This window comes from Gossypium hirsutum, chromosome D07 (genome assembly GCF_007990345.1).
Source record: "Gossypium hirsutum isolate 1008001.06 chromosome D07, Gossypium_hirsutum_v2.1, whole genome shotgun sequence".
Lineage (NCBI taxonomy): Eukaryota > Viridiplantae > Streptophyta > Magnoliopsida > Malvales > Malvaceae > Gossypium > Gossypium hirsutum.
Genome location: NC_053443.1, coordinates 53,304,316 through 53,376,404, shown reverse-complemented (window position 1 = coordinate 53,376,404; position 72,089 = coordinate 53,304,316). Strand labels below are relative to the sequence as shown.

At 34.2% G+C, this 72,089-nt stretch overlaps 3 protein-coding genes and 1 long non-coding RNA gene across 7 annotated transcripts; 3 read left to right on the top strand and 1 right to left on the bottom strand.

Moving 5' to 3' along the window:
• The first annotated feature begins 27,641 nt into the window (after nucleotides 1–27,641).
• Nucleotides 27,642–34,369, top strand: LOC107955001 (auxilin-related protein 2). Of its 2 annotated transcripts, XM_016890699.2 has the most exons (9): nucleotides 27,672–28,629; nucleotides 29,656–29,707; nucleotides 30,076–31,771; nucleotides 31,865–31,997; nucleotides 32,093–32,193; nucleotides 32,292–32,357; nucleotides 33,036–33,125; nucleotides 33,507–33,683; nucleotides 33,826–34,369. In XM_016890699.2, exons 1-9 carry the CDS (start codon nucleotides 28,566–28,568, stop codon nucleotides 33,862–33,864), a joined length of 2,418 nt encoding a protein of 805 aa, XP_016746188.2. In that variant the 5' UTR covers nucleotides 27,672–28,565; the 3' UTR covers nucleotides 33,865–34,369. The 2 variants fall into 2 exon arrangements, with proteins under 2 accessions (XP_016746187.2, XP_016746188.2); XM_016890698.2 differs by lacking the exon at nucleotides 29,656–29,707 and having other exon boundaries at nucleotides 27,642–28,629.
• Nucleotides 34,370–34,607: 238 nt separating this feature from the next.
• Nucleotides 34,608–37,132, bottom strand: LOC107955002 (uncharacterized). Of its 3 annotated transcripts, none has more exons than XM_016890701.2 (6): nucleotides 36,897–37,132; nucleotides 36,668–36,760; nucleotides 35,924–36,152; nucleotides 35,657–35,748; nucleotides 35,263–35,364; nucleotides 34,608–34,937 (listed from the first exon to the last, which is right to left on the bottom strand). In XM_016890701.2, exons 1-6 carry the CDS (start codon nucleotides 36,990–36,992, stop codon nucleotides 34,776–34,778), a joined length of 774 nt encoding a protein of 257 aa, XP_016746190.2. In that variant the 5' UTR covers nucleotides 36,993–37,132; the 3' UTR covers nucleotides 34,608–34,775. The 3 variants fall into 3 exon arrangements, with proteins under 3 accessions (XP_016746190.2, XP_016746191.1, XP_016746189.2); XM_016890702.2 differs by having other exon boundaries at nucleotides 35,263–35,370; nucleotides 36,668–36,765; nucleotides 36,897–37,109; XM_016890700.2 differs by having other exon boundaries at nucleotides 35,263–35,370; nucleotides 36,897–37,109.
• Nucleotides 37,133–37,309: 177 nt separating this feature from the next.
• LOC107955003 (uncharacterized) lies at nucleotides 37,310–40,649 on the top strand. The gene is made up of 3 exons (XR_001699787.2): nucleotides 37,310–37,591; nucleotides 37,937–38,026; nucleotides 40,428–40,649. It is a non-coding gene; the product is annotated as an uncharacterized lncRNA (long non-coding RNA).
• A 2,747-nt stretch (nucleotides 40,650–43,396) lies between these two features.
• On the top strand, nucleotides 43,397–46,437 carry LOC107955000 (transmembrane 9 superfamily member 12). The gene is made up of 2 exons (XM_016890696.2): nucleotides 43,397–43,676; nucleotides 44,029–46,437. The coding sequence occupies exon 2, from the start codon at nucleotides 44,106–44,108 to the stop codon at nucleotides 46,083–46,085; it is 1,980 nt and encodes a 659-aa protein (XP_016746185.2). The 5' UTR covers nucleotides 43,397–43,676; nucleotides 44,029–44,105; the 3' UTR covers nucleotides 46,086–46,437.
• The last annotated feature ends 25,652 nt before the right edge of the window (nucleotides 46,438–72,089 follow it).

Below are 72,089 nucleotides of genomic sequence, written 5' to 3'. Positions count from 1 at the left end.
ATATATTTAAAAATATCTTTTAATATAAGTAAACCACCTAGCCTCACACCTGGCTGAAGACCTACGTTTCCACTCCCTCTCCTTTTTGTTAAAATATGCTACTACATTTTTAGAATGTTCTAACGCGAGCAATCATTCGTTTTCATAGTATACAATTCGATGACACCTCAGTATGTCATTGTCATTGTGATGCTCAACCAGAAATTTGTATGTTCATAAAGTTTCCTTTTCATCATTATATAAACAAAAAGGTAGCTTTCAAGATATACAAATTTCTAGCTGATCATCATAATGACGATGACATAATGAGGTTTCATCATCTTGTATACCATGAAACCGAATGGTTGCTCTTGTTAGAACATTCTAAAAATATAGTAATGTATTTTAACAAAAAGGAGAAATGGAAACATAGGTCTTCACACAAGAGTGAGGCTAGGTGGTTTACTTAAATTAGAAGATTTTTTGTAAGAATATTTCAAAATGTTGCTCATATTTGGGCTAGAAAATGAAATGAGGTGCAAAAGCATCTACACAGAATACCCGAGTAAGTTTTGTTCATTACAGATTCCGATTGTCGGGTAAAAATTTTACCTAATTGAGATACACTGAATAGAAAATGAAAGATGGTATTGACGATCTAAAAGTTTTGATGGACTTCATTATCAACTATCCGTTCAGATTAGCCATATGAGATTATAATCATTTCAGGTTGCTTGCTAAATTGATAGCTTTTCTTGGCTATCTCGGTTCTAAATTTTTGTAAGTTGATTGCATCTTTCGTATCTTTATTTTAATTTCCACATTGATTGGAACAACGTGAATCCAAAGTTTTTACTTGATGATCCTTTTGATTGGGGAAATGTCGATAAGTGCTACTTTATTTTAAATTTAAAAATGTCGATAAGTGCTACTTTATTTTAAATTTGAATTATCTTATAAAGAGGAATATGCTTGATGTGAAAGTAGATTATAAAAGTTAGCATATGTGCAAAACTTGTGCAACATATGTGCAATTATTAATTATAATATTTTAAAAATATGATAATCGAAGTTCAAAACTTGTACAACATATGTTCAATTATATTATTATATATATATGAAAATTAATACAAAATTATAAACAGAAAGGCAACACCATCTATTTGCACTTTTCAAGGGTAAAAGTGAAAATTTATAAGCCTATTGCATTTTGTTGTTCGGTGTATCTAAATTGGATAAAATTTTTACCTTACAATTGGAATCCATAATGAACAAACACTTACTTGGGTATTCTGTGTAGATGCTTTTGCAACTCTTTTCATCACTTTTTCTAGCTCAAATACAAGCAGTATTTTTAAATATTTTTAAAAAAATCTCTTCTAATACAAGTAAACCACCTAGCCTCACTCATGTGTGAAGATCTATGTTTCCACTCCCTCTCATTTTTAAAAAATACATTAATATGTGTTCAAAATGTTCTAACGTGAGCAACCAATTGTTTTCATAGTATAAAAGTCGATGACAACTCAATATGTCGTCATTGTGATGCTCAACCAGAAATTTGTACATCAACAAAGCTACCCTTTTGTTTATATCAGGGTGGTTTAAAGTTTTCAAGTGAATAAATTCACTCAACTTTTCTTCCTTATATAGACAAAAAGGAATTTTTGCGGATATACAAATTTCTGGCTGAACATCACAATGACGATGATATATTAAGGTCTCATCAACTTGTATACTATGAAAACTAATGGTTGCTATTGTTAGAACATTCTGAAAACATGGTAAATTATTTTAAGAAAAATGAGGGAGAGTGGAAAAGCAGGTCTTCAGATAGGAGTGAGGCTAGGTGGTTTACTTATATTAGAAGACATTTTTTTAAAAATATTTCAAAATGCTACACGTATTTGGGCTAGAAAAAGTGATGAAAAGAGGTGTAAAAGCATCTACACAGATTAAAGGAGTAACTGCTTGTCCATTACATATTCTGATGGTTGGGTAAAATTTTTACCCAATTTAGATACATAAAATAGCAAAATGAAATATGATATTGACGAGCTAAAAGTTTTGATGGACTTTACTTTCAACTATCTATTCGAATCTACTATTCGAGATTTAACACATTTTTGATTGCCTGCTAAACTAATGACTTTTCGTCGCTATCTCGATTCTAAATTTTTGTAAGTTGATTGGATCTTCTGTATCTTTATTTTAGTTTCCACATTGATAGTAACAACGTGAATCCCAAGTTTTTACTTGATGCTCCTTTTGTTTGGGGAGACACCAATAAGTGTCACTTCCTTAAAAATTTGGATTATCTCATGAAAAGAAATGTGCTTCATGTGAAAGCATATTATCAAATTCAACATATTTGCAAAACTTGTGTAGCAGTCCGTTTTCAGTGAAATCGGAACAGTGGTTTTAGGACCACAAATCTGAAGTTAAAAATTTATTTTATTATTATTTTATTGCCTAAAGTATGATTGTAGTACCGTATAAAAATTTCGTTTAGAAATTTTACCGTTTACATACTCAATTTGATAAAAAATGACTAAATCGCGTAAAGTGTAAAAGTTGAGTTCTAGTAGTTAAAAGTATTAAATAGCTATAGAAACTTAAAGTAAGAGTCCTTATATGGTAATTAGATCATAAATAGTGATAGTGGGTGAGCATGGCTTGGTATAAGTGTAATTAGTAATGTTTTTAAACGTTAATTAAGTAAATTGGAAATTAATAAGAAATAAAAGGAAACAAAGAAAAAAGGCAAAGTTATCATCTTTAATCTATTTGCAACCAAAATTAAGAAAGTATGGAAGCCATGGGAGATTGAAGTTTTGGCAAAACAAATTACCTTGCTTGGTAAGTGATTTTTGTCCCGTTTTTAATGATTTCTATATTTTCGGGGTTGTTGTAGCTTAATCTAGCTAGCCCGATGACTAATTTGTGAAATTGTTAAACTATTAGGGTTTTTCCATTAATGAATATATATGAGTTTTGATGGGTTATGGAAGAAAATGGATAGTTGTTGTCAGATAAACAACTTTTGTTAAGTGATTTTTGATGAAAATGTTAAATAGGGGTTAAATTGAAAAATAGAAAATTTTACATGGTGAAATTATGAAATAAATGAAATATAGGGCTCTTTAGGGACCTAATTGATATTCGGCTATAGTGGGTTGTGGTGAAATTACATAAATTTCCACTTTTATGAGCTAAGGTCTAAATTGCAAGAAATTAAAAGTATAGGGGTAAAATGGTAATTTTGTAAAATATGGTTTTGGATTAAATTAAATAAAATACATATTGAATTAAGCTAAATTTATCCGTATAGATTAAGACAGATCTCGTACGGCTATAGATTAGGGAAAAGAGAAAGTCTCGAATTAATCACCTCTGTATCTACGTATACTCATTGAGGTAAGTTCCTGTAATTAAATTGTGTATATATGTTTTCAAATGAAATATAATTGTGTTGTAAGTTGCTATATGTATACACCGGTTGTATATCCAACAACATATGACAATTATCGAGCCTCGTTTGAACCTTAAGAATTCGTAGGATAAAAATGACATGTCTTTAGGGTTTATATGATTCGAGTGCTGGTCCTAAATGTCCTATCGATGGCTGAGGTTCGACATGTGTTGTGGATACTCCACAGCTCGTGTGAGCAGCATCGTGTTGCTACGTTTCGACCCACAGCTCGTGTGAACAGGCCCATTTTCACAACTTGTGTGAGCATTCTGATTCACAGCTCGTATGAGCGTACATGTACAAGATTTTATGGATTATAGTTATATGAGTCAGCACACTATGTGTGAGCTATCTCGGGTATCCTCTGGTATTATAAATGATTCAATGAGCATTACTTTGATATAGAATGGTGAGAGTTCAATACGAACTAATACAAGGACATATGTGAATTACATTGAATTAGTACTACATGGCATATTGAGAATTGAAATGGATGATACATGTATATAAGATATAATTATATGTTGTGTTCATTCTTGATTTCATATCCTATGTTATATGATCAAATGGCTAACATGTTTGGTGTACATGTTTAGGCTTTGGCCAAGTGTAGTTGGATTATGCCATGTTATCTTACCTATTATGTATTGAAATGGTAAGTTAAGTTTTATGTTATACGAACTTACTAAGCTTATATGTTTGTGTCATTTTTCGTGTCTTATAGTGTATCAGAATCTCGTTTGGGTTGGAATCTTGTCAGAGCTATATCACACTATCCATCGACTCTTTTGATACTTTCAGTTGTTTTGATTTTGGTTATAATGGCATGTACAAGTATTTTGGCTAATGTTGGCCTATATGTTTGATTGTTGAAATGGCTATTTGGTTTGGCTTGTGTTATGGTATTTTGGTGTTCAAATGAATTTAGTTTTGGCATGTAATTATTAGCCTTAATATGGTTGATGTTTGGTTTGATATGTTTATGTTATAGAAGATGAAAATATAGTTTGAATATTCTTATATATATGCCTTATAACTTGTTGGAAATGTTGTGAATTGGTACTTGCTTTTAATGGCCTATATGATTATTGATACTAGTGGTTAAAGGGTATATTTAATACCATTTGGTATGTTTTGATAAGTGAATTCAATGGTTTGAATTAATGCAAACTTGGTTAGAAGTTAATGGATTATTTGGCCAAATTGAGCACATGGTTATAAATGTTTTTAATATTGTCATTTGGGGTGCCTTTGGGTATATTGGTTGTATGTGATTATACCATATGTGTATAGCTTGATTATGCATGATTTTAGTGCCTTATTATAGCTTGTATATATGTGCATTTTTGGTTGTAGGTACATACCAAAATGGGTAAGAAAAATGGCTTGTAAAATGGCCTATTTTCATCCACATGGGCAGAGACATAGGCGTCTGTCTTAGCCGTGTGTGACACACGGCCATGCAACACAGTCATATGTCCCTCATAGCTTTAAAAGGGTTACAATTTAGGCTGTTAAACGGCCTACACACGGCCTGGCACACGGGCGTGTGAGGTTATTTCGAAGGGTACATGGTCTTGCACACGGGCGTATGGCTTGGCCGTGTGACCCAAGTTAGTGAGTTACATGGGTATGGATACAGGCTAGAACATGGTTGTGTGTCCCTACTTCGAATGCCCACATGACCTGAGACACGGGCGTATCTCTTGGCCGAGTGAGTCACGCGGTTGTGTGATCTCTATAGCTTTTTTGATTTAGTCCCTACTTGTTTCTAACGTGTTTTTAGGGCCTCGAGGGCTTGTATAAGGGACAATAGGTATGATTTAGATTGGTTTTAATATGATTATTGATATGATTTCAAAATTTTGAAATTTATGTTCGTTTGATTTGAAAACTCCGATAATGCTCCGTAACTCTATTCTGGCGAGGGATACGGGTTAGGGGTGTTACAACTTGTGTAGCATATGTGCAATTATCAATTATAATATTTTAATACATATGTTAAAAATATGATAATTGAAGTTCAAAACTTGTGTAGCATATATGCAAGTATATTAGTATATATATATGGGAAAACAAATGCAAATGTATAAACGGAAAACCAACACCATCTATTTGTACTTTTAAACTGTAAAAGTAACAATTTAAAAGCATATTGCGTTTTTCTATTCGGTGCATCTAAATTGGGTAAAGTTTTTACCTGACCATTGGAATCTGTAATGAACAAACTCTCACTCGATTATTCTGTATAGATGCTTTTGCACTTCCTTTCATCACTTTTTTAGAATGTTTTAACACGAGCAACCATTCGTTTTCATAGTATACAAGTTGATGTCACCTCAGTATGTCATCATCATTTTGATGCTCAACCAAAAATTTTTATATCCGTAAAGTTCCCCTTTTGTCTTTATTAGCGGGTTTTAAAGCGAAGAAATTCGCTCGGCTTTTCTTTCTTATACAAAAAACATGTAGCTTTGTAGATCTACGAATTTCGCTAAGCATCACAATGATGATGATATATTGAGGTGCCATCAACTTGAATACCATGAAAACAAATGGTTGCTCGTGTTAGAACATTTTGAAAACATAGTAACATATTTTAACAAAAAGTAGAGTGAATGGCAATGTAGGTCTTCACACAAGAGTGAGGCTTGGTGGTTTACTTATATTAGAAGAATTTTTTCAAGGATATTTCAAAGTACTGCTAGTATTTGGGCAAAAAAAAGTGATGAAATAAGGTTCAAAAGCATCTACACGCAATACCTGAGTAAGTGTTTGTTCATTACGGATTCTGATGGTCGGGTAAAAATTTCACCAAATTTAGATACATCAAATAGCAAAATGAAAGATGATATTAACGAGCTAAAATTTCTAATGGATTTCATCATCAAATTTCAGTTCGGATCTGCCATCTGAGATTATAATTATTTTAGATTGCCTACTAAACTAATAGTTTTTCGTAGTTATCTGATTCTAAATTTTTGTAAGTTGATTACATCATTCGTATCTTTATTTTAATTTCCACATTGATAGGAACAATGTGAATCGCAAGTTTTTACTTCCTACTCTTTTTGTTTGGGGAGACGTTGATAAGTGCCGCTTACAAATTGGATTATCTAATAAAGAGAAATGTGCTTGATACAAAAGCATATTATAAAATTTAGTATATGTGCAAAACTTGTGCAGTATATGTGCAATTATCGATTATCATATTTTAATTCATATTTTAAAAATATGATAATCGATAATTGCACATATGCTGAACAAGTTTTGCACATATGCTGAATTTTATAATAAGATTTCCCATCAAGAAGATTTCTCTTTAAGAGATAATCCAAATTTATAAGCGGCACTTAACGACGTCTCCCCAAATAAAAGGACTGTTAAGTAACAACTTAGGGATTCATGTTGTTCTTATCAATGTGGAAATTAAAATACAGATATGAAATATTTAATCAACTTCCAAAAATTTAGAATTTAGATAACCAAGAAAAGCTATCAGTTTAGCAAGCAATCTGAAATGATTATAATTTCGGATGGCAGATCTAAACTGAAAGTTGATGAAATCCATCAAAAGTTTTAGCTCGTCAATATCATCTTTCATTTTTCTATTCGGTGTATCTAAATTGGCTAAAAATTTTACCCGACCATCAGAATCTATAATGAACAAACACTTACTCGGGTATTGTGTGTAGATGCTTTTGCAGCTCATTTCATCACTTTTTCTAGCCCAAATACGAGCAACATTTTCAAATATCTTTAAAAAATCTCTTCTGATATAAGTAAACCACCTAGCATCACTCTTGTGTGAAGACCTATGTTTCTATTCCTTCTTCTTTTTGTTAAAATAGGTTATTACGTTTTCAAAATGTTCTAACGCGAGCAATCATTTGTTTTCATAGTATACAAGTCGATAACACCTCAGCATGTCATCGTCATTGTGATGCTCAACCAGAAATTTGTACATTCACAATTTAAATTTTTCAAGCAACGAAATTCACTCAACTTTTCTTCCTTATATAGACAAATAGGTAGCTTTGCGGATATACAAATTTCTGGTTGAGCATCATAATGACGATGACATATTGAGGTGTCATCATCTTGTATACTATGAAAACAAATGGTTGCTTGTGTTAGTGTTATGGGCTGTAGTTCAAATCCCGTGACCATCGCACCAAATGTATCCCATGGAGGTCTATCATTGACATGGGGATCATTTAGCCCATGAGAGCTAGCCTGATTGAAGCCTGGGTGGCCCAATGATAAAGATATGACAACATAGGCTACCTTGGTAAATAGGGAAACTAATATTAGAAGATTGCGGAGAATCATATCTTATAAGATTAGATTGGATTTGGTTATGTAAATTGATTATGTAACCTTATAAATCCATAGGTTTAAGGGATAGACTAATTTCGTCCGTTGATGCAACTTGATCTAGATCGTCAGTTTTGGGGGAGCTCAACTATAAATAGAGAGTCTCCCTCTCACTTGTAACTCACTTCATTCTTTCATTATTTCTTTTATTCTTTGAGAGAAAGTAATACAGTTGAGAGCATTTACTCAAACACCTCTCGTGCATAGTTTTATATGGCTTTCTATTGTTTTTAGTTTTCTTTTGGCATAATTGCTTCCACTGTATAAATTGGTGCCTTGGAGGAATTATAAAGGATTCCTTAGTTGTTTGGTGGTTAGGCTGACTTAGGCGAGTTTGGAACGAATAGATCGCCTAAGGCCGCACGGAACGCGAGACAAAAGTTCTAGCCCCATGACATTAGAACATTCTAAAAATGTAGTAATGTATTTTAATAAGAATGAGAGGGAGTGGAAACGTGGGTCTTCATACAGGAGCGAGGCTAGGTGGTTTACTTATATTAAAAGAATTTTTTTTAGGATATTTCAAAATGTTGTTGTATTCGGACTAGAAAAAAAATGATGAAATAAGGTCCAAAAGTATCTACACGAAATACCCGAGTAAGTGTTTGTTCATTATGTATTCTGATGGCCGGGTAAAAATTTTACCCAATTTTGATATACCGAATAGCAATATGAAAGATGATATTGATAAGCTAAAACTTTTGATGGACTTCATAATCAACTAATCGTTCAAAATTGCCATCCAAGATTATAATCATTTCAGGTTGCCTGCTAAACTGATAGATTTTCTTGGCTATCTTGATTCTAAATTTATTGTAAGTTGATTGCATCTTTCGCATCTTTATTTTAATTTACACATTAATAGGATAAATGTGAATCACAAGTTTTTACTTGCTACTCTTTTTGTTTGAGGAGACGTTGATAAGTGCCGCTTACAAATTTGGGTTATCTAATAAAGAGAAATGTGTTTGATGCAAAAACATATTATAAAATTTAGCATATGTGCAAAACTTGTGCAATATATGTGCAATTATAAATTATCATATTTTAAAAATATTATAATTGAAGTTCAAAATTTTTACAACATATGTACAATTATGTTAGTATATATATATATGAGAAAATCAATATAAATTTACAAACAAAAAACCAACACCATCTGTTTGTACTTTTGAATGGTAAAAGTAACAATTTATAAGCCTATTGCATTTTGCTATTTTGTGTATCTAAATTGGGTAAAATTTTTACCTAAAAATTAGAATTCGTAATGAACAAACACTTGCTTGAGTATTCTATGTAGATGCTTTTGCAACTCCTTTCATCACTTTTTGTAGCCCAAATACGAGCAGCATTTTGAAATATCTTTAAAAAATCTCTTCTAATATAAGTAAACCACCTAACCTCACTCCTGTGTGAAGACCTACGTTTCTAATTCCTCTCTTTTTTGTTAAAATGCGTTACTATGTTTTCAGAATGTTCTAACGTGAGCAACCATTTCTTTTCATAGTATACAAGTCGATGACACCTCAGTATGTCCTCGTCATTGTGATGCTTAATAAGAAATTTGGATGTAACAACTCGTTTTCCAATAGTGTCGGAAACAGTGGTTTTGGGACCACAATTCTAATGTGTTATTCCATAAATATTAATTATTTAATATTTACGAAGTCATTAGTGTCGTATTGAATTTTGGATAAGAAATTTTAATTTTTAGGTATTTAATTAAGTAAATAGGATTAAATTGTAAAAGCTTAAAAAGTTAGCTCTGATAGTAAAATGTGTTAAATGGTTATTAAATGGGAATGGTGGACTTGTATAGTAAATAAACCATATAAGATGTTAGTGGACAAATATGGACTCAATTTGGTTAGTTGTTAAGTTATTATTAAAAGGGTAAAGTAAAAACAAAATAAAATCTATCATCTTTCTTTGTTCTTTGTCGAAAGTAGAAAAAGAGAAAAGTCATGGTTTAAGCTTGAGTATTCGACAATTAATATCATTGCATTTAAGTTCATTTTCCACCTGTTTTTCATGAATTTTGTGTTTTTGGGATCGTTTTAGCTTAACCTAGCTAGCCCGATGGTTAATTTATAAAACTGATAAATGTTTTGGAAGATACCATTGATGAATTTGGTGTGTTTTTGAAGTTTAATGGTAGAATATGATGTTTGAGTGTTAAATAGGAATATTTTGTTAAGTGATTTTTTATGATTTTTAAGTTTAAGGATTTAATTGAAAATCAATTAAAATAAGCATGGTTTTCTTAGAAAACTTTAGCATATGTGGATTGTATTTAGGTATAATTGAATTTGGTTTATTTGGTATAAGGATTAATTGTGAAAATAATCATGTTTTGGTCTTAAGGATCAAATTGAATAAAGTGTAAAAGTTGGGGCAAATGTGAAAATTAGTAAATAGGAAATCATTTGCAGTAAATTGAATTTTATATGAAATTGAGGTTGATAAAATGAAACAAACTATTTTATAGATCAAGAACAAATAGATAACCGAAGAAAAGAAAAAGTTGTTGAATAGTCCCTAAATTTTCGTTGTCTCTGTAGTTTTGCCCAAGTAAGTTTGTACGGTTTAGTTGAGTATAAAATTAAATGTTATACTAACTATGAATTGAGATATTGAATATTTTGACATAATTGAGTTGAGATAAGTTGATGTGAGTCAAGAAATTTATTGATTTGAACATTGTTATTCGATATCGTATTGAGCCGATGAACTCAAGATAGGATACAATTAGCATGCCAATAGGTTTTCAATGTGCACAATATGAGTTTGTGATAAAATCAGATTATTATTGATTTGTTATTGCTGACTGAATATATTAAAGTCTAGCATTTGTTGTGGACTATCGAGTTATATTTGTAAAAGAAGCAACTTTGGTTTGAATGGCAAGAATACTTTTTCATTGCTTTGCATTACAAATAAATATAAGTGTTTAACTAGGTGTTTGAGATAGAATACAATAGTGGGTTGAATCTTTCAAATTATTCAAAAAATAAACAAATTCAATCCTAGCTGATTTGAATTGAAAACAAGAAACAAGCCATGTCAGCTAGGTGAGGAAGTTGACGTGGATTGAGTCAGTTGCTTAACACCCCCCTCCGCAAAAGGATGGGGGGAAGAACCAACAGTTTGTCTTTCATCAACAAGAAGCGTGATTTTGACAGTGGCTTAGTGAGAGCATCAGCCAATTGATCCACAGTGGGCATGTAGGAAACAACAAGATGTTTCTGCCGAACCTGATCTCGAACAAAGTGGAAATCGAGCTCAAGATGCTTTGAGCGAGAATGAAAAACTAGATTTGCAGCCAAGTATGTAGCAGCCACATTGTCACACCATATCCGAGGAGCAGACGGCAGAGGATGCTACAGCTCACGAAGTAGACAACAAAGCCAGTATAACTCAGAGCAGTTGTAGCAAGCGCTCGGTATTCAGAGTCAGTGCTGAAACGAGCAACGGTCTTCTGTTTCTTTGAGCACCAAGAAACAAGATTGGCACCGTGATAAATAACATAAGTCGAGGTACTCTTTCGATCAAGTTTGTCTCCACCCCAATCGGCATCAGAGTAGGCAGTTAAAGCATTCGAATTAGATCGACGGAACACAATGCCATGATCAAGAGTTCCCCGTAAGTAGCAAAGAATGCACTTAACTGCTTGCCAATGATGAACAGAAGGCGAATGCATGTATTGAGCCATTTTATTGACAGCCTGCGAGATATCCGGACGAGTGAGAGCCAAGTATTGTAAAGCACCAATAATTTGTCGATACAGTGTCTGATCCTCAAATGTAGTAGAGGAAGCAGCCAAGTCAGCTTGTGGAGTCCACGGGGTTGCAACACTCGAAGCCTTATGCATATTAGCACGATGCAAAATGTCCAAAATATACTTTGTTTGAGTGAGCTGCAAACCATTTGAATGCCAAGCAACCTCGATACCGAGAAAAAAAGATATAGGTCCCAAATCTTTTAGTGCAATCATCTGTCCAAGAAGATTAGTGAATCGTTGTAGAAGAGATGGGGAAGAACCTGTCAGTACCAAATCGTCAACATATACCAAACAGTAGGCTGTGTCACCACCGGCCGAATAAATAAATAGCGAACTATCCGCCTTAGAGCCGTAAAAACCAAGCTTCTGAAGTGCACCAGCAAGACAAAAGTACCAAGCATGAGGCGCTTGTTTTAAACCATAAAAGGACTTCTTGAGAGCACAGACATGAGTCGATTTTTTTGGATCAATAAAACCCTGAGGTTGCTCCATAAAGACAGGCTCGTCAAGTGCACCATGGAGAAAAGCATTGGAGACATCAAGTTGTCGAATGGGCCAGGAATTCGTCACAGCAATTGACAAAACAAGACGAATCGTAGCCGGTTTGATAACCGGACTAAAAGTCTCAACATAATCAATACCTGGGCGTTGATGGAATCCCTTAGCAACGAGGTGAGCCCGATAGCGATCGATCGAGCCATCAGCTTTGACTTTAATCTGATACACCCACTTACAACCGATAATATTCGAAGCAAGAGATCTCGGAACCAAATCCCAAGTGCCATGAGACATAAGTGCTTCAATCTCTTCTGACATTGCCTTCCACCAAGCTTGGTGTTTAGCTGCCTCAGTATAAGATGTGGGTGTGGTTAAGATGGTGGAAGAGGCGATGTAGGCTCTCGGTTTGAGGCTACTAGTTTTTAAGCGTGTAGTATATGGATGATTGGGTATTGGTGGCAGTCCAGAGGTGGAGGGATGAGTCGGGGAAGGCCTAGATTCGACCAAGGGAGAAACAGGAGCAGCCGCAATGATCTGATCATTGGTTGGGGCAGTAGAAGGCAATACTATATCGGTTGAGCTTTGAGGAGAGGCTAGTGGAGAAGTGGAGGATGGCATCGGTTGGACTGATAGCATATGTGTGGGCTATGGTGTAGTGTTGCCGAGGGAAATAATGGAGGCTGGTGGTGGTGGAGTGCCAAGTATCGAGGGCCTGTCATCACTGTCTTTAAACAGAAAAACCTGTTCATCAAAGATAACATGTCGTGAGTGAAAAATTTTATTGGTGGATAACGATAAACATTTATAACATTTATGACGAATACTAAACCAAGAAAGACACATTTTGTAGAACAAGGCTCTAATTTATTCTTTATATACGTGCGAAGCCAAGGATAGCAACAACAACTGAAAACGCGAAGAAAATTATATTCCGAGTTTTGTTGAAAAATAACTTGATATGGGGATTTATGGTTGAGTTTTGGGGTTGGCAAACGATTTATGGTATAGACAGCAGCAGCAAATGCATGATCCCAATATTTAGGTGGTACTTTGGAATGATGTAAGAGTGCTCGGCCAGTTTCAGTAATATGTCGGTGTTTTCTTTCAGCGCAGCCATTTTGTTCAGGGGTGTATGGGCATGAACTGCGCTGTAAGATAGCATTGGAAGCTAAGTGTTTTTCTAGAGCTTGAAATTCCCCACCCCAGTCAGATTGAAACTGTTTAATCAGTTTGCCAAAATATTTTTCAACGATAGCTCGGAATTGAACAAAGCAATTGAATACATCAGATTTAGTTCGCAAAAAATAAATCCATGAATACTTAGTATAGTGATCAAAAAAGACAACATAATATAAATATCCATCAACAGAGGCAATTGGAGAAGGTCCCCACAAATCCGAACATATTAATTCAAGAGGTTCTTTTGCTTCAAAAGTAGAATCAGAAAAAGACAATTTTCGAGACTTGCTAACACAACAAGCCTCACATAACGACAAGTCATGCTTAGAGGAAGCAGACAAATTATTCAAATTTAAGACTTTGTGAACAGTTTTGGAACACGCATGGCCTAAATGAGCATGCCATGTAGACAGGGAAACTGAGTGACAAACTAGAGAAACAGGATCTGCGGCCAGCCGATATAGGCCATCTCTAATGACTCCATGATGAAGTAATTACTTCGTCTTGAGATCCTTAATCACAAAATGGTCAGATAAAAATTCCACAGAGATATCATTAGTTTTAGTAAACTGAGGAACAGAAAGCAAATTGAGATTAGCTTCTGGAACATGAAGAATATTATGAAGCGATAAAGAATGAGAACCAATAGTAATTTTATTAGAACCGAGACGAGCAATGGACAGAGATTTACCATTAGTGAGAGTGACTTCATCAGTTCCGCTATACTCAGAGTGGAGACCAAGGTTTTCCAGTTCAGAAGTTAAGTGATGAGAGGCACCCGTATCGATAACCCACTACTTGTCGGAGTGATGAGATGAAGAGTTGTAATTGGCAGTCGGCTTAGGTTGGGTATCATTGTATTTCGGGCTTGGACATTGTCTGGCAGTATGGCCACGCCCTCGATAATTATAGCAGGTTGGTTTGGAATGATAGGAGCCATCACGGCCCTTGGAGGAAGAGTAACCAGCTCGGCGGTTGCCACGACCCCTGCCACGGAAGTTGCCATTAGATTGTTGCCGACCGGCATAGTGGGCAACAGCCGCTGGATGAAGAGTCTCAGAGGCACTAATCGTGCCGTATAGATCATCAAATTTCACAGACACTAATCGTGCCTCGATGTTGCGAGTGAAAGGCCGATACTCAAGAGGACCCCGTAAAATGTGATCAACAAGATCATCCTCAGAGATCGGTTGATTGAGAGCAAGAAGCTGAGCATATATACGCTTTGCACGATCCATGTATGTAACAATTGAATCAGTGCCGCGAGTGAGAGAATGCAATGAATTTTTGAGGGACCGAATCTGAACACGGGACCTAGAGGCATAGGTGGTTTGAAGCTTTGTCCACGCATCAATGGCAGTAGTTGAACCAACAACTTGAGACAGCAATGGTTCAGAGAGAGAGCCAAAGATCCAGCTTAATACAAGCTGATCTTTAATATACCAGGCCTGGTACGCCGGATTCGGTGCCCCGTTAACCTCTCTCGCCGGAGAGGCAGTTCCATCAACATGACAGTATAGTTGATTGCCATGGAGGATTGAGGTGAATTGAGTTTTCCAGAGAAGATAATTTGAGGCGGTGAGTTTAATGGTGAGTTGGTTGTGGATGGAAGGGAAAGACATAAGCGAGGACATAACAGAGGAGATATTAGCATCGGTGGTTCCCATGGCAGAAGAAGAAAGATCGGGAAAAAAAGGAGAGAGTGGCATTGAATCCTAAAAGATGGCTAAGCTGATACCATGTAAAAGAAGCAACTTTGGTTTGAATGGCAAGAATACTTTTTCATTGCTTTGCATTACAAATAAATATAAGTGTTTAACTAGGTGTTTGAGATAGAATACAACAGTAGGTTGAATCTTTCAAATTATTCAAAAAATAAACAAATCCAATCCTAGCTGATTTGAATTGAAAACAAAGCAACAAGCCATGTCAGCTAGGTGAGGAAGTTGACGTGGATTGAGTCAGTTGCTTAACAATATTTATAGTGATTCTGTTATGTTACCGGGGGCGGGCATAAAGCCTTTGGGCATGACACTTAGTGACCAGGTGTGTTTTAGACGGATGTTAGCCTACGGGCTAGACACATAGTGCCTAGGTGTGTTCTTGGTCGGTTAAGCTCACTCAAGTGTTCTGGTGTGCTCTGAATGGTTAACCGTGTATCTAAATCCATCATATCGTTCATCGGGTAGATATTAAATGGTTATATAATTTTCTGATTGATAAATTGAGTTGATATTGAACAATCTAGTATAATTGTAAAGATATTTTATTATGAGTATTGATATATATAAACTCATCTATTTAATGTTGTGCTTGACAAGAATATAGTTAATTAACTATTACTGTGTGATTTATGTGTTTATATAGTAAGTTCTTGTTTTAACCGCTAAACTTACTAAGATCTAGTAAAGCAAACTTGTATATATCTTATGGTTTTTTGAAGATTACGTTTTGTGGAAATCGGGCGGTCGGATTAACTCGAAGAATCACACTATCCATATATCTTTTGGTAGTTTTTGAATGTTTATCTTTGAGTTATATGACATGTAATAGGAGTGTTTACATATGTTTAGATACTTACTCCATATGGTATACTTTAGCTTGATGTAAAGTTATTTTAGTTTGCTTGTAAATAAGCTTTTGTGTTTGGTACAAGTAGGTTACTTGTGAATTTGATTTTAGCTATTTAGTATAAGTTTCAAAGAAGTAATTGAAATATAGTATAATGGTTGTGAATGGTTTGGTTGGTAATGGTAGGTTTGGTATGTGATTTTTATAAATTTTTAACTACTTTGAATGGAATGTGAGTTTGATTTGAATATTGAATTGTGGTGTCAATGAGGGCACATTGGTTAGATTTTTAAATGTTTGAATAGATAATGTTAATGCCTTTAGTGTGATAGGAAAATTTGGCATAAAATGAACTTGAAAAGATGAGATTTTTATTATTTTGAACCTAAATATTGATACTTTGGCATTTGGTACCGATACTTGACCATATGAACAGTTTTAAAACAAATAGAATACGAAAATGGTATCGATTTTTATTTGAGTATTGATACTTTATCATACTTTATCATAAAGTATCGATACCTTAAAATAATTATCGATACTCTTATTTTGCAAAGAAAACAATATTTAATTTTGGTATTGATTTTCAAAAAGGTATCGATTTAGTATCGATGCCAACTATAGATTTTCACTAATAACTTTAGAACTTTAAAATTTTTGTAAATCAATCCTATTTCGATCTTGGATTTTACAATTAGGTCCATGAAGAGTTCAAATTCTTATTATGATAAATTATGTGAGTTTTAATTTTTATATAATAGTGATTTTTCTTAATAAAATATTTCTTGATTTGTTGAATTTAGTTGTAGCATTTCTTTACTCAGATCCGGTGATCGAGCCAGGTAAGAGGTGTTACATAGTACATTCGCAAACCTACCCTTTTGTCTATATCATGGGGTTTTAAAGTTTTCAAGCAAAGAAATTTGCTCAACTTTTCTTCCTTATACAGACAAAAAGGAAGGTTTGTGGATGTACAAATTTCTTGTTGAGCATCCTAATGACGATGACCTATTGAGGTCTCATCAACTTGTATACTATTAAAACTAATGGCTGCTCGTGTCAGAACATTCTAAAAACATGGTAACATATTTTAACAAAAATGGGAGGGAGTGGAAAAGTAGATCTTCACACAGGAGTAAGTGTAACAGCCCGGTTTAGAGCCTAGTCGGACAGTGGTTTCGGGACCACAAATCTGAATCAAAAAAATATTTTAATATTATTTTTGGTGTCTACAGCATGTTAATTTATATATGTGAAAATTTTATCGTTTGTGTGCTCGATTTAAAAAAAAAACTTAATCGCGTAAAATGCAAAAGTGGCTAGTTAATTGTTAAAGTGCTTATTTGCTATGGCTTTTCTAATGTGGGGTCCTTATGTTGATATTATACCAATGAATTTATGAATGGACTTTTATGGACATATGTTAGTTGATTTTTAAAATAGCCATGCATTTTGGCTTTGTTCTTGCCGAAACTTGAAAAGAAAAGAAGTCATTCTTGTGTTTTAGGTTTGGCACTTTAAGGCTTTAAATTAGGTATGTTCTTTGTTCGGTTTTTGATAATTTTTATGTTTTTGAGATCGTTGCTTTAAATACTAGCTAGCCCATGCTTAAATTTTTGAATTGGATGTGGATTTTGTGATTTTCCATTGAAGAGAGCTTGTTGTTTTGTTGTTTGATGATGAAAAATAAATATATGTTGGTAGATTATTATGTTTAATTAAGTAATTTTTGATAAAAATGTGTATTAAGGATTAAATTGTGAAATTTGTAAACTTAGGGGTCAAAATGTGAAATAAATGAAAAAAGTGGGCTGCTAGAGACTTAAGGAGAATTCAGCCTAACATGGGTTTAGTGAAATTTTGAGTATTTTGTGCTTTGTGAAATAGGGACTAAATTGTGAAAAATGTAACATGTTAGGGGCTAAAATGTAATTTTCCCATTTGTGTTTTTGAATAAATTTGAATGAAACGTGTTATTAAATAGCCAAATTTGAATTTATATAGATCAAGAACAAAAGAAAATAGAATTAGATCGGGAAAGCCGAAAGTGGTCGAGTAGTCGATTCCATCCGCTCATCTTTGTCCGAGGTAAGTTCATAAGTAAATAAATGTCGTTAATTTGAATATATATATGTATTATGAATGCCAAATTAAAATTTAATGAATAATATGTGTATATGTCGAATTATTTTATGCATGGGAGAATTGTTTACGAGTTTGATACGATTGAATTACAACATCCGAAAGCTCGTACGAACCACAGAATTCCAATAGGTGATTTTGCGTAAGACCACGTCTGGGACGTTGGTATCGATTTGAGATTTACGTGTAAGACCATGTCTAGGACATTGGCATCGTATATGATTACATGTAAGACCCTATCTGGACAATGGCATCGTTATTTGATTACATGTAAGACCACATCTGAGACGTTGGCATTGTACGAGCTTTTTGAGTTATCCGCATATTCTTTTTGATTCCGAATGGTTCTACGGGAAAATATAAGGCAAGAAATAATGTGAGTTCGATTTAAATGAATCAGGTATGTATTGTGGTGTAACATGAAAATGTTAACTATTTGCTTGAATGCGATTATATATATGTGTGTTCAAGATTGAGAGTATTCAGCCTAATTGTATGAATTATATATGTTCTTTGATAAACTATTTGCTTATAACTTACTATGCTATTTAAGCTTACTGTGTGTTTGTTCATGCATTGTTTTATAGATTTTGGAGGTTAGTTACGAGCTCGGGGATCGTCAAGGAAGTCCATCACACTATTGATCTCTATTTCGATATTTTGAAAGCTTCAAACTTTGAACGTATGGCATGTATAGGCTAGCATTTATTTTGTTTGGTCTTGAATTTTGTAGATATTTAGCCATGCGAAAATGGCTTGATATTAATGCTAATGTTTAAGAAATTTTGGGACATGGTATATATGTGTGATATGCTTGGTATATGAATTTGGTATGATGAAAGGATATATATATGCATATATGGTTCATGGTTAGTTAATTTTTGTAAGCTTGATATAAGGATGATGGATTGTTTTGGTTGTGTTTTGCTAATAAAGCTATGATAGTGATTTTTAGTCTTGTATTATCTAAACTTGTTAGTATGATTTGTAGTATAATTTATGTGTGGAATGGTTTTGAGATTTGGCTTGATTAAATATGTAAAATGCTAGGTATATTCGGTCTATTAAGTGGCATAATTTGGAAGTGTGATAGGTGGGTCATTTTAGGTGTGAGATGATGATATGATTTGGCTTGGTTAATTAAGTAAAATGGATGATTATATCATTGAAGATGCATTGGTTAATTCGGTTTATGTGATGTAAATGTCAAGTGTGATTGTTTTTGATATGCGATGATTATGCAATGCCATGAGAATTTGTTTATTGGTGTGGTTTAAAATGTGTCTATATTTGGTTATATAAATTGTTTTGTAATCTATTTGACAAATGATAAAAATTGATCCGGTCTCTATGTGAGATAAATTATGATATATGAAGCATATTTATATTCGGCAGTAATAGGTAATATATATATATGTCATGGATGAATGGTTAAACAATTGGGCTAGTATAATGTGTATATTTAGTAAGGCTAGTTGGTAATGAAATGACAGGTTTTAGTTTAACATCGAATAAAGAAAATTTGTACTACCTTTGTGGTTAATTTTGATAGCTGAATGAGAGATAAATGGACTTGAATAGTATATGTAATTTTGGCATGATGTATTATTACCTATGAAGTTGGTATGTTTGGTTAGGCAATTGAGTTCAATAATAGCTATTAATATTATGGTGATTTGCGCCACTTTAGTAGTATTAAAAGTACATTGGGGCTATGTGGTGATGTTAAGTAATATTTTATAAGATAATGATTATTAATGTCGCATGATATGGAATGAAATGGTTTAGTATGCGTTTGTATATAGGTTATTAAAATGTATGATCAATAATTCGATATGAAATAGATGTATATCGATGGATATCTTGTTATATGCTCGTTTATAAAATGAATTATGTCGATGTTTGGCTATGATAAGTCAATGTATGACTTTTGATTGTAAAGTGATCATGAAATGTTCTGATATGTTCGGTAATGCCTCTAAGCCCTATTCTGGCGACGGATATGAGTTAGGGGTGTTACAATAAGACTAGGTGGTTTACTTATATTGGGTGACATTTTTAAAGATATTTCAAAACGTAACTCGTATTTGCGCTAGAAAAAGTGATGAAAAGAGGTGCAAAAGCATCTACACAGAATAACCGAGTAAGTGTTTATTCATTACGAATTTTATTGGTTGGGTAAAAGTTTTACCCAATTTAGATATACCGAATAGCAAAATGAAAGATGATATTGATGAGCTAAAATTTTTGATGAACTTCATCATCAACTATCCGTTCAAATCTGCAATACGAGATTTAACATATTTCTGATTGCCTACTAAACTGATGACTTTTCTTCGCTATCTTGATTCTAAATTTTGTAAGTTGATTGGATCTTCCATATCTTTATTTTAGTTTCCACATTGATAATAACAACGTGAATCCCAAATTTTTACTTGATGCTCCTTTTGTTTGGGGAGACATCGATAAGTGTCGCTTCCTTATAAATTTGGATTATCTCATAAAATCAAATGTGCTTGATGTGAAAGCATATTATAAAATTCAACATATCTGCAAAACTTGTTCGGCATATGTGCAATTATCAATTATCATATTTTAATTAAAATTTTAAAAATATGAAAATCGAAGTTCAAAACTTGTGCAGTATATGTGCAATTATATTAGTATATATATTGGAAAACAAATACGAATTTATAAATGGAAAACCAACGCCATCTATTTGCACTTTTGAACGGTAAAAGTAACAATTTAAAAGCATATTGCACTTTACTATTCGGCGTATCTAAATTGGGTAAAATTTTTACCTAGCTATCGGAATTCGTAATGAACAGTCACTCGGGTATTCTATGTAGATGCTTTTGCAACTCCTTTCATCATTTTTTCTATCCCAAATACAAGCAGCAATTTGAGATATCTTTAAAAAATCTCTTCTAATATAAGTAAACCACCTAGTCTCAGTCCTATGTGATGACCTACGTTTCCACTCCCTCTTCTTTTTGTTAAAATATGGTACTACATTTTCAAAATGTTCTAACGCGAGCAACCATTCATTTTCATAGCATACAAGTCAATGACACCTCAGTATGTCCTCGTCATTATGCTCAACTAGAAGTTTGTACACCCGCAAAGCTACCCTTTTGTCTATATCAGGGGGTTTTAAAGTTTCCAAGCGAAGAAATTCGGTCGAATTTTCTTCCTTATAAAGACAAAAAGGTAGCTTTGTCAATATACAAATTTCTGGATGAGCATCACAATTACGATGACTTATTGAGGTTTCATCAACTTGTATACTATGAAAATGAATGGTTGCTCATGTTAGAACATTCTGAAAACGTAGTAACGCATTTTAGCAAAATGTGAGAGAGTGGAAACGTAAGTCTTTACACAAGAGTGAGGCTAGGTGGTTTACTTATATCAAAAGAAATTTTTTAAGGTTATTTCAAAATGTAACTCGTATTTGGGCTATAAAAAGTGATGAAATGAGGTGTAAAAACATCTGCATAGAATACACGATTAAATGTTTGTTCATTACATATTTCGATGGTCAGGTAAAAATTTTACCTAGTTTAGATACACCGAATAGCAAAATGAATGATTATATTGATGAGCTAAAAGTATTGATGGACATCATAATCAACTATCTATTTGGATCTACCATCCGAGATTATAATAATATTAGATTGCCTGCTAAACTGATAGCTTTTCTTGGCTATCTTGATTTTAATTTTTTTAAAGATGATTGCATATTTCGTATCTGATGGTCACTAAACTAACTATAAATACAAAAAAGGCAAGCGCACCTATCGAACAATAGTATAGCTATGGTGAGTAGAGAATATTGTATCCACGAGGACTAAAAGTACTAGTAATTATCGTCTTCTTATTATTTAGCAGACAAATTGGAGTGATTGTGTTTTAATCTAAAATTACTAAACTAATTTATCTAAGAACACAACAGAGAATGAATCGAGGAAATAATCAAATATTAACTAATGAGATAGACAGTACCGAGGAAAGAATCCACCTAGACTTCACCTTTTATTATGAATCTGAATTAAACGATTTATTCACTTGTGTCTTGATCCGTAGAAATTCCTAAATTATGTTAATATCTCTTTCGAGAGTAAGAACAACTGACTTTAACAACTGACTTTATGTTGATTAATTGGAATCTCTTTCTAATTAAAACCCCTATCGTCACATTAACTTGATCTATGGATCCCCCTATTATATTTGACTCAAATCCGATAGATTTATGTCATCCTATTTCTAGGATTGCAAGCAACTCCACTCAATTATGCTAGATCTACTCTTAAACAAGGACTTTTGCTCCATTAAAACAAGCACATTAAACATGAATTAATATCCCGAAAATATTAAAACAAGAAATAAACATACATAATTGAGAACAAGAATCAAGTATTTATTGCGTAAAAACAGAAATTAAATAAGAGGATTCATCATAGGTTTCATCCTCCCTAGGTATCTGGGGAATTTAGTTCATAATCCTGAATAGAAACATCTCAAAGTCAGAATAGCCACAAGACATACGGAACTATATAAAACTTTAAAAGAAATTAAAATGAGATCTTCAATCTTGATGGAGATCCGCTTCCGAGTTGATTCTAATGGTGTTCTTCGAGTGTTTTCTTTGATCTACTCTATTTGATTCCTTATCTATTCTTCTAATTGGTATTTATAGTCTTTAGAATGCTCAGAAAGCCTAAAAATTGGATTGTTCTGTGTATTTGGGAAGCAAAGTGCGAAATCAACATGAGTTGGCACATGGGCGTGTGGCCAGCCTGTATGGAAATGCCCATCCCGCATGGATCCTAAAAACAACTCTTTTTGTTTGATTTTGGCTCGTTTTTTGCTCATTTCACTCCCAAATGCTCTCCTAAGTATAAAAACATGAATTTAAAGGATTAGGAGCATGAAATTCACTAATTTTCATAATTAATCATCCAAAAACGCCTTAAGAATGAGATTAAAATATGTTACTTTTATAGTTTATCAAATATCCCCACACTTAAGCATTTTCTTGTCCTCAAGCAAAATCCTCAACTCTCATTAAAATTAATCTTTCTCAACTTATAATTCTCATCAATAATGTCTCAAAATAATTCACAAATAACCATGCATTGGCAATTCAACTAAAATAGTACTAAAGATTCAAACAATCTAAGTCGAAAAGTTTTAAAGTACGAAAGCATAGGTATTTCACCTTTATCTAAGGAATTATCTTGAATTCAAAATCAACAATAATCAACACCCTCACTAGAGATTCACTCAAAGTGTTTAAGGTTCAATAATAACCACTCAATAGTCAAACAAGAAAAGTCATTGCCATAGGCTTGTATGAAAATCAAATCTCCACCACTATAAAATAACATGTTACACAAATCAAAAGGTCTTTAAAAGGTTGTAGTGGGGCTTAGGTTAAGGGTGTGGAGAAATGCTGAAAAAGTTGGTTAAAATTGAAATCGAATTGATAGATTACCAAATTAGAAAAATAAACAAATGCTAAATTAAGAACTATTCAAGAATAATAAAATGAGCTTATTCTCCAAATATGAATTTAACTGTTCAAGCTCAATCAGTAAGGCTAACTAATAATCAATATTTTTTTCGATATATATATAAATATATTTTTTTGATCTTTTTTTGTTAAGAACAATAAGAAATAATTCAGCAAATCAAACAAAAGAGTATAGTTAGGCAACTAACCAAATCAAATTTTGACAAAAAGGGAGTCAATAAAATGGGAAAAAGTCTCAACGAAATATTGAGTTATGGGTTAACATTAATGGGAAAATCAAGAAACAGTGTGTTAGGCTCAATGGGGTTCACTAAGGGTTAATTACAAAGGTAGGCTTTTTATGGAATAAGTATGTTAAAACCTAAGTGCCTTTATCATCTTAGTATATCAAATCAAAGGTGTGGTCTCGACATGTGTAATTGAAGTAAGTTCTAGAATAACAAATCAAATTGAAACACTCATGACCAATAATAAAATAAGCAAGATAAATGTATGCTCTAAAGGCTCAAAATCTTACAAAAATTTATGGTTTTTGATGTCAAACTTACAAATTTAAAACTTTAAGATAATACCTTAATTTAGGGAAACAACCTAAATTTTTAATTCTAAAAATAAACTTATCATACTTGATTCTCTAATGTCTTGAAGTTTAAATGAACCAATGCACAAATATCTACAAATCAATCCAAAACACATCAATAGAAAAAAAAACCCAAATTGACAAAAAAACATTCTAATGGAAGTATGAGAAAATTACTTAAACACAAGACATAATTCAGGGATTTTCTAGTAATTATATAAATATCCTCCCCACACTTAAGATGTACATTGTCCTCAATATACAAACATATATAATTACAGTATAAGCAGGATATAATCAGAGAGGGAGAAAACTGGAACTACTCTGAATATTGGATGAAATCCTCAGAATAATGAAAAGCGGAAGTGTAGTCAAATCTAAATGTAGTGCATAATTTCGAGCAAACTAATAAAAAAATAAACACAAATAATAAAGAATACTAAGGGGTTATAACTCGATTAGAAACGACCATAAAAATATAGTTCAAAAGATAATAATTAAAAGAAGTACAAGAAAATAAAACTAAAACAAAACAATTAAAAAGAAAAATAAACATAAACATAAAAAATAAAATTAAAATTAAAAAGAAAACAAATAAACACAATGATCTGCATTGTCAAAAGCATCAGTAGCGTGAGTCATCGGTGCTGAAGAAAAGATATAGAGGCTCTGACAAATTTGCTGCAAGGTCGCATCAATATTATCGAACCTCTAAAAGTAGTGCTGCTCGAAGCGAATGAATCGCTCAGAGAGGTCCTCTAATGTAGCAGCAGAAGAAGCAGGATGGTGACTCGAAGGTGGATGATGAGGTGGATCTTCATGATGGAAAGGGACATCATCAGTGAATTCTTTGGGTTCATTCTGAGTGTCAGAATGAAATAATCGATACTAATGAGGATCCACTCCACGAAGCCGCTCGATCATCCGCATATGTGTCATGCTCGATAGTCCTTGCGTGGACATTTGGCCGATGAGTGTGAGCGAAAAAGACTACTCTGGTGTGTCGAGGAGATCAAAATGTCAAGCGAATTGAGTCGCATAAGGGCCTAAACAGATAGGACCCTTCTTGCTATGCTCTGTCTGATGGCAAAAGGTGAGAGCGATGAAATAGGCTACATAAAAAATACACCCCGTGGCTATGCTCCATAGAAAGTATGCATGGGTGGTACCGACGACTCCGGTGCTCTCCCTCTTACTTGTTAATGTATGGTCCAGAATGACATGATTATGTCTCAAAGTCGGAGGCAGAGAAGTCGCCTTCAAGTGACTCACGTCATAAGGTCTCGTACTCGCCGTAAGGTCGACCTAACAAAGAGATTACGAGTAATGTATATGCTGGTATAATCAAAGAAAGTTCTCGGCACTCATGAACTCTGCCGTGTAAAGTCCTAATACTGTTCCAAACTCGAGGACACTCATATATCGTGCAATAGCACCGAGTCTGAAAGTGATGGTGTTCAGCTCGTCATGGGACAACATCACCTGCTGAAAGGTAAATGTGGAACAAAACTCTAAAGTAAGCTCCATGTAGGTGAGCTCGATGATGGAAAAGAACCGGTCCCACGAGACTGTAGCAATGATGGTGCAGACATGATTAGCTAATTAAACCAGCTCCAAAGCGACCCAATCAATACATCGGCCCACACTGAGTGGTTTAAGTCGAAGAATCTGATATAAATCCTTCTGGGACCTTAAGAAAAATGGAGGAATGGATGGTATGCCTTAGCGGAAGCGCCTGAAGAGGAGGCTACGCCTGGAGTCCTCTGCTTTTTTGAAGTTGGAATGACGACCTTAGATTTACTTTGTGTGTTTGTCATGGTGTCCCAATGGGGGGCTAACGGTGGCCAGAGTTGCACGACGAGGCTGAGTGAAAGTCGAGGGGGTGGTGCAGGGTGGTTCGCACGTGTAGGCTGCTCAATAGAGAAGGGCGTCGGAGGGGCATGTGCATGGGTGCATAACGAGGGTGAAGAGGAAGGGCTGGTGTGTGTGAGTGAGGGAGGAGGAAGAGGGAAAAAGGAAAGGGGGTTGGGGCCGGGTTAAGTAGGGTGCGACGCGAGGGGGGTGTGGCTAGGGTGCGACGATAGGGACAAGAGAGAGGGGAAAGGGGAAGGGAAGAGGGCGTGGTCAGTGATTGGATGGCATGGGGATTGGGGTGGCTAGGGTGCGATTGGGGTGCGACGCGGAGAGAGGGGACGAGGTGGAAGGCTATGCAACTTAGATGGAATAAGGGAGGGGACAGAAAAATGGCAATGGCGATGGAGTGCGATCGACGGGGTTGGCCGGACTGGTAGAGGGGGTGGTGATGCAGCTAGATTTTGTGTGGGAAAGATTAGGAGGAAAATGACAAAAGAAAAGATGGGGGTTAAAGTGAAGAAAACTAGTAGGTAATCAAAATAAATCCTTAAGTTAATTGGTATTGCTTGTAAAATAGTTTTAATAAACACATATCTACCTTTGGATAAACAACGTAGTTTATGGATGGGATTCTATCACATAAGTAAGCAAAAGCATGAGTGCAATTACGTCTCACGAAATAAGGGAAACTAAGATAAGTTTCAATATCTATAGCAGTAACAATCCTAAACACAACCAATCTGAGAGCATAAAGCACAACACAAATTAGCACTAAAAAGATCTTGGACTTTTCATAATTAGTTTAATGACCCGAATATTACTCATTTGTTTGAAACAAAACTCCTCATGGTCAATGGCTTCACCAAGCAACTGAGCAAAAGTTTGTCATCATAAAAGAACGACTAAGAAAATCCTCTTGTCTAGTAATCCAAATGCCATAACAATTCCCTCGATCTATGGTCTGACGTAGTAAACTTGAAAACCCCTCTATACAAATAAACATGAAAATAGTGGGTCACTCTATCGAAGACTACACTTGAAAAGAAAGCATAATAAGTGATGCCCATCTATCATGAAAACTTAATACTAATAATTATGAAATTCCATTCCACACGATCATAAATTTTGCTCATATCCTATTTCAATATAAAATGATTTTTTATCACGTTGTTTAGTATGCATCATATGAAGAATCTTATAATCCATGATAAGATTATTAGTTATAAGATGTTCGAGTAAAAAAACACTTTATGTCTTATCTATTCAAAGATGCAAAATTGGTCTAAAATCTATTCAAAATCATTTTAGAGAAGATTTTATATAACATTACACATGCGATACCTTTGGAATAATAAGGACAATAATAGTCTTATTTATCTCTGCCATGCCTATAAAACCATCCAAAACAGATAAACAAAACTCAAAGTCATTGATTTAATATGTACAAATAAATAATTAATCTTTAAATTAAATAGTAAAATTCAAAATTTATTTTGTGATTAAAAAATTGGAACTTGTAAAGTAATTATACCAAGTATTACTTTTTAATTTTGGAATTTTCATGTTCACGGGGTAAATTACACATATTCAAAAATATTGTAGATTGTTGTATAAATACTAACATCTTCAAGGTTTCTACGGATAAAAGAAGAACCAAAGTGAAAATTCAAAAGCAAATCAATGATAAGATCTTCCATCTTTTTATTTTTTAAAACAATTTTCAAAAATACAAAATAAAAACCGGTCTGAAAATCGGGCGGAGACACAAGAGAGTGGGAAGCCGTTGAGAAGGAGAAGAAAAAAAAAAAGGGGGAAAAAAACTAAACAGCCAAAACGCAATTTCTTGTCTCCTTCCCTCCCTCTCACTGTCCCCAAATTTATTTTTTTTCAAATCTGAAAGAATAAATTAGAATTATTATTATCTATATTTTTGCTCAAAATTATTTGGCAATAGATTACTCGCTCCCCTTTGTTTATCTTCCTTTATGTTTGCTCAGATCTAGACCTTGTCAGAAATTTAGGGGCGAAACGGATTGGGCAAATCGGCGACGTAGTAAAAACCGCCGGTTCTATCCGAGAATCTGAATTGAAATGGATGATTTTCCAGGTTTATTAGCCAAAGATTTTGGGGTCAAACCCCAAGGGAAGTCGGCCCCGATGGCACCTCCTAGAAACCCTTCTTCGGGTTCCAATTACGGGTTCGGATCCGATTTTACCCGCTCCTCATACGGCAACTCCAAATCGTCATCCAATTCCATTTTCGACGACGACGTCTACCGTGGACAGCCTAAATACTCTTCTGAGTCTCGAGCCACTAGCGCGCAAACGCCGTCCTTCGATTACGATTCCTTTTTCAAGGACCCGAAGCCGCCGGTTTTTGACAAGCCTGTTTATGATGACGATCTTTTCGACGGATTGCCTGGGATCAAGAGCTCCTCCACGGCCGCTAAGTATGACGACGTTTTTGCGGTCTCGGGGTCTTCTCCAAAGCATAAATCGATGAGTAGCTCGCCGCTGGATGCTCTGCTTGGGAATCTGGGGAGGAAAGAGACCGAGATGAAGTCCAAGAGCGAGAGAGTGAAAGCAGAAAAAGATGCACCTTTATTTGATGATTTGCTCGCTGGTTTCGGTCAGAGTAACTCTGCAGCATCTGCAAGGTATCTTCCGGTTTGTAAAGGCTTTGATTTTGGGATAAATGCATATTATACTATTTCCATGTTATGTTTGGTTGAACTTGCATAGTTCGGACACTTCACTATAGGTATTCGTGCTGGCTTTTTATATTAAAGGGTACTGGCGATTTATGATATGTTTGCATAAATGCTTATATGTGCAATGTAGTGTAAGGTTCTGAGACATGGCTGTGGTTTTGGCAGCTTAGGTTTTGGCAATTAGCATGCAAACTGGGGCAATGCATTCAATGAGATGAGCATGTTTAGTTACATATTTTTGTAGTTAAGATTAGTTCTTGTTTGCTGTAAGACTTTAATCAAGGCTATTTGCTTACTGGTTTTGTATGTTTTAAATAATTTAATATCTATCGTTTGTCTGGAAAACCGTACATGCAATGCACTTTAGTGTGATTTTCTGGAAAACGACTAAAGACGGTAATTTACTTGCTAAAATATACTTAGTTGACTTGGTGTTTCTAGAATTATTTTTCATTTAGTTGCTCTTTATTGTTTGGTCTCTCAACTGTATAGCATAGCTTCTTCCTATATTTAATGCAATTAAAGCTTCAGTTTACTATTTCTCAAGAGAGCTGTGATTTATTGGAGTTTATTGACACTGTCAATGATATGATCTGAGTGCAGATCTAATGGAGGTAAAAAAAAAGTCTATATGTTGTAATGAACTTGAAACTAACACATTGTTCACGGGTTTTTCAATTCTTTTCCCACAAGGAAAGATATTCACTTTGATGCAGTTACATATTTGAGGGAGCTTCTCATTTGGAGCAGCAAATGCTATAGACACCTATATTTTGGATCAGGAGGGCTAGCCTATGATTGTTTTGGGGTTTTTAATTAGGATACACTTCACATATATATTAGAATTGGACTTGTTGAGCACTCATTGTGCACATCTCTGACCCTCCTTACTCCTAATCACGTTTGAGGAATGCTTGTCATTTCTATTTTTCATTAAGGTGGCAAAGTTCCTAAATCAATTTCATTTGCTAGGGTATCATTCGGTTGGTTATCCGTTGTTGTTGGAGTTAAGATGGGACAATAGGTACTGCCTGAAATTTTTGAGATTTTCTTATGTATTTGGAAATCATTTAATGGCTATTATTCACAGTGTTTTAGCTGTTGCCGGACATGGCAGAGGTAAATAAACCAAAGAAATAGAACTTACTTTTGTTACAATTGTGATTATGTTTAATTGGAAACTATGTCAGCTTAAGTTTGAAGAAAGGGCAATAAAAGGGTTAAATATGTTATGGTACTTTTCTACCCTAAACTCTTTGTTTGAAGCTTGAGACGTTGTATCTTTCTTTCAGTCCAATATCTTTTCTATTAAGTCTTATTTATCTCTTGTTTATAATACTTGGCTAAACCTTGTAAAATATTAGCTGATATCGTACTCCATCCTATGGGCAGATCAACTTCAGAGTCTAGCCGGTCTCAGAAACTAGCCTCAAATTCAAGCAAGACTGGCTCTAATTTGATGGAGAACCCTTTTGTTGTCTTAGAACCAAAACTGGACCCTGCAGATTTATCCACAGGGTTGTTTGCTGACCCCCCTGGAGTAACAAGTAAACTTAATGGATTTGGGAAGTCTGGTGTAGAGAGCTCATCTGGAAGTGGGGGAGTATTTGATGATATTGATCCTCTTCATGGTCTTGGAAAATCTGTACCGCTTGGGTCATCTGAGATCAATAAGAGAGGGAAGGATAGGAGTCCTTTAAGCACTGATAGCGGACAACAAGCTCCTGTTACTAAAGAGCAAAATCATAGGGATTATGAGAACCATACAAAGAAGAGGATGCCTTCTACGGACAATTTTCTTGACTCTCATCAACCCGTTTTTGACATGCCCAGTATGTCAACTGATTTTCATAGCTCTGTTGGTCGAGCTACTAGCCCTCCTCCATACATGAACGTCGATTCTAATGAGACTAGTTCCCAGGTACATTCAACTCCCAGATCTGAGGAGAATTTTGATGCATCTGATGATGTTTGGCTCACTGTATCAGAGATTCCACTCTTTACACAACCTACTAGTGCTCCACCCCCTTCAAGACCCCCTCCTCCAAGACCACCACGAGTTTCAAAGACAACGACAGGCTCATTTTCTTCCACAAATGCAAAAATGAAGGTAGATGATTTTTCTTCTTTCCAGAATTCAACTCAGTGCTCACAACGGAGCTCCCAGTCAACTCGTGCTGCAGCAAACAGCTCTGTTACATCTCAAATTGATGAACTTGAAGAGTTTGCAATGGGTAGGGCCTGGAATAATGTTGAACAGGCTGAAGGTTTTCCCATTGATGATTTTGAGACTAGTTCTGTTGCTGCTGCTTCTGCTGCTGCCATGAAAGAGGCGATGGATAGAGCAGAGGCTAAATTTAGGCATGCAAAGGAAATGAGGGAGAGAGAAAATTTTAAGGCTGCCAGAACTAAAGAAGCTGATCAAATGGATAAAGATGAGAGAGATACGCAAGATGCTTTTGATAGAGAAAAGCAAGAGAGACTGGAGCGCGAGAGGCAACAAAGAGAAAGGGAGGAGGAAGAAAGAGAGCAAAGGAGACATGAATTGGAGAGGGAAAGGGAGGAGAAGGAGAGAGAACAAAGAAGGCTTGAAAAAGAGAGGGAGCGAGTCAGGGAGATGGAGAGGGAAAGGGAAAGGGCTAGACAAGCTGTTGAAAGGGCTACTAGAGAAGCACGTGAAAGAGCAGCTGCTGAGGCTCGTGCTAGAGCTGAAAGGGTTGCTGTTGAAAAGGCAGCTGCTGAAGCTCGAGAGCGTGCGGAAAGGGCTGCAGTGCAGAGAGTGCAAACTGAAGCCCGTGAAAGGGCAGCTGCCGAGGCAAGAGAAAGAGCAGAAAGAGCTGCAGCAGAAGCAAGGGAAAGGGAGGCAAGAGAGAGAGAAACACAGGAGAGGGCTGCATCAGCAAAAGCTGAAGCTGAAGCAAGGCGTAGAGCAGAAAGAGCTGCTGTGGAGAGGGCTGCTGCGGAGGCTCGAGAAAGAGCTGCTGCTTCTGCAAGTGCAAGCCAGCAAAATAATGACAATGATCTTGAATCCTTTTTTAGTATGGGTTCTCGACCAAGCAATGCGCCAAGGCCAAGAGCTAACATTTCGGTGAGAATCTAAGGCTGTCATACTGTACTTGTGTCCTGATTTATGCTGTAGTACCAGCGCTCTAGTATCTAATCTGAACTGCTGCTCTTGCAGGATCCTGTGTTTGATGGACAAAACAGGGGAGGGCCTGAAGTAGCTAAGAGAACATCTGTTGGATCTTCATCTAGCATGAAGAAAGCATCTTCAACTACAAATATTGTTGATGATCTCAGTTCTATTTTTGGAGGTATTTGTAAATTGAAGATATAATGATCTTTGTAATTTGTACTTTCATATTTATTCTTCTCCTTAATTGATAACTGACTAAACTACTTGTGAAAGCTGCTGCATCTTCATCTGGTGAGTTCCAAGAGGTTGAAGGGGAAACTGAAGAAAGGCGAAGAGCCAGGTTGGAACGCCACCAACGAACTCAGGAGCGTGCTGTATGTATTCTGTTACATGATTTCATTTTATCTTTGCCCTTCTGTCCTGTTATAAACTACTTGCTGGCCTGGTTTACTATTGAGTTCTGCATATACAGGCAAAAGCACTGGCTGAGAAAAATCAACGTGACCTTCAAGTGCAAAGGGAACAAGCTGAGAGACATGTAAGTGGATGCAGTAAATGTTGTTTCTTTTCCTGTTATTTTCTTCATCCTTTAATTTTTAAGTGTGTTTTTGTTGGAGTTTATTTTTCAATAGGTCCAATCATAAAAAACTTTTTACTCTGGCCCCACCCTTCATATCATGCAACTTGCACAATGGCATTACTTTTTATATGTCGCAAGTGTGTTTAGGTCTGTGGTTGCTTTTGGTTTTTCTTCATTTATTCAGTCTTACCTTCAGTTGGCATCAAAATTATAAATTGTAAAGTTCACTCGAGGATGGTTTACATAGTCACTTATATTTATACCAACATATGAAGAAACTGGGTGGCTTTAATTTATGGTTTTATCTTCAATGATGAAAAGTGATAACCAAAGTATTTAATCCTAGAATATGATCCTGCTGAGACTTCTAAAAAAGGTATTATTGATAAGTTAAAACTTGGTCAAACTTTTGTTGCCCCAGTATTGCTGGTGAGATGAGTTGGGACTGGCAAATTAAGTTTTTATATGAACCTCAAATTAAATTAACCGTCACATCTGGCCTATATCAGTGATAATATATGCCTGGAATTTAACTAGTCTGCCTATATCAGTGAGTTTCTACTTGTACATGCACAGATCTGCAACCCTTTTTCTTTTAACTATTCTCTCCAGTAATGATTTATGGGTTTATTTCAGAGAATTTCTGAAACACTTGATGTTGAGATCAAGAGATGGGCTGCTGGGAAAGAGGGAAATTTGCGTGCTCTACTATCAACCATGCAATATGTATGTTACGCTATTGCTTACTACTGCTGTTCTTTTTTCTTCTTTTTTTTTCTTGGTTCTCTCTTACAGTTTTTACATACTAACAAACTATATTGCATTTCCCGTGTTTTCCTTCTGCTATGTGCCTTGTACAGTTCTCACATTATTGCCTCATTTCAACTGTCTGATGTACTTTTTTGAGATGTTTTGTTCATGCAGTAGATGACTTTTTAAGGGAAATTATAAGATAGTTGTCATAGGAACAGTGATAAATGAATTCAAACATAAGAACACCTTGTGGCTTAACTCTATCCTTTTCCTGATAACCTCCTATTTCATGACAAAAGTGATAAAGTTACTGTTATACTAATTTGTCTCCTGAACCTGTTCTGTGATGATTAGGTTCTTTGGCCTGAATGTGGTTGGCAACCTGTTTCTTTGACGGATTTGATTACAGCTGCTGCTGTTAAAAAGGCTTACAGAAAGGCTACTCTTTGCATCCATCCTGATAAGGTCCAGCAGAAAGGTGCCAATCTTCAGCAGAAATATATTTCAGAAAAGGTGTTCGACTTACTCAAGGTACTTGACTCTTGGTGCCCTATTTCAGTTTATTGATTGCGATTTTTATTCATATCATTCTTCTTAGATGGGTGATAGTGCTGCATATCTTTCCATCTTGTTTTCTACCTCACACCGTTTTCTTTATTTCAATGTTAAATAGGAAGCATGGAACAAGTTCAATTCAGAGGAACTTTTCTGAATTTGAATTTGTGTAGAAGTTCATCATTTGGCAAGCTATGCCTTGGGAGTTGAATGCATAACTGTTCCAGCAACTGTATCAGTATCTGTTGCTGTTGTTGATTCATTATACCAGCTGGTAGAACGGAGCATATGATACCAGCTTCAAAGTTTTGTGAGGAAAGTGAAGGGTGAAGATACTCTTCTTTTGTTCAGATTGCTGTACATTAATCTTCATCCAACTGATGCACCACGGGCAATTGATTTATTTCGAGTTGATGTAGATTATCATCCACCCGGTCTACTCGGAGATCATTTTTTGTAGTTAATTCTTTTACAATGTATTTTTTTCCCCACTTTCTTTTGGGTGGATAATAGAGCATTGATTAGATTATGTTGAGTGAATACCGATTATTGTTCTATTGATGGTATGCAATGTGTATGGAAATTGATTTGTTTTTGGCATAGAATACGATCTCTTTTTAGTACAAGAATGGTGGAAGGAGACAAGAATTTTATTTGCAGTCTAGCAGATATGCATATTCGTCAGCTAAATTTTTATTATAAGGTTTCAATTTAGCATACCCTAACTCCCTTTTTGTGGCTAATAGCAGTTATTGTTTCTGTGTACTCTAATGTATCATTTTATATTTGTAAGCCGATTTTTTTTATGCTTATATTTATTATCAAGGTTATTATAATGTTTCATAAAAGATTGTTTGAACAATATTCTTCTAAAACAAAAGATGGAAAAGGAGAGCAAAAGGACAAATTTACGTTTCACTGTAATAATACTGAAACTAAAATGGAAGAAAGAATAGTCAGATAAAATGGAAGCATGACAAAAGGGAATAAACTAAAATCGAAACTAAAACTTTGGGAAACAGAGGCCCCTGATGCTCTTATGAACTATGAAGCAGTTAGAACAGGAAGTTAAATAACAATCTCGAAGGTACTGCAGTCCTGGCAAAGGATGTACAATGCAGTTAAACCAAATTTAGTCTCAAGGCAAAACTTGGGTTTCAATCTGCACCCTCGTTCCAAATGATCCACATGTGCTTCAGCTAATCGATCCCGTAGAACTTCCAAATTAACCTGAAAATAAGACCAGAATGTGGACAACTCATTGAAACTTAACTTCAGATGGCACTTGTCAGACATTGGTATTGGACAGTTAGATATCTGCATCCTCAGAGGATCATATCTCTGTACTCGTATCTAAATATATTCGAGCGCATACTTAATGTAAAATGAAGAGTCACAGCAACATAGGTTAAGTTTCTTTTTGTTTTTTGGTTTTTTTCTGAAATGAAGGGATCTTTTAGAATGTGATACATTGTGCAAATGATATAACAATGAACTGGTTGCACTGCAAAAGAAACTGTATGAGAAAAAAAAAAGAAAAAGTTAATAGGATAACCTCATCATCTCTGTTAAGCTGAAGTTTGCAAAGGGTACAATAAATAAGTTGATGATTCTGTTGCAACTCTCCTCTCTTACAGATGGGGCACCATATCTGTTTCTGCACCTAACATAAACATCAGAAAATCTTGTTGATTTCATTCATTTTGAAAAACTTAACAGATGATGGTGAAAATTCAACTATAATACAGAACCACATATAAGAATTAAGAACATAAAAAGAATAATACAACAACACTGATAAAGAAATTTCCTGGAAGCAATCAGAAAACGTTGCCTACAAAAACATCTTATTGCACCTACAAAACATTATGTATTAAATGTTCGCTACGGGTTAACAATACTAACACTTGCATAGAAAAAGAAACATGAATAGTTTACTGTCACTGTACCTGCTCATCGTTCAATTGCATATGCTCGTAAACTGCACGGGCCAAGTATTCATCTTGTTCATCTTCCCAACTTTCTATTCCTTCTTTTGGTTCTGCAAGGAACTAGAGTAAACATTTGAACTAAAAAAGGATGACTTGATCAAATATAACCTCCAAAGTCATGCATTTGCATGATCATTCACCCACTTATAGAAAGATACGAATACAGGTGCAACACTAGGACAGAAGCCTTAACAACAGTGGTTTTAAAGTGGGACTATTAATTACCTTTCTCTGCTGGCTCTCTCCTGAGATCCTCATAAAATATTCTTTGCATTTCTAGCAATATCTCTTCGCATTCACCTTGATACGCATCTTGAAGGCCACTGTATTCCCATAATTCATCAGGGGCTGAGGAAACAGAGTTTGAGCTTTCCAAACAGTCACTTATTGGTGAGTCTTTAATTCTTTTAAGTTCATCAGAAACTATGTCCTGAAAGGCAGTTTTTATAAACTCCTGAAACCAGAAAACACAAAAAAAAAAGAAAAAAAAAGTGATGTACCAATAAACTCACCTGCATGAATTTATTTCAAGAGAAACAGAATTATAAGAAATCAAGAAAAAGCACCTGAATTCAAAAAAAAATACCAGCAAATATTACAAGCAAATTTCACCAGGCTATATAATCCTATGTTACTTGGACTTGGATATGCGTGTTAAATACAAGTATGCATCTGTCATGAACATGTTTAATTTTTTTTCCTGAAGTTTTTCATGTAATTGGAGAGTTTTGGAAGGATTTTTCTGTCTGACACAGGCATGGATGATGGAACACAGGTATTTGAAGAAAAAATAAAGACTGAACCAACATATATTTTATCAAGAGAGGCTAAATAAGTAGCAAGGGTACAATTTTGGAATAAAACCTAAATTTTATATTCCAAGTTCAGGGTAACCTAATAATATGCAGCAAAAGGCAATAAATATATAGAAACCAGATAAAATATTTTCGAATGAAAAAAAAAAAAAACCTTGTGATTGAAAGATTGGGCAGCAGGCAACCTCATTTTCCAAAGCAAACGAGTGCGGTCTTCTCGTACCCTTTTGTAACAATTTTCTCTCAACTACACTTCATCATCCACAATTTAAATAATATTCATCCAATTTCAAATTTTCAACAGATAAAAGAAAGATAAAATGATAAACCCTAAAACCCAAAAATGAAAATCCCATAATTAATACTTAGAGAGGGAGACGAACCTTGTGTTTCCATAAGGAGTAATTGTTGAAACGGGGATGAGTTTTGAGGGAAGGTCGTTGGATTATTGGGCAAGTATCTTCCATCTTTGGTTCCATGTTTCAGGAGCTATCTCCAAACTCGAAAAAAACCCAGCTGAATTGGTGGAGCAGAGAGAGAAGACCGTGAATCGTTGCGAAGAAGCAAGTCGGAGGTTGGTTGTTGATGAAGAAGATGAAGAAAGAATTCCATTTTATTCCACATAATAAATTGTGCAATTGGCGACTTGGTGAGGGTGGCTTTGGGTCTACCCTGAGTTGGCCCAAAACTAATCCTACAGCCTAAAAGGCCTAAAGGTCCCCATATCCACCCATGATTTTGTTAATATGCTCAATGAAGTATCTATTCATCTTTAGAAAACACTTCCACTGCGTTTGGTTGGATGGAATTGCAATTCCATTCCGCAGCAATTCCGCGCGCTACAGTGATGCAGGCGTTTGGTTCACCGTTTAGGTGATTCCACGAAATAGGTATTACGTTCCCATTCCCTCATCCCACGGAATAGCCATTACACGGTTGGGGGTCTGAATACCCATTCAAGCAAGACCGTTTAGGTTTTAGACGAAAATAGCCTGCCTCCCTTCTTCCCAAAATTAACTCCAGCAGATTTCTTCCTCCCCAAATCAAGCATCCATTCGCCCTTCATCTTCATCTCCTGGTACGTTTTCTTTTTCTTTTTTTTTCTTGATAGCATCCACAAGACACTGGTTTCACTGGAAAATGGGAACTCTTTTTGCTATCTCTCACCGACCTTTCGGTCCTCGGTTTCACTGGAAAATGGGAACCCTTTTTACTTTTCAGATCTCTCCGTTTGCTCTTTCTGTTGCTTTCTCCCCGGTGAAAGATCAATCAATTGGCTCACTCGATCTTTCACCTCTTTCAACTTTTCTTTTCCCCTTTTCGGTTGAGACTTTTTCTGCTCAACTTTTATTTTCCCCTTTTAGACACGTTTTCTTATTCTTGTTTACACGAATTGAACTTATGATGTTTCTATTGGATGCAGTGAAATCCAGAAGTATCAGCAAAGTACTGAACTCATCAAGAAACTGCCTTTCGAAAGGCTCGTTCGTGAAATTGCCCAAGCCTTTTTAAGGTAATACCATTAAATTACTGCTTCTTCTTCATTTCTGTTTAATTATTGTAAAGAAATCAAAACTTAAGAAATTAGTATGGTTACTGTTTGCATTTCATGAAGACAGACGATTCATTTATGTTGGCTAAGCTGTAGTTATCAAGCATGGTTGAGGAACTTTAGTGCTTATAGAAAGTGGGTAGTGTAAATTGATGGAAGAAATATAGTGTTCTTTTTCTTGAGATTGAACTAATGTGGACACTCTTCACGTTGAGTCAGCTAGTTGAGATAAAAACATATATTAATGAAGATGCAAAGTGTATGTATCATATATTCTTAATATAAAAACATGAGCTTTTATAGCAAACTAGTAAAGCAAATTATAGGCTACCCTCTCATTGAGTCAGCTAGTTGTTGAACTTTTTTTTCGGTTTCTTCCAGTTTTTTTCGTTTTTCTTCACGTCATTATTGGAGTTCTTTGTACTTTCCTTCTGCCTCATCAGCTCTCAGTTTTTCTGTTTCCAATGAGGACTGTGGGAAACAAATATGATAAGAAACATTCCTAACCATGGATAAAACGGAACTCTTGCAGCATTATTTGAAGATATATTGGATTTTGGAGGTTCATACCTTTAGGCTTTCCACTTCTATTAGAGATTCAACTTTCTTTGTATCTTCAACGAGAACTTCTTTCTCTTGAATAACTGGAGGCGCTTCTTCGATGGCTTTCTTTGCAGTCTCTCGTTCTTTAGCAAGCAATGCATTGGTTTATATTCTGCTGATGTAGCCCTCTATGAAGCCAGTAGCATGTCTTGATCTTGGATTGGGATAATCTCCTCTAACCTAAACTCTTATGTACCAAAAAATATATCTTAGTTGTTGATGTTGATTTAGGTATATATTTCCTCTTTTGTCATATATATTCAACGAATAAATGCCAACCTAGCTTAAGTTGAAATAGCCTAATGGTTTTTAAAATGATATTTATATTGAAAAAGAAAGCAGTATTCTTATTTTAAAAAGAAATTTAGGTTTAGTTAATTCCTAGAAGTTTCCACAACCTAGCCTTCTTTCTTAATTCAGCATTGAGAAAATTCAAACAAAAAACACATATTTGTGGCAAGAAATGTAGTTAGTTAATTACTAATTGAAAGAATACATGTAACTTGTCAATACTATACGTACCCAAGGTCATAATTACCTCTTATAATAGCACAAGCCTCACTATCACTGCACTGATCAGACTATGCAAACAGCCTCATTGAGTTTGCCATCACCAACAATATTGCATATATCATCAGTCAATGTGACACTCTTGACTTTGAATATATACAAATGAGTATGTTCATATCCACCATCCTCCATAGGATAGTCAACTTGCCACCAAAAATATTTTTCCAAACTTCTAGCAGAAACTTTTGACTACTATACATATCCTATTCATCAACTCTATTTTAGTGATGCTTCATTCGCATATCATAATATTTTCGGTAGTACAAGTTGTATCTTAAAGTAATGGGGTGTCATCTTTCCATTTATTTATAAAAAAACACTTTATAGATACTATAGATTGACAACTTATATTTTGGATTATTGGTTGTCTTAGGAGGCTAACTTCTATAGTTATTTTATACTAACTTTTATATATTATTTACCAGAACTGCTGATAGGTAGTCAGTGGCATCAACTGTTGACAACATCATTTATCTTTTTCTTCCTCCTATTTCTTCAGCATCTAGAAGTGGGGTTGACATTTCCCTAATCTGACCTTTTATCAGAGGGACCGTATTAATTGTTGTGCTACAAAGTAAATATATGTATATACATATATCATTCTATAATTATAAGCTTAATTCACGAATTAATTGGGATCCTGTTGACAAGTCATTCAAGTTTTGAGTTCAATTGTTGATGCTTCAACACTGCCATATCACAACATGAAGGGCATAATCATTGAATAATTCCAACTGCCATAAGAAAAATCGTTGCATTACCTGAAATCCTTCAAGTCCAGCCTTTTCCAAAATCTTCTGGCATGCAGCCTTTTCGTCATAGCTGCTTATAATCGATGAAATCAACGTGAAGAGTGTCCACATTATATGATGCACCTTAGCCATAAACAATGTTTCTGTTGTTGAAGTTTTCAATTGGAAATGGTTTCTGTATGTTTATATTCTGTATGTTTCTGTATGTTTATATTCAATTTACGTTTTTGTATGTTTATATTTTGTATGTCTCTTTATGTTTCTTGATGGTATCCCAGGGTTGTCCATGTATGATATTATATTTTAAGGTACTCGAAAATGTCATATTAATGTTGTCCATGTATGATTTTATATTTTATCATTTGGAGCTTTAATATTTTAACACAAGTGATGTCAATTTCTTGACTTGATAACATCTTTATTATTTATTGATGCAGGTGGACAGACAAGTATCAGTAACGGACTTAAGCAAATATCTCCACTGCAAAGATGATTCTATTTACTATTTTCTAGTAATACGGGAAAGACAATATATACATGTTAAACTACATTTACATTTCGGATTTTATCTTTTTACTTTAACCAAGAACATTTACATTTCGGATGTTGTAAAACTATATAACATATGGATTATGATGTAGAATTTCATTTTCATCTAACCTTTTGTTAATATAATTAACAAAAGTTAATTATGTTTATGCAGAATTTAATTATCAAGTTATATTATGATTTTAGTAAATTCATATAAGAATATTTATTAGTAAGAATTTTATGAAATTATATATCATTATTAAATTATATTTAATAATAATTATTTTAAATTATACAAATTCATATAAGAATATTTACTATTAAGAATTTTATGAAATTATATATTATTATTAAATTATATTTAATAATAATTATTTTAAATTGTACAAATTCATATAAGAATATTTACTATTAAGAATTTTATGAAATTATATATTATTAAATTATATTTAATAATAATTATTTTAAATTGTACAAATTCATATAAGAATATTTACTATTAAGAATTTTATGAAATTATATATTATTATTAAATTATATTTAATACTAATTATTTTAAATTATACAAATTCGTATAAGAAAATTTATTAGTAAGAATTTTATGAAATTATATATTATTAAATTATATTTAATAATAATTATTTTAAATTATACAAATTCGTATAAGAAAATTTATTAGTAAGAATTTTATGAAATTATATATTATTAAATTTATTTAATAATAATTATTTTAAATTATACAAATTCATATAAGAATATTTATTACTAAATTTTTTTATTAAATTATATATTTTTATTAAATTATATTTAATAAAAACTAATTAAATTATATTTTATAGTATTATATATTATGATTTTAGTAAATTCATATAAGAATATTTATTATTAATAATTTTATTAAATTATATATTTTTATTAAATTATATTTAATAAAAACTAATTAAACTATATTTTATAGTATTACATATTATGATTTTAGTAAATTCATATAATAATATTTATTATTAAGAATTTTATTAAATTATATTTAATAATAATTATTTTAAATTATATTTTATAGTATTATATATTATGATTTTAGTAAATCCATATAAGAATATTTATTATTAAGAATTTTATTAAATTATATATTTTTATTAAATTATATTTAATAATAATTATGTTAAAATATGATTAAATTATTTATTATTTATATTAATAATCTTATTAAAAATTAATAACAATAACAATAATCATTTACCTAACAAAAATTCTACTAAGGGTATTCTAGTCATTTTAGTTTTTTTTCTTATGCTATTACAGCTCTATTACATTCAACCAAACATAAGAATACTATTACACCTCTATTCTATTCAATTCAACCAAACAAAAGAATTATCTATTACGCCTCTATTCCATTACAGCGAACGAAACGTAGCCATCCTGTACTTGTTTCCGTTTAAATCAAAATCAAAATCTATACACTTGTGAGTTTTTGTTTGTCTTTTTTTAGAAAGCATCTCAACATGGGTGCATTCAGTTATAGTTTTTCAAAGGTTTTTCCGTTTGACACTTCATGCACATATCCACTGCAATCATTCTTACGGCAGAAAGGTTTAGCTAAGCTTGAGATGCTTGTTTATATTTATTATTCTCTTCTAAAATATTATTTTTCTGACAAATTATTTCAAAGCATGCATTTGTTTTAGTTTTTGAGTTAAAATTTATTTCGAGGCATAAAATTAAAATAGTAGTTCAATTGATGATTGGTGGAGTAAATTGTAGCTGTTAATAGAAAAAAAAATCATTTTTTTAGATTTTTGAAAATTTATGAAGTTTTTTTTGAAATTTTATATAAATATAAATTTTTTTAAATAATAAAAATAAATTGCGAATGTTTAGATTTTTAAGAATTTCTTATATTCTTATATATATTTTGGGATTTGTTTTGATTTTACTTTTTAAAAGAATCTTAAAGTTTCAAATTTATATTTTAATTATAATTTTGATAATTTAGATATTAAATTCGTAAGTGACTAAAATAATAGAAACATATAATAATAATAATTATTTTATAACTTTTCATAAATAGATGATTAAAACAAAAGAATTATTAATAATTGGGTAATTAATGATGTATTTGAGGAATAATGATTTAACAGCCTACTTTGTTTATTAGCAATGAATTTCGAATAGTTATAACCTTTCCATAATAAAATGATCAAAATATAAATTTACTAATAGTTAAATGATCCTAGATGCAAGTTATCCCAAAATTTGATAGAAACAAAATCTCACTTCCGTTAAAATTCAACCCAGCGGATCTAGCCGAATTAGGGTGGGAGCGGTGAAAATATATATATTTGGTTAAATTTTGTTATTAGTCTCTATACTTTGTAAAAATTATGGATTTAATTTTTATATTTTAATTTGATTAATTTTAATCCCTGTACTTTTTGGCTTTTGAAATTTTAGTCCTAGCAGTTAAATCCGTTTGAGCAAGTTGAATTACTAGTCTTGTAGTATGCGTATAATTGTAGGTATAACCCATATTCTCCAATTAGATCATTCTAAAATTTTATAATTTTCAACTCTTGAAATTTCAGTCTTTACGTAAATGACAGTCGTTAATCCATTAACTGGATGTTTGATGAGTAATATATAGAAAAAACAAACCAATATAACATTACACACATGATAATATGTTTGTCGCATTAGATTTTAGAAACAATAGAATTTAACTTAATGAATCTATTAGCTGTCGTTTGGTGATGATTGAATTTTTAAAATTCGAAAAATACAGGGACTAAAAATACCAGATTAAAATATAAGGACTAAGTCTATAATTTTTTGTAAAATACAGGGACTAATAGCAGAATTTAACCTAATAAGTTTTGGATCCCGCTCCACACAAGAGTTCTGTCAATTCTTTCTTCATAAAATTTCCCATGTTGGTAGATTTGTGACTCATATTTTATTATAATTTTATAAATTACCCATGCTCCTCCGTTTTTCTCTCTTCAATATATTCGCTTCATTCCTACTAGCTTTAAAGTTAAATCACTGAAACAAGGTGGAAAAAAAATATATCAAAGAGAAGCAGAAGCTTCGTTCTTACGCGTTTTCTGTTCCCAAGAGCCGAATCACTTTCAACTGGAACCCTAGACCTGTCTCAGGTTCTTTATCCTATTCTTGTCTCTCTGCCTTTTACTTAAATGGGTTTTTGGCTCTAGATCTAATCTTATAATCCTTCTTTTGTTCAGTACTTTGATCTGTTTTGTTTTTTTTTTTGTTTTTTGTATTGATATGAACGTTTAATACTTTTCGTTGTTTAAGGAAAAAAATGATGCTTTTTGCATTTTGGTATATTGATCTACTGCTTTCAAAGTTAATGCAATGAAATTGTTTTTGTGTTTTTTTTTTTTGGTACTTAGGAATCTCAGTATCGTTTTAGTGCTTTTGTTGTGCTAGTTAATGTTGAGTTAAATTTGCGTGGAAACTGATTGTTGAAAACCTGTTTGTCTGTAGATTTATCTTCCTTATACTGAATGCTCAGTCTATAGTAGCTTAGATTCGAACCGTATATTACAAGATCTGCTATTATCATGGCTTTCTCGGAAAGGAAGATGCCCGGAATCTGCTCGGTTTTTCTGTTAGTGGTTCTATTTGCCCATTCTTGTCATGGGTTTTATCTGCCTGGAAGTTACATGCACACATATTCGACTTCGGATACCATAGTTGCCAAAGTTAATTCATTGACTTCCATTGAAACCGAGCTTCCCTTTAGTTATTACAGTCTCCCTTATTGCAAACCTCTCGGTGGAATAAAGAAAAGTGCCGAGAATCTAGGTGAGCTTCTCATGGGAGATCAGATTGATAACTCCCCGTATCGGTTTAAAATGAATGTGAACGAGTCTCTCTATGTTTGTACTACCAGCCCCTTGAATGAGCATGAAGTTAAGCTTTTGAAACAGAGGACTCGTGATTTATATCAAGTGAATATGATTCTAGACAATTTGCCGGTTATGAGGATTGCAAAACAAAATGGGGTTAGTATTCAGTGGACTGGATTCCCAGTTGGGTTTACTCCACCAAATAGTAATGATGATTACATTATCAATCATCTCAAGTTCAAGGTCTTGGTTCATGAGTATGAGGGAAGTGGGGTGCAGATAATTGGAACTGGGGAAGAAGGGATGGGTGTCATCTCCGAAGCTGATAAGAAGAAGGCATCTGGTTATGAGATTGTTGGTTTTGAAGTGACTCCATGCAGTGTTAAGTACGATCCAGAAGTCATGACTAAGCTTCACATGTATGATAGTATCTCTCCTGTGAACTGCCCCTTGGAGCTAGACAAGTCACAGATAATAAGGGAACGAGAAAGGATCTCTTTTACTTATGAGGTTGAATTTGTTAAAAGTGATATTAGATGGCCGTCTCGGTGGGATGCTTATTTGAAGATGGAAGGAGCACGTGTGCACTGGTTTTCAATTCTAAATTCATTGATGGTGATCACTTTCTTAGCTGGTATTGTGTTTGTCATATTCTTAAGGACTGTGAGGAGGGATTTGACAAGGTATGAGGAATTGGACAAAGAAGCTCAAGCACAAATGAATGAGGAGCTTTCTGGATGGAAGCTTGTTGTTGGTGATGTTTTTAGGGAACCAGATTGCGCGAAGCTTCTCTGTGTGATGATTGGAGATGGAGTTCAGATTACAGGAATGGCAGCAGTCACTATAGTTTTTGCTGCTTTTGGTTTCATGTCACCTGCCTCACGAGGAATGCTACTGACAGGGATGATTATTCTTTATCTTTTCTTGGGTATTGCTGCTGGGTATGCTGCTGTACGACTCTGGAGAACTCTCAAGGGAACTTCAGAAGGATGGAGGTCCGTTTCCTGGTCGGTTGCATGCTTCTTTCCTGGAATTGTGTTTGTTATCCTCACAGTATTGAATTTTATTCTGTGGGGCAGCAAAAGCACTGGTGCAATTCCCATTTCTCTGTATTTTGTACTCTTGTCTCTCTGGTTCTGCATTTCTGTGCCTCTCACTCTCGTGGGAGGATTCTTAGGGACCAGAGCTGAAGCTATACAATATCCTGTACGAACCAACCAGATTCCAAGGGAGATTCCTGCTCGCAAATATCCATCTTGGCTTCTTGTTCTTGGTGCAGGGACCCTTCCATTTGGAACCCTGTTCATTGAACTCTTCTTCATCCTTTCTAGCATCTGGCTTGGCAGGTTCTATTATGTATTTGGCTTCTTGCTTATAGTTCTTCTACTGCTTATCATTGTTTGTGCTGAAGTTTCGGTGGTCCTTACCTACATGCATCTCTGCGTTGAGGACTGGCGATGGTGGTGGAAGGCTTTCTTTGCTTCGGGTTCAGTTGCACTCTATGTGTTCCTATACTCCATCAATTACTTGGTGTTTGACCTACAGAGTTTGAGTGGTCCTGTGTCAGCTATTCTTTATCTTGGCTACTCAATGATCATGGCAATTGCAATCATGTTGTCTACAGGCACCATTGGCTTCATCACATCATTCTATTTTGTCCATCATCTTTTCTCATCTGTCAAGATCGATTAAAAAGGTTCCATTGCGATCTTGAGCTACCATCCTGGAAAAGACTTTGGCATGTAAGAGGATGATTTCTCTCAAGTTGCCTTTGGTAGCCGATCATGTATCACCGTATCAGTATATCAAACAGGCCCTCAATGGTCATTCAAAAATATCTGTTATAGGACCTGATAGTCGCATACTTCCGTCCTGCTCTGCCATTTTCATTTTCCTTTACTGCAGTTACCTAGTTATTGGTTTTTGTTGGATTGCGCACAGCTCAATTATTTTGATGTTCTAGAAAGTTGTAATTTTGTTGGATTGTAAAAACCTTTAATATTTGATCTTTCTCATATTTTTAATCAAATAGAAGGGTTTATTATATCCTGCCTAGTTGATTTTTGTTTTCTTGTTGAATTAATTGTTCTTTAACTGATTTGACCAGAAATACATCAAGGTAATGGGTGTTATTATTGATGTATTAGTATAAATTTAAATTTGAAATTAGTAGAATTTGTCTGATAATAATTTGAGAAGTCCAGGAATCTCGGAATAGAATATACACCCAATCTTTTATGTGACATATAATAATGTAAACTTTTCAAAAAAATGCTTCTGGTTAGAAATGTTTTTTTTTTTGACTTACCATGTTTAATCTTTTTCAACATTTTGAAGTTATGTTTCATATTCGGTGGTAGAATTTCCCCTAAAATGAAAACATTCTGTGTAGAGGTTTTCATGGTTAAATTTCGACCAAATTATTTTCATTAGGAGGTCATTATTGATGTTAAAAATTTGAAGTTTAAAAATCGACCCAACAAAGTAAATTAATACAAGTAAGTGTCATTGCTTTAATTTGGATAATGAGTACTTATTTTTCTATATAATGTTTTCGTTTTAAACATGTGAAACAAATTTTTTGGGTGAAAATGAGTAGATGAATTAGAGTCGTTATTTATTATGATGGTCAAATTAGTGACACCGATAGTGGAGTCATTTTTATATCAGTCCAATCTACAGAATTAGCTTTCAACCAAAAGCATAAAATTGAACGAGCTTCGATCAATAATAAGAAGGAAAGTATCGACTTCAAGCTAGAGGAGAATTTCGAGCTTGAAATATAGATATCTAACATCACTGAACCCTATTAGATATGATATAGTTGAGGTCAAAGGCGACATGGATGTCGAGGCGATGCTCACTAGGCATTGCTTTAGCGGAAATGCTATACTAGAGTTATATGCCCAATTTGTCGATGTCGAGGAAAGTGACCCGAATTCAACAACAATTCCAGTAAATTTGTTTTGGGAACAATAAGCAGAAAGTCTAACCATACGGTTGTGTGGTGGTTTCACAGTGTTGTTAAATGTTCCAATCAAGAAATGCCATAATCATTAATGGGAAGGCATTCCTCGGTTTCAACCTTCGATTTCAACTTCAGCATATAGTCGGGTTTAGTTGGTAACCCAAATATGGAGATCTTGACACAATATACTATGAGTGCTTTTGATTTCAATTTTTGAATGTTGATGTTCTATGCTGGAAATACTTATGCGGGTATGTCGTCAAGTTACACTGGTGGACAATCCACAAGTAATGTTGGTTTTAACGTAAGGTTTACAAGAACGGATGATATACTCCCTACAACTTCCATCGACGAAGGGACTGTTGGAAAATCATGTTTGGAAAATGCAGCGGAAAATAAATTTAGAAAAAAGCCAGAATTTTAAAATTTTCTTGGTTGTGATATCTAAAGTAATAAATACTTAATCAAAATTGTACATTTTCAATTCGTTTAGGATTAACGCTTCAACCAAGTAGTCTTCTCCGCTATCCTCAAGCTCACGTTTATCAAGTGTGGGCTCGTTTCAAATCAGAAAATTTTTCACAAAAATTACCAGTGGGGTAATTTCACAATTTCTCTAAACTTTTGGGCTAAGTTATAAATAAAAAATATCTCTAAAAATTTTCTAAAATAATTTCTCTAGAGAATTTTCTCTCTACAACTTTTTCTTGAATTCAAATGTGTGTAAATAATGACTCAATGCTCTCTTTATATAGTGAGAGATTAGAGAATTCAACTATAATTAAACTTAATCACTTTAATATTAAATTAATATAATTAAATTAAATTAAATATTAAATATTATTAAATTAATATAATATTTATCTACAATATAAACATTAAATTTAATTTAATAATAAGATAATCACTTTAATATTAAATTAATAAGATACTATTAAGATAAATATTTAATTTAATTTAATTTAATATTAAATCTATTAAAATAATAATATTTTTGAAAAAGTTAATCTAAAATCATTTTTCGACCATCGGAATGTAGTCGTCGTAGCCTCTAGTGTCACGGGGCTAGAGTTTTCTCTTGCGATCCGTGCGGCCTTAGGCGATCCGTTCGTCCAAACTCGCCTAAGTCAGCCTTAACTCAAGTGAGGATTCCTTAAGAACTCCTCCAAGGCACCAAATTGAAGAGCGGAAGCGATTTATGCCAAAAGAAGAACAACAAAGAACAACAGAAAGAACGCTCGCAAAGTGGTTGAGTAAATGCTCTTTATTCTCTTATTCACAAAGAATAATGGAACAATGAATGGAGTGAGTACAACTGAGGGGGAGGCTCTCTATTTATAGTTGAGCTCCCCCAAAACCAACGGTCAAGATACATTTACATCAACGGACGAGATTAGCCAAATCCTTTTATTTTAGGGATTTACAAGATATGCCATATCAAATCTAATCTAATCTTTACAAGATATGATTCCCTCTATCTTCTAAGATTAGTTACCATATCAGCCTAAGTTGCCATGTCTTCATTATCGGGCCAACTAGGCTTCAATCTGACAGACTTCTCTAATAGCTCTTTGAATCGAGCCAGTTCTCGTGGGCCAAATGATCCCCATCTGAGCAATAGACCTTCATTGGATGCATTTGGTGCGATGGTCACGGGCTTTGAACTGCGGCCCGTGACACTAGCACCCTAAGCTGGTTCAGTTTCTATCAGTTCAGTTCGAGTCAGTGACGGCACCATTGGTCCGGTCTGGTCCAGCCACCAGTTGGACCGTCATTCGATTTCACATACCAGGCTCGATTCTACCAATTTTTGGGTCTTGATTTTGGTTTTGGGCTCTTGAGCCCAATTTATGATTTCAGGTCTAATTTTCAAGTTCAATTACTCATTGGGCCAATTGTCTTACTTGAAAATTAATTTTCAATATCATATTAAATTTTAATTAATTTAAATTTACTTGATCAAAATTAATTTTTTCAAAAATCACTTAGATTTTTCAAATTAATTTTTCAAGAAAATTCTTTAATCAAATTCTCTAGTTGAACAATTCTTACGACTTCCCAATTTAATTCCACATCAAACAAATCGACTCAATTAAATTATTTCTAAAGTCATAGAATTTTCTTTTGATTCAAATGCAGTCTGATCAAGCTTTTGTTGAGCTAGCGAAGGGACCAATCGAACATATACAATTAGGCTCTAGTAATAGTAATTATGTCCAGAAGCATCGTTCCGATAATTCACAATTACTTAATTATGGAGTCAGTCTACAAGAAATACCACGATTGGAAACTCTTTATTGTATACTCTTTACGAAAGCAATTCATTCAACTGCTTTGTCTAATGACCTTGTCATGTGTGTGTACCCTCATAAGATATCCTTGATTCCTTTGAGTTAAATCCGTTAACTCAATACAATCTTATTTTATCTCATCTCAGATTGTGTATTCTTAATGATTAACATGATCACTGTCAACAAATGACTGTGATAAATCGCTCGCTCGAGAACAAGCAATCTGTGGCCACATTCCATATTTATCAATCCACATAATGCCAATGAGAGGATATCATTAACTCTTTAATTGAGTTATGAATTTCACTATTACTAGTAAAGTCATGCCATACACAAGTCATGTACCTAACATACTGGCTATCGGCTCGATCATGTTTAGAGCATAAGCCTCCACTAATATCAAAGTACATGAGTTACATATTCATGGTCAGTGACTAACTCAGGATTTGGGTAAATCACACCATGAACGTCACAAGTTAATTAATTCACAAACTGATTCAGAATTAATTCATCTTGAGTCTAGTCTAATGTATTATTCTGCCAATGAATACATCTATGTCTCTACTTGTGGAGTCAACTACTCTGATAGCCAAGACTAGCCATCTCCTCAATTGAAATTGTAGACAACATGATAATCCTTCTCAATATTTGAATCAAATGTTCACTTTGATTTTTTTACGAGATTACAAACTCGTTCAGATTATCTACTAAAGTAAGTTGTTTTTCTCACAATGTAAATGTTCTTACAATGCCACTTATCATCAGTTTAAACTTAGACAACCAATGAGCTAATATTTGTTTGCCACAATTTTTCTATGAATGCAAAATATGAAATACTGAAATACAAAAGACATAATAGTGAAATGTGAAGTTAACTTTATTTTTTTATTCATTGTTCAAATAAATAGAAAATAATTACATGTTTACTACAATATGGACACATTTTCAAACAGGGACATCCAACCCTAGAGATGCAACTATGGTTGATAACGAAGAGGAAGTTGAGAACGAAGATGGAACTGAGAATAAAAAGGGATCTAAAATCGATGATGATCCATTCCGAGAGTCTAAGCTGATGATTTAAAAATTGCATTATTTTCTGAACCAGAGGTAGTTCCTATTGAACTAGAAGGAAATGGTTCTAATGGTGAAAGTCCGGACAATACTGGAGGAACCCATCTAGATTTTACAACATATGCACCTCCACCCCACATGCTTAATGTTGACCTTGATGCTGAAGGTAAGTTAGAGTTTCTAAAACATCCTCATAAAAGACCGGGCCATGCGAGTTCTTTTACAATTTTTGACGATTTACAAGTTGTAAATGTAACACCCGATTATCTTTATTGACCCAAGATTTAAGGAAGGTTAGGACTAAATTGAAAGGATTAGAAAATTTGTTGAACTCCATCGGGAAATTTAGAACTTTTAATGGCTGAATTATGGCTAGTTGGATTTCAATTTTAGTTTAGTTAGATGGGAATCGACTGGTTCCATAGTGGGAGAAAAAATGATTAAGGATGAATGGTTGTGATGGTCAATGAAGATTGTGCCAAAGGAGTATATAAATAAGTGAGTGTAGATATAAATTTTTTTCAATTCTGTCTACATATTTATATCTTCATAGCATCATCTTTTTTAGTTGCTCTGAAGAAGAATAAGATATAGCTGAAAGAAGCTCTGCATGTCGAAATAATCGTATGAATTAAAGTATGGTAGTAGAGAAATTGAGGAACTGGTAAGTTTCCTTACCTTTCTATACTTGTCGATTGAAGAGAGAAGTATAGTAAGAACTCTTAAAAGCTCTTGAATAATTATGGATTCTGGGTTTTAAGGGTTGAACACCTTTAGTTTAGCTGATAAATGGTTGTCATGCTTAGCTACTAGGATAAAGGAGGCTTTGCCATTTGGACAGGCTAAACTGTCAAGGATAAGAAAGCACAATGAGTTTCTGTACTCAATTTCTGGAATTAGGTATGATCTCTTGTGGTTGCAAATACTTGTTATGCATGGATGAGTAGGTTTATAAGTATCCACAAGTGTGTCAGTATGTATGAAATGGTTTTGCTTTATGCTTGAAAAGCAGCGAACTTTATGATAAAATGTTTATGAATTTCATGTGATGCGTGCTTACATATATTGTGGAGTATGGAGGGGAAATATATCAGGTTAGATGAAGTTAGGATTGAGAAGGGGTGATTTTGTATACCGCCATACGATGTTGTTGATACAAATCGTGATGTGTGAAGCTTTGGGCCTTGCGGAGAAGACATTTTGGTGTTCGAGTATCAAGGTAGTTATGGCGAACTGGAGGAATAAGCGGATGAATACAGAAATGGAATTCCATTAAGATATTGCCATACGGGGTTTCTGAGTGTAAATCGTGATGTGTGAAGCTTTGGGCCTTGCGGAGGGGACACTTCGGTGTTTGAGTAAAGTTAATTAAGAAATGAAATGATATCAATTGATCCTTTGGGGCGACATTGTAACGACGATTATTAGGTTCCATAGAGCAGCACCACAACAACAGTTAATAGGCTTTATGGGGCAACACTGCAATGACGGTAAGGTCCTACGGGAGAACACCTCAAAAATGGTCTAACGTGTAAAACCACGGCTTGGCTATGGAAACTAGTATAGTCCGTCGGGACAGTAAACACAAGGTAGTCCGTCTGGACGTTAAACACGGGGTATATTGTGAAAGACCATAGCTCGACTATGAGAACATATGAAGCCCGTCAGGATTGTAAACACAAGGTATTCCACTGGGACAATAAACATGGGTAAGCTCGCCAATATGTAAACCATGGGGTTACACATGCGGGAAGTCTGCAGTTTAGTAGACTAGGAAATACGTCATGGTATAAAGTAGAGTTTTCAATGTGACTAGTGATATAAGCCATAAGAACGAAGGAGCTTAGTGTGTTTGGGGAACATAGACCAGCATGACGAGAAGAGAATTCGCCAAAGACCTTGATTAGTGGAGCCAAGGAAACGTCTCAAACCAAGGACACATTGTGTAAGACGGGTGTACAACCTGGAGATTGACCCCAATAGTAGTATCCGCGGGCCTATAACCATTTGGGCTATGGTTGTCTACTCAGAAATGAAAAATGTTTCTGATGGTGATAAGGCTCTCCAACACGAGGGATCGACCCAACTTTACTTGATCGAATTCATCCTCCGCGGTCTCATTATCTAGAGGTTGCCTGCAAGTACAAACAAATTCAGGAGGAACAGACCATTAGGTTGGGAACCCGAATCCACCCCACAGTTTACACCTTACCCGTATAAACTTGTTTCTGTTAAGGTGAAGGTTTGAAGCCCAATTTTTTTATTATGGGCTCATGCCCCTAATAAGTACTGAAATGGGCCAACCTAGCGGAAGACTCTTAGGTGGTTACTTTTAACTAATAAATTCACTGGAAAACACTAAGGAAGGGTAGCTCACTCTTGAAGTTACAGTCGATAAAGTAGGAAACCAGGGTCTACCAAGATAAGCTGGCAAGTTGCCCCAGTATAATTCTATATTCATTAAGAATGATATAGAAGAATGGATGAAGTGAGAGATAAAACCCAACTTCAAATAAATACAAGGGAAGAATAACGTTGTTGGAGTTGTCGCTTTAGCGAGATTCACCTTGAAATAAGCTAAATTCATAGGCAAAGTTTGACAGTTATAACCTTATGACATTTAAAAACCGCTCCATCTCTTTTTGTGTTATTGAGCATTCGATGAAAAGGGTCTCTGGGCTGTTTACCCTACGGTTACTGGGTCTAGCCCTATGTCCCTCTTTGTCACCCTCCGACCTTTCCTACCACTACTAGAATGGCTACTACCTTTGCATCAACTATGTTTGATTCTGACCATTTTGGTGAGAGAAGGGGATAATGAAAGAAATAGAAAAGACTTAAAAAAATTACCTAGAAAACTTACTGAGAAGATGTCAAAGGAAGGAATAGGAGCCCAAATAAAGAACTTAGAGAAGGCTAAGAGAGAAACTAGGGATTTAGAAGGAAAGTGAATCAATAAGGAGTTGAAGAGTAATTTCAGATGAAAGGCCTCTCCTCCCAACGTCTTGATTTAAGTTGCCAAATGTCTAAGAGAAGTTTTGTTAATTTGAAGTAAACGATTGAAATTCTAAAATTCGTATTTGACACTTGTCGAGTCGGAGAGGGTTTTCTTTAAACCCCTCAATAACCGAAAAGGCAAGAATGTCCGCCAGAGTTAAACCTTATTCGAGTACCGCCATATGACCCAAGTTAATCTAGAAATCTCTTGCTAGTATTTTGCGGAGTAAAGCGCTTGGCTGATGGTGCAAATAAGAATCTACCAAAGTGATTATGAAATAGTCCATGTGTAGTTAACTCCTTTATATAGAATAAGGATGGGGCCACAGTTTGAGTGGAATAACTTTAGGATGAAACTATAAGTGTTAGGGCAACGTTAAGATAATTAGAGATAGTAGAGGAGTCCGCCTCTTAGTATGCAAAGGATTATCAAGCAAAAAAGGGAAATTTGTTTGAAGGTTGCCCTAAATCAGGGTAAAAGAGGAAATTTTGATGATGAAATTTTCTTTAAGAGTGGGGGAGTTTTAACACTCGATTATCTCTATTGACCCAATATTTAAGGAAGATTAGGACTAAATTGAAAGGATTAGCAAATTATCGAACTCCACCGGGAAATTTAGAAATTTTAATGACTAAATTATGACTAGTTGGACTTCAATTCTGGTTTAGTTAGTTGGGAGCCGAATGGTTCCATAATAGGAGACAATATGATTAAGAATGAACGGTTGTAATGGTCGGCAAAGGTCGTTTCGAAAAATTATATAAATAGGTGTGTGTGGGTACAATTTTTTTTTTTCAATTTTGTCTACCAATTTATCTCTCCATAGAATCATCTTTTTCAGTCGCTCTAAATAAGAATAAGATATAGCTAAAGGAAGCTTTGCATGTTGTAGTAGTCATGTGAATTAAAGTCTGGTAGTAGGGAAATTGAGGAACTGGTAAGTTTCCTTACCTCTTTGTACTTGCGGATTGAAGAGAGAAATATAGTCAGAACTTTTAAAAGCTTTTGAATGAATATGAATTCTGGGTTTTAAGGGTTGAACACCTTTAGTTTAATCAATAAATGGTTGTCATGCTTAGCTTTCAGGACAAAGGAGACTCTGGTGTTTGGAAAAGCTAAGCTTTCAATGATAAGAAAGCAAGGCAAGTTTCTGTACTCCATATCTGGAATTATGTATAATCTCTGCTAGTTGCAAATACTTGTTATGCATGGATGAGTAGGTTTATGAGTATCCACAAGTGTGTTAGTATGTATGAAATGATTGTGATTTTATGCTTGAAAAGTAGTGAAATCCATAATAAAATGTTTATGAATTGCATGTGATGCACGTTTACATATATTGTGGAGTATGGAGGGGAAATATCATCGGGTTAGATGAAGTTAGGATTTGGAAATGGTTATTATATATACCACCATTTGGTGGTGCTGATACAATGTGATGTGCGAAGCTCTAGGCCTTGTGGAGGGGACACTTCGATGTCCAAGCATTAAGGTAGTTATGATGAACTGGAGAAATGGATGAATGAATACAAAAATGGAATTTTGTTAAGATATCACTATACGGGGTTGTTGAGTGCAAATCGTGATGTGCGAAACTAAAGGACTTGCAGAAGGGACTCTTCGATGTTTGAGCATCAAGGTTAATTAATAAATTGAATGATATCAACTGATATTTTAGGGTGGAACTGTAATAACGATTATTAGGTTCCATAGACAAACATCTTGATAATGGTGAGGTGGCTCTATGAGATGACATTGCAACGGTGGTAAGGTCTTACGGGTGACACATCAAAAGAGGTCTAACATGTAAGACCATTGCTTGGCTATGGCAACCAGTATAAATCACCGAGACAACAAACACAAGGTAGTCTCCTGAGACAGTAAGCACAGATTCGTCCGTTAAGACATTAGACATGGGGTATATTACGTAACACCATAGCTCCATTATGACAGCCTATAGATCGTTGTGATAGTAAACATGGGGTAGTTGACTAGCTACGCATGTGCGTATTAAAATAAAGAATTTATAAAATAATTTTTTAAAGCCTGATTTTACAGCAAGCGTATAGGTCAATTGTAATATTTATAGTTCTAATGGAACACAAAGTATTCTAAGGGGTCGAACCCAAAATAGATGGTGGTTGAGAAATAACTAGCATACACAATAGGGTTTAAATGCCTACTAATACAATTTCATAGTAAGACAATTTATAACAAGAAAATTAGATATGCTACTCTAAGGACTAAATTGCAAATAATGTAAAACTAAGGGACTACCCAATAAATAAATAATGGAGGTTGGTTGACTTCGATGTGGTTCACCGATCCTCGAATAAAGGATTTAAATCACGTAAATTACTAAGTGGCCATTTTTCTTTCGATGTCAATTTTACCGATTTAGACGAGTTATCTACGATTTATCTTCTAATCTCACCAGTTAATTTGGGACTAATGAACGAGTGCATAACAAGATTACCTTCCAGTCTCACTTGCCTAGATATTCCCTTAGGGGCGTCACTACCTAAGCTCTAAGGTCTATTCGATTTAGTCTTTTGTCCAAAGGTTTTAGTTTACTCACATCTCCATCAACCAACCTTCTTTGTGGTTTAGCTACTCATGCTCAAAGTAAAAGAAATGGACAAGGAAATGAAAAACAAAGCAACCATTAAAGTAAAGCTTAAGAAAAATGTGAAAGTTGAGATTTTTATGCAAGAAAAGTTAAAGAGAATGTAACACCCTATACCCGGCCTAGTTGTCAAGCCCGAATATGGGATGCCACACCACTGTCTCATCTCACTCATAACAAGTGGAAAGCTTATTCTAAGAAAAACATCCTTTATTATAATATGCTTGTAAGTTTTAGGTCACTTAATTGGTTAATTAACATTATTACATGCAAAACATACCATAAACAGTCTTAAAAATGAGTATTAACATGCACAAGGTCCATTTAGCAAAATTCTCAAACCAGGTTCATAAGTATCGATACTGATACTAGGGTATTGATATTTTCTCTGTGTGGTACCGATATCACATAGAAAAACGATACCAAAATTGCATTATATTTCTAGACTAAATCCCAAAGTCTCGAAAATTATCAGTACTTGTCATGTAGTATCAATAAATTTACCCTGAGTATCGATACTCGAGAAAAGGTATCGATATCAAATCTCTATTCTGACTTCCTGCACGTTTCAAAACATGGAGGTATTGTTTTTAAGATACGAATATCGATACCTCTATCCAGACCCAAGAAATGCAGCATATATAAGTAACTAACCCATTCCAATTTAGTTTCTAAATATCATACATCAATTACTTCAACAAATAATCATTCAACGGCCTAATTAACAGTTCAATATCACAAAACAGTGTTCGAGCATCAATCAATTCTCATGTTCATGGACCCAAGCATAACAATAACATGTAATCCTTAAAACCCGAACCAAAAACCAACATAATGTCTAGAAATCAACAGGGTTATAATGAGTCTACCACATTGCCTTATTCCCAAAACATAACCAAAGAATAAACACTTACGAATAACGTAAAATGACTTGCTTGGATCACCCCTCAAAAAGCCACACCACTGACACCAACACACAACTAATCTGAAAAGTTTAAGAAAGGAGTGGGTGAGCTTAACAAGCTCAGTGAATGCCTAGAAAAACTACAATGCAAACAGTTCATCAAGTATTAACGAAACAACCATATAGCATAACCTTAACAGTTCCAATTTTAGAGTCATAATGTACTCCTCGTGCATTATTATTAGTTCTTTTACATGGTTAACATATTCACTTTTAAGCACATATCCTATTACACATATAATTACCTAACATTCAAGCATATATCACAATATTCAAAACATCTTTATAGATAAATTGCATAATGGTTACATACTCATTTAGGCATACATCACATTATACATATATGCATTTTAAGATAATTTGGCACTTGAGCTATGAAGCATAAAAGTGAGCTCTATTATCACTCATTGGATACATGGATCTCAAACACACCACAGAGACTCATAGAGTCAAACATGTCCCAAAAGTGAAGCATAAAGCTAACACTCTCCTTATTACTCCTCACATGTCTCGTTGAATGGAGCTTAGCTCACATTCCCTTATCTCCCAACATGTCCCAAGGTCTCAACGCCCAAAATCACTCTACATATAGGTGAGTACTCACAATCCTATGGCATGCCAGCTATATCCAATAGTTTCAATAATCACAATGCCAAAATATCTTAAATCAAACACATATCACTTATCGATTATCCGTGCACAATCACTACATATTTGCATCTTTAGAAAAATATTGTCACTAACATTTAACATGTACATAGCATGTACACATTAGCACTTTCACAACGATTATAATAACCACATATCACATGCTATAGCATCTCATCTCAATTCACAAATTCACAAACACATAAGCACTTTATTCACAAGATAACATAGGCATGAGAAAAATTACACTTAGAATTTAGAGTAGGGGTTTAGGCTACTACTAAATTCCCAAATAATACATTGAATCATGTCCACAAGCAATTATTCCAAACATACACCAATTATGCTTTCAACGAAAAGTTCTATTGAATCTGGAACTTTAATACAACAAAGTCACACAACAGTACATCCAAAAATCAGCCAACGACTCATTACAATCATACAAAACATAACCTTAAACTAAGTTCTCATGTAACTTAAACTTATAACATAACAAACTTTAAATTCGAATATCCCGATCTATACTTAATCTTTTCACCTAAAACCAATTTCATTCATCTTATAATTGGCCTACGACTAATTCTCAACATTTAAACTACATAAAATTACTCAATTCAATATATCAACTTTTTCGACATGTTTTATGACTATTTTCTAAAATTTCATTAAACCTCAAAAAATCTTTAACGAAACTTCAAAGTAAGTTTAAGAAACCTTCTAATCATGTTAAAAAAGTTGAAAAACACTTTGAAACCATATTTTTATCCACAAACCCAAAATTCACCATTAAGATCCGATTTTTAGCTTTTATTTAAAACACGTGATTTAATGGCTAAAAACTTGGTTTTAAAGACTAAATAACATTTAAAACTAATTAGAATTTGAACCGTTACCTTATATGAAGAAAATCTATGCGTTTGATCGAAGACCCAAAAACCCAGAAGCTTGGTTATTGAGGAACTATGGTATTTTTGGGTATTTTCTTGATATTTTGTAGAGTTTTAAGGTACAAGGGTGATAGAAATCAAAGAGGATTAAGAATTGGAGAGTTCAAAATTGATTGAAATAGCAAGAGAGAATCAATGGATGGCAAACACAAATTTTGGTCTAATTGCTACCTAAAAACTCACAGTTTTGACTTTGTTACAAATTAGTCCTATTTTCAAAATTAAACGTATTTTAAACTCATTTAAAAAAATTGATTTAATTTTCTAAAAACCATAGTAAAAAATATTACCGATAAACCATGTCGCAAAATTCTGAGCACTCTAAGGCTAAAATTCCTAAAATACCCTTAAAACTCTTAGACCTTATTTTAGGGTGTTACAAAAAAGAAAACTTAAGACCATGTTTCAATTATGACAACTAGTATAGTCTGCCGGGACAGTAAGCACGGAGTAATCCGCTAGGACGTTAAACTTGGGGTATATTGTGTAAGACTATAGGTCGACTATGACAACATATGGAGTCTATCAGGATAATAAACACGATGTAGTTGACCAGCTTCGCATGTGCGCATGAAAACAACAAACCTATAAAACAATTTTTTAAAGTTCGATTTTACTGTAAGCGTATAGGTCAGTTGTAATATTTATAGTTCCGATGGAACACAAAGTATTTCAAGGGGTCAAACCCAAAGTAGATGGCGATTGCGCAATAACTAGCATATATAATTGAGATTAAGTGGCTACTAAGACAATTTTATAGTACGATAATTCATAATAATAAAATATTGCAAGAAAATTAGATATGCTACTCTAAGTACTAAATTGTAAAGAATGTAAAAATAATGGACTATCCAATAAATAACTAATGATGGTTGGTTGACTTCAATGTGGTTCACCGATGCTCAAACAAGGGACTTAAATCGCGTAAATTACTAAGTGGCTCCATTTTTTCTTCCGATCTCAATTTTACCGACTTAGACGAATTATCTACGATTCATCTTTCGATCTAATGAACAGGTGGATGACAATATTACCTTTTGGTCTCACTTGCCTAGATATTCCCTTAGGGGCTTCACTACCTAAGTTCTAAGGTCTATTCAATTTATTCCTTTGTCCAAAGGTTTTAGTTTACCTACATCTCCATCAACCAACCTTTTTTGAGGTTTAGATACTCATGCTTAAAGTTAAAGAAAATGACAGAATGGAAAACAAAGCAACCATTAAAGTAAAACTTAAGAAAAATGTAAAATTTGAGATTTTTATGCAAGAAAACTTAATGAAAAGAAAAATTAAGACCATGGCTCTACTATGGCAACCAGTATAGTCCATTGGGACAATAAATACGTTTGCCGGGATAGTAAGCATAGAGTAGTTCGCCAAGACATTAAACATGGGGTATATTATGTAATACCATAACTCGACTATGGCAGCATATAGAGTCCGCCAGGATAGTAAGTATGGGGTAGTTGACCGGCTTCATATGTGTGCATTAAAACAACAAACTTATAAAACAATTTTGTAAAGCCTGGTTATACTACAAGCGTATAGGTCATTTGTAATATTTATAGTTCCAATAGAACACAAAGTATTCCAAGGGGTCGATCCCAAAGGAGATGGACATTGAGCAATAACTATCATACACAATAGAGTCTAAGTGGCTTCTACTACAATTTTATAGTATGACAATTCATAACAAGAAAGTATAACAAGAATATTAGATATGCTACTCTAAGGACTAAATTGTAAATAGTGTAAAAATAAGGGACTATCTAATATATAACTAATGGTGGTTGGTTGAATTCGATGTGTTTCACCGATCCTCAAACAAGGGACTTAAATCGTGTAAATTACTAAGTGACTCCATTTTATCTTCCAATCTCAATTTTATCGACTTGGACGAATGAGCTACGATTTTATCTTCTGATCTCACTAGTTAATCTGGTACTAATGAACAGGTGCATGAAAAGATTGCCTTTTAGTCTCACTTGCCTAAATATTCCCTTAGGGCGTCGCTACCTAAGTTCTAAGGTCTATTTGATTTAGTCCTTTGTCCAAATGTTTTAGTTTACCCATATATCAATCAACCAACCTTCCTTGAAGTTTAGCTACTCATGCTCAAAGTAAAAGAAAAGGACATAGAAATGGAAAACAATGCAGCTATTAAAGTAAAGCTTGAGAAAAATGTGAATGTTGCGAGTTTTATGCAAGAAAACTTAAAGAGAAGAAAACTTAATACCATGGCTCTTCTATGGAAACCAATATAGTCCACTGAGATAGTAAATATGAGGTAGTTTACCGATACAGTAAGCATGAAGTAGTTCATCAAGACGTTAAACATGAGGTATATTGTGTAAAACCATAGCTCAGTTATGGCAACATATGGAGTTTGCCAGGAAAATAAACAAAGGGTAGTTGACCGGCTTCGTATCTACGCATTAAAAAAACAAACTTATAAAAAAAATTTAAAGCCTGGTTTTACAATAAGCATATAGGTCAATTGTAATATTTATAGTTCCGATGGAACATAAAGTATTCCAAGGGGTTGAACCCAAATGAGATGGTGATTGAGCAATAACTAGCATACATAATAGAGTTTAAGTGGCTCCTACTACAATTTTATAGTACGACAATTCATAATAAGAAAATATTGCAAGAAAATTAGATATGCTACTCTGAGGACTTAATTGCAAATAATGTAAAACTAAGAGGGTATCCAATAAATAATTAATGGTGGTTGGTTGAATTTGATGTGGTTCACCGATCCTCAAAAAAAGGAATTAAATCGTATAAATTACTAGGTGACTCCATTTTATCTTTCAATCTCAATTTTATCGACTTAAACGAATTAGCTACGATTTATCTTTCGATCTCACTAATTAATCTGAGACTAATAAACGAGTGCATGACAAGATTACCTTCTGGTCTCACTTGTCTAGATATTCACTTATGGGTGTCACTACCTATGTTCTAAGGTTTATTCAATTTAGTCTTTTGTCCGAAGGTTTTATTTCACCCACATTTCCATCAACCAACCTTCCTTGAGGTTTAACTACTCATGCTCAAAGAAAAAAGAAATGGACATGGAAATGGAAAACAAAGCAGTTATTAAAGTAAAGCTTAAGAAAAATATGAAAGTTGAGATTTCTATGGAAGAAAACTTAAAGAGCAGAAAATTAATACCATCGCTCGGCTATGACAACCAGTATAGTTCGCCGAGACAGTAAACACGAGGTAGTCTGCCAGGACGTTAAATATAGGGCATATTGGGTAAGATCATAGCTCAATTATAGCAGCATATGGAGTCCTTCGAAATAGTAAATACGAAGTTGTTGACTGGCTTCGCATGTGCACATTAAATAAAATAACTTATAAAATAATTTTTTAAAGCTCAGTTTTACTACAAGCGTATAGGTCATTTGTAAAATTTATAGTTCCAATGGAAAACGAATTATTCCAAGGGTTAAACCCAAAGGAGATGGTTATTGAGCAATGACTAACATACACAATAGAGTCTAAGTGGCAACTACAAAGGTTTTATAGTATGAAAATTCATAACAAGAAAATATTGGAAGAAAAGTAGATATGCTACTCTAAGGACTAAATTGCAAAAAATGTAAAAAATGGGACTATCCAATAAATAACTAATGGTGGTTGGTTGACTTCGATGTGGTTCACCGATCCTCAAGCAAAGGACCTAAATTGCGCAAATTACAGTATGGCTCAATTTTATCTTCTGATATCAAATTTTCTGACTTAGATGAATTATCTACGATTTATCTTTCGATTTAACCAGTTAATTCGGGACTAATGAACAGGTGCATGACAACATTACCTTCTGGTCTCACTTGCCTAGATATACCCTTAGAGGCATCACTATCTACGTTCTAAGGTGTATTCGATTTATTCCTTTTTCCAAAGGTTTTAGTTTGCCCATATCTCTATCAACCAATCTTCCTTTAGGTTTAACTACTCATGCTAAAAATAAAAGAAATAGACATGGAAATTGAAAACAAAGCAATCATTAAAGTATAGCTTGAGAAAAAATATGAAAGTTGAGATTTTTATGCAAGAAAACTTGAAGAGCAGAAAACTTAAGACCATGGCTCGACTATGACAACTGGTATAGTCCGCCGGGACAGTAAGCACGGAATAGTCCGCAAGGACGTTAAACATGGGGTATATTGTGTAAAAGCATAGCTCGATTATAGTAGCATATGGAGTCCATCGGGATTGTAAACATGGGGTAGTTGACCAGCTTCACATATGCACATTAAACCAACGAACTTATAAAACAATTTTTTAAAGCTTGGTTTTACTGCAAGCATATAAGTCAGTTGTAATATTTATAGTTCTGATGGAACACGAAGTGTTCCAAGAGGTCAAACCTAAAAAAGATGACGATTGAGAAATATCTAGCATACACAATATAGTCTAAGTAAACACTACTACGATTTTATAGTACAACGATTCATAACAAGAAAATATTGCTCAAAAATTAGATATGCTACTCTAAGGACTAAATTGCAAAGAATGTAAAACTAAGGGACTATCCAATAAATAACTAATGGTGGTTAGTTGACTTTGATTTGGTTCACCGATCCTTAAATAAGGGACTTAAATCGTGTAAATTACTAAGTGACTCCAATTTATCTTTCAATCTCAATTTTACCGACTTAAACGAATTAGCTACGATTTATCTTCCCATCTCACTAGCTAGCCTGAGACTAATGAATCGGTGCACGAAAACATTACCTTCTAGTCTCACTTACCTAAATATTCTCTTAGGGGAGTCACTACCTAAGTTCTCAGGTCTATTCAATTTATAATAATTTATTATGATTTAGTCATTTGTCCAAAGATTTTAGTTTACCCACATCTCCATCAACCAACCTCCCTTGAGGTTTAGCTACTCATGCTCAAAGTAAAAGAAATGGACATGGAAAACAAAACAACCATTAAAGTATAACTTGAGAGAAATGAGAAAGTTAAGATTTTTATGCAAGAAAACTTAAAGAGTAGCAAACTGACCACCTCCGGATGTATTAGTGTCCAGAATTTAAATACTGCAATAAAATATAAAGTTATGAGGCAACATCCGCAAGTATATGGGTCGAGTTGTAATATAGATTTTATAAAAAATTAGGTGAGTACTCCAAGGATCATATCCAAGGGAGGCGAGTACTAAATCAATCTTAACCTCAACCATTAAAAATCTAATTAATACTTTAAGTCAGTTATAGTACAAGAGTAAAATAAGAAATATGTTTAGGGTTTGTAAAATAATAAAATAAAATAACATAAAAATAAATTAAAGTTGCGAGATAGAGAAAAAAAGTGAATCAAATTTGAAGATGGGTGACCAGCTCACTTCGGCAATCCCAATTAACCATCGTCTTGGGTTTCTCGTCAACCAACTAGTCATTACCCTAACAGGATCTTCCAATCTTCCACTAACGTAATGAGTCAACAAGAACTACTTATCTTCTAACCTCATAGTCTAGACTGGTTTCAGATAAAGGTGTTCACGAATGGGTAATACCAATTTTGGGTTAATTCCCACCTTGATGACTTCCCAGGGTTGTCAGGCCTAGGGTTTGTTTCATGTTCTTCCTTTTCCAAAAAAATGATCCGTTGAGTAACCCTACAAAACAATTAAGAGATCATGCTTCCACTCACTAATCCCCCATTGAAAGATTAGTTTCTCATGGCTTTAATAAACAACATGGAAAGAATGGAAGAATTAATCATGGGGAATGAAGCGGAATAGAGAGTTTAAGAAAGCTTGATTGATATTCAATAATACGAATCCAAAGAAGTTAATCTTGCTTTACAACCAGATCTCTTGATGAAACAAATAAACTAGACTATGAAAACCAAAGATAAATAAGAAAACAAATCTAAAACCTAAGAAAAAAATCTGAGCTATGGTGTCTATAATGTGTGCAAGAGAGGTTTATTATAGCCTTCAGGTAGCCGTCGTCCTTAACCCTAGGTTAGCTGTCGTTCCCGAGCTTTAAGTTTGATTGTACAAGCCAAAATTTCCCTACTTCGTGTTTTACACTCTTCATAGAGTCAATGTCGTGACACACCAGAACCTGTGTTGCGACATAGCAACCAATATGCTCCTCTGCAGCCATCTTCAAGGGTATGTCGTGACATCCTTCGCCTATCTACCTACATTGAAGACAGTTTCTCACTTTCTCTATTCTACTCTCTATGTTGTGACATTGGATCTCCCATGTTGTGACATTGGATCTCCCATGTTGCGACATAAGATCTAGTATTGGCCCAAAATGCCTTCTAATGGTCTTCTATACACTCACGAAGTACGTTAGTTCTCTTTTAGGCCTCATTCAGCCCTTAAGTTCAATAAAAGGCTCGATTTGTAGATTTTATTAAATGTTCATAAAACTAAAGAAACTTAATTAAAACATAACAAAAATGCTTATATTCAAGCTCTTTAAATGTGAAAACTAGTTTAATCTGCTACACCGAATTACGACAGATCAAACTCCCCTACACTTAAGTCATTGCTTGTCCTCAAGCAACATAAACAGTGATGAGAAAATAAAACTGACGACCCTTGAGCAAGTATGGTACAAGTATTGATTTCGGAGCATATGAATTAAGCATTTCACATTTACTAACAATTTCAACATGATGAGTAATTGACTTACCACTTTTGATAACAAATATCTAAGTTTAGTATGTTACAAAAAAGTACAAGTATTAAGGTTCTCACCTATAGGAATCCATTAACAAATCATACAAGAACTTTGATTATCTGAGCAGAATACAAATAGTCATTTATGTGAATATTTAGTATAATGTCCATTGATATATAAGGAAATTTAGGTCACATAAGGTTTTTTGGCTTGTAACATTTTGAGGCTTAAGACAGGTATGAAATTCAAAAACAATAACCATCAAAGGTTTACAAACATGAAAATAGTTTGGCACATCGTATTGATCCCTATTCTCCACTTTAATGACCCTTTCCCGCTCACCGCCTTATTTCTCATTCTCTTACCTTCCTTGTCTCTTCGAATATAGGAATTCATAGCATGACATAGTAACTATGACCAGCTTTACGAGTTTTGTGCACTAATGAATGAGCTTTTCTTTCTTTTGTGACTTTTTCACTTTTCTCTTTTTCAATACATCTCACTCATGAATGCTCTTTCACTAGTTTAAGAATTTTCTACTTGTATCAATTTTCTTTTTGGATTTTTCTTTTGTTTCACAAATTCGAGCTAACTTATAATTCCTATATCACACCAATCTTTCCTATTTCACTCTAGTTTTACAAAATTCACCGTGATGTATCTACTTAACCCTCAATACGTATGGCCAGACGTCTATAGTCGTGCAGTACAGGACCAAAGAAACAGGGTATATACAAATTAACATTTTTAGGCTTCAGGCTTATAGTGTGGTTCATCAAGAAGTGTCAAATCTGAGGGTATATCATTGTGGTTGCTGTCATCTTAGGGACGAGTTGGGGACTCTCCTTGAGGTTGACTTAATTTGAGCATTAGTAATCGCCAATTCTCTTGGACTTCCCAATCTTCATAGACTCTCTCTTCATAAATATTGTCGTCATAATCGAAGTCTTCATCGGACCACATATAATACAAGTCATCCATGACTTTGTGCTGACTAATTATTTTGTGTCTAGGATTACTAAAATTAAACAAATGTTAGAAATGTTATTTAATGAAATAAATTGAAAGTCATAACTATAACCTACAAATTTCCTAATTATTCTTTATAGTGTAAAGATTAAAATTAATCTAGTAATGTTGCCTCCCCGACAACGGTGTCAATAACTTACTGCCTCTAGACATACTAACGCCCAAAGTGTGAATTCTATAATGCAATAAAAAGTTATGAGACGGTATCCGCAAGTATACGGGTCGAGTTGTAATATAGATTTTACAACGAATTAGGTGAGTACTCCGAAGATCATACTCAAGGGAGGTGAGTACTAAATCAATCTTAACCTTAACAATTAAATATCTAATTAATACTTTAAGCTAGTTATAGTACGAGAGTAAAATAAGAAATATGTTTAGGGTTTGTAAAATAATAAAATAAAATAACATAAAAAGAAATTAAAGTTGTGAGAGGTAGAGATAAACAAAGTGAATCAAATCTGAGGATAGGTGATCAACCAATTAGCAAGATCTTCCAATAATTGTCATCTCAGGTTCCTCATCAACCAACTAGTCGGTACCCTAACAGGATCTTCCAATCTTCCAACAACATAACGAGTCAAAAAGAACTACTTATCTTCTGACCTAATAGTCCAGACTGGCTTTGGGTAAAGATGTTCATGAATGAGCAATACCAATTTTGGGTTAATTCCCACCTTGATGACTTCCCAAGGTTGTCAGGCCTAAGGTTTTTTCCATGTTCTTCATTTTCCAAAAAATTGATCCGTTAAGTAACCCTACAAAAGAATTAAGAAATCATGCCTCCACTAGCTAATCCCCCACAAAAGGATTAGTTCCTCTTGGCTTTAACAATCAACATGGAAAGAATGGAAGAATTGATCATGAAGAATGAAACAGAATAGAGAGTTTAAGAAAGCCTAATTGATATTGAGTACTACGAATCCAAAGAAGTTGATCTTGCTTTACAGTCAAATCTCTTGAAGAAACAAATAAACTAGACTATCAAAACCTAAGAGAAACAAGAAAACAAATCTAAAACCTAAGAAAAGAATCTGAACTAATGGAATGGTGTCTATTATGTGTGCCAAAAAGGTCTATTTATAGCCTTCTGGTAGTCGACGTCCTTAACCCTAGGTTAACTGAGGTTCCCGAGCTTTTAGTTCATTTTTGCAAACCAAAACGCCCCCGATTCATGTTTTACTCTCTTTACAGAGTCGATGTCACGGCACAACAGGACCTGTGTTGCAATATAGCAACCAATATGCTTCTCTGCAGCCATTTTCAAGGGTATGTCGCAATCCTTAGCTTATCTTGCGACATTGAAGGCAGTTTCTCACTTTTTATATTCTGCTCTCTATGTTGCGACATTAGACCTCCATGTTGCGACATAGAGTCTAGTATTGGCGTAAAATGCTTTCTAATGGTCATATGTATACTCACAAAGTACATTAGTTCTCTCTTAGTCTTGATTCAGCCCTTAAGGTCAATAAAAGACTCGATTTGCACATTTTATTGAATGTTTATAAAACTAAAGAAACTTAATTAAAACATAACTAAAATGCTTGTATTCAAGCTCCTTAAATGTGAAAACTAGTTTAATCTGCCACACCAAATTACGACAGATAAAAAACTAAATGCGTTCAACAAGAAAATCTAAAGCAATAAACATTAAAGGAACTAACTTTAATAGATTTAAAGTAAAAGAAACTGAAATAGATTAAACTAAAGCTTAAAGTGTCTTGAAACCAAGGTATAGATATTGAAATTGTAAGTAAACCTAACCTACAATGATAATTAACTTAAATAACAATAAGAACATCAAGAATAAGAACTAAAAGTAGAAAATAAAATTTAAAATAAGGTAGAAGAAAAGAAAATGGAAAACCCTAGAAAAAGTGTAGAAAAACTAAGAGAAACCTAGAGAAAACTAAACTTAAAACTAAGCTAATGTGTGTCTCTCTCCTCCTCAACAATTTTTGGTAGTTTTAAGGTGTCTTCTAGTGGCTTTTTGTTGCAAAAAATTCCCCTACATGGGCATTGGGTGATTGGTGGACCAGGTGGACAAAGACTACCTTTTTTGTCCATGTTTATCCTTTGTCGAAGGCTATATCGTGATAGCCAGAAGTGGATATTGCGATTCCTTGGGTAGTTTCGAGCCTTGGGATCTTCTTGGAGCGGTGAATTTAGCAATAACCAAAGAGGATATCATTTTACTACTGAAGGAAGTCTTCATTCTTCAATGCTATAGGAGGTATCACAATTGTAAGGGTTGGATATCGCGATACCCTTTCCTTTGGCGTCATTATTTCTAGTTTTAAACCTCCAACAAGTCCCTACATCACTCAATCACACGTTAGGCCTCCCAATGGTGCTATTGGTCAATTTAGGTAAAAAAGAAAGAGCAAAAATAAGACAAATTCACTTATTAACTAAAAATCTAAAAATAATGAAAAACTACGCTAAAGATGTTATTTTGCTTGAGAAAAATCTCCTTAAGTACGTCAAAAGAGCCTAATTTTCCACATCAATTTGTGGTAGGTCAACTCCCCCACACTAAAGTTTTTTCTTGTCTTCAAGAAAACACACTAAACATGCAAAAAGACGACTCTTGGACAAAATTAGGCAATTAAGTTACATAGCAGTAAAACACCGAACTTATAAGAGAATTACCTCACATGCAACTTAAGAATGATAACTAGCTAATTTATTTATTCCTATTGCAAGAATTATTAGTTCAATAAGTTAAAGTGTTAATAGATGTAGAATCAATGTAAATAAACATATGTAAGAATGTTAAATAAACATATGTAAGAATGTTATCCATCAAAATAAGTTACATGGATCACTGATAGATATTTAAAAGGAATTGATCGTGTTTGTTCTAACAAATGCAAGCTATATCTGAATCAATGTGTTGGTGACTTATTCGAATCCCAAAAGTCTTCTAGGCTTGTAGCGTTATGAGGCTTAAGATGGTTCGACATTCAAACAATGGATACTCAAAACGGGTTCAAACATTAGAAATAGTTAGGCACATGACATTGCTCCCTATTCACCCCCAATTTATTTATGAGCTCACCTCTTTATTTCTCCTTCTCTCACCCACCTTATTTCTCTAAAAGCGTTAGAAGGTATTATGTGAAATTAGCATATGAAAAATTTATAAATGTGAATTGAAAGATTTTCATTTTTGAGCCTACTTTGATTTAGATTTCTTTTTCTTTATTTTTCATTCTTTCGTTCACTTTTTTTAACGTGCTAATGCACATAATCCCTTCATTTTCTTTTTGCACACACTAAGCCACCATAATGTCTCTACCTATCCCTCAATATCTATGGCTCGACATCTATTACATAATGCATTTAAAGAATGGGACAGAAGGATCAAGTACTAGACTCGTTTAGGCTCAAGGCTTGAAATTAAGGCTTACAAGGAAAAGGGTACTCGATGCTTAAAGGTATAGGAGGTAGGGTATATAGCAACATATAAGCTTTTAGGCTTTAGGCTATATCAAACAATTCCTAAGGTATTTCCTGAATTAATGACTTAGCACTAATTCTTTTAAGCACACATCGACTTAAATGAACAATTAGCAATTCAAATTATTTATCTAAGAGGATCCATATTTTTTTTCATCCTACGATACATTTTATACATTTTCATTCTGATTATTGCCACTAGTCTATTATACATATTAACTAAGTGAATTAATTAATCTACAATTACGAATAATAAATTATCTAGTATCATTCAAAATTTGCACGTTTGGCAATTTTATATACTCCTTTGATATGTACAACTACTAACTTATTACCTAATCACAGTACAAGCACCATGCATCAAACAAAATAAAATCAAATATATATTTTTTTTGAATTTTTGAAAAATTAAGAACAAAAAAATATTTTTGGGATTTTTTTGAATTGTTTTATTGAAAATACCTAAAAGTTAAAATAACTCACAAATAAACATAAAACAAGAAAAATAATACACATAAAACTTATGTGCATCCCCGCCAAACTTATACTACACATTGTCTCCAATGTGTCCCAAAGAAAAGATAGGAGGTTACCGGACTTCACTAAAATGGGGCATCAGACTAGCTCAGGGGTCCACTTCCTCGTTGAAACTCAAAATGTTATGTAGTCTTTCAGGGTAACTCGCTACACATAATACAAATAAACAAAAAAAATCAACAACCACAGAATACGAAAAATAAAAATGTCCAAAAACAAGTTCAAAAGTGTTTAATAGCTTACATGTAGTATAAAAATAAATAAAATGCTAAGACATGTAACTAATTGGAGTCGTCCTCGAGACCTTCACTCGGTCCTGCAATTCCTTTTCCTTTTCTGCTCATAGTGGACATTGAGGATGGCATCCAAGGTCAGTTACTTGGCTCGCGAATGCAAGGTCTCCCTTTTTGTTGTTTTACGGATGCGAAAGCACTCTCTAAGTTTCCTTGATAAGAAGCAAATTCATCATCTTCCGTGGCCTCATCATCTATTTCCTTATCGGCTTCCTTTTGTTGTTCTTCTGCGCCTTCATTGCCCTCAGATGAATCACTCGACTGTTTCGGTCATTCTAGACCTTGTGCCCCTTGGCTCCTCACGAAAGTGTCCATGCATGGTTTCATGGGCTCCAAGAGTCTTATGTTGTAGCACACGTCCCTTCCCAACCTACGTTCCCATTATATAGGCTCATAATTAGTTTTCTTTTTGGTGATTTTCTTTGTTACCGCTGGAGGCACTTCCATTTTATGTTTCTGTCGCTAGTTCCATTCTTGTATTTGCTTTCTATGCAATTTCGGGAATTGATGCATCAAGGTATCTTCAATAATTCTTGTGGCCAGACGATGAAATTTTTCAGTAGCCCCCATCGCCACTCTAGTTTGATGACACAAGTTAGTAATCAAATGAGGAAAGTATATTCCAACTTTAATGCTTGATACACATTTTCTGATTTCTTTCTTGACCCACCTCCCAAGACTAACTCTCTTTCCCTGCAAAATACAATATAACAAAGCAACTCAAAATACATTAATGGTATTAGTCTTAAGCAGTGGCGTGATACAAGTACAAATAAATTGCATCCACATCTTAGTGACGAGAAACATTATAGTTTGTTTAAAAGATAAAGGGTGATTCTTGTACCCCACTCATTTCCATTCCCCCTCCCCTCAGTTAAACATGACAATATATCGTCCATATTGTCGTTTTAAATTTTATGAAGATCCACGGTGGATAAATAGTCGTTTTCATAATAGGGGATGCAATAGTATTCACTAATAACTTTTGGGGATATATCGACCTTCTTATGTCGAACATACACCTTTTTTTTTTTTAGAAAATGCCAAGTTGGAGTAAACCTCCAAAACTACTGGAATTACAATAGGTGTATTCGACACTATAGCAAGGTTCATCCTTGAATATTTGAGAAAAAAGCTTTGGCCTCATTGGATTTAAATTTTTTAGGCCATACTCTGGTTCCAGAGGTGGTTCAG

What these genes read in the sequence shown, in the direction of transcription:
- LOC107955001 (XM_016890698.2), top strand. Translation starts at nt 28,064, where the DNA reads ATGGATGATTTTCCAGGTTTATTAGCCAAAGATTTTGGGGTCAAACCC. An exon ending in AACTCTGCAGCATCTGCAAG is followed by an intron (nt 28,630 to 30,075) that starts GTATCTTCCGGT and finishes TCCTATGGGCAG; the next exon opens with ATCAACTTCAGAGTCTAGCC. An exon ending in TACTATCAACCATGCAATAT is followed by an intron (nt 33,126 to 33,506) that starts GTATGTTACGCT and finishes TGTGATGATTAG; the next exon opens with GTTCTTTGGCCTGAATGTGG.
- LOC107955002 (XM_016890700.2), bottom strand. Translation starts at nt 36,992, where the DNA reads ATGGAACCAAAGATGGAAGATACTTGCCCAATAATCCAACGACCTTCC. An exon ending in ACTCCTTATGGAAACACAAG is followed by an intron (nt 36,761 to 36,896) that starts GTTCGTCTCCCT and finishes GATGAAGTGTAG; the next exon opens with TTGAGAGAAAATTGTTACAA. An exon ending in AGCTTAACAGAGATGATGAG is followed by an intron (nt 34,938 to 35,262) that starts GTTATCCTATTA and finishes TCTTATTTTCAG; the next exon opens with GTTAATTTGGAAGTTCTACG.
- LOC107955000 (XM_016890696.2), top strand. Translation starts at nt 44,106, where the DNA reads ATGGCTTTCTCGGAAAGGAAGATGCCCGGAATCTGCTCGGTTTTTCTG.